This window comes from Dromaius novaehollandiae, chromosome 2 (genome assembly GCF_036370855.1).
Source record: "Dromaius novaehollandiae isolate bDroNov1 chromosome 2, bDroNov1.hap1, whole genome shotgun sequence".
In the NCBI taxonomy this organism is placed as follows: Eukaryota; Metazoa; Chordata; class Aves; order Casuariiformes; family Dromaiidae; genus Dromaius; species Dromaius novaehollandiae.
The window spans coordinates 161,391,805-161,463,893 of NC_088099.1; the positions used below are offsets into that span (position 1 = coordinate 161,391,805).

The window sequence follows — 72,089 nt, forward strand, 5'->3', positions numbered from 1 at the left end:
TTATTTGAGAAAAGTGTTGTTACCCTCCACATCTCTGAAGTGGGCGGTTTGATTCTCACAAGAGGTCAACGTAGACCACCAGCCTTTAGAAATGCAGAGCAGTAACTGCAGTGCAGTCAAGAGGCCCAAATGCCTCCATCTGCTGCCATGGACATGTCACACCAAGGTCTTTATAGATCATATTGGAAAGAGAAAGGTTTCAGCAAGCATGACTGAGTCCTGCTTGGAATTAAGTGTACAGACTAGGTCTATGCGCTATACAGTAGCATATGTAGGGAGACAAAAAAACCCTTCAAACAGCAAAGAAGTAGTACTCTGTACTGAAGCTCTTTTTTTTTTTTTTAAATGCATTTACTAGAGCAAAATTATCCTTTAGTACTTCAGTATTAAGTGTTACTAGCTATTCGAAGTTTGTTGCGATTTGTTAGCATAAGACAGTAGGGTGGAGTGGAAAACAAGCTCACAGTGTAAAAGCAGGAGAGGTCAGAGATAGGAGCAAGAAAAAAAGCCTCATTGCTACAAAGGGTGACAAGGAATATATTCCTGCTGAGAAAGACCATTGTACTCCTAGTGAGAGATTAAGACACAAGACATTGCAAAGTTACAAATTTATTTGTTTTGAAATAAATACAAATACTTCATTAAGAAACTTTTCTTGATAGACTTTACACAATAGCTTTATTCTTTCTTGAAATTGTCTGTTCTTCCCACAAGCTGTTACGGATATTCTACACAAGAGCTGAAGTTAGTCAATATAAAGTAACGTAGACGGTGTTCTTCTGAATAAGCAATCCCAAAGTATTAACATTTGCTATTTAACTGCTCAGCATTTGAGTTTTCGTGTTTACGTGAGGACTGCAATGCCACAAGCAGGCACTGGAGCGCGTGACAACCTGTCCCACTACATATGGAAGGACAAACTGAAGAACACCCAGCTGTGAAAATCAGACTGGCAGAAAGGTATCAAGCCACTAGCATCCAAAAAAAAAAAAAAAAAAGTAGCCCAGGAGAGCAGGAGGCCACATAAAGATGCAGAACCAGCAGCTCACTGCACTTATGCAGCCATTAAACACCTCGTTTGCTCAGTTACAGCGTTGCTGGCGCCACTGCTTTGTGGGATACACTGCTCAGCACCAGCCAGTTCTAATCAGAGTTTCCAATCTGGTAATTAGTGGCAGTTGAATGTACAGTACCTAATTACATGCCATCCTACAGTTATTCATCCCCTTGACAAAGAACAGCTGGATCTGGCTTGGCTTACTGAATTCTGAATTTATGATTACAATTGTGCTGGACACAAAAACTTGAGCTGCAAAGATAAGAGGCTGTCTGAAGTAGAAATCAAGCTGCTTCTCTTTTGCTGGCTTGTACAGCTACTCTACTTGTTAAAACTACGCCAACGTTTGCAGTGTTGTAAACCCTTTGGCCCAAGATCCCAAAGAGGAAATGCTACCTCACTTACAAAACTTAAATCTTGTCCTCATTTGTCTAAGCAGGTTTTTGGTTCTGGGTGGGGTGGGGGAAAGGAAGATTGGAACTAAATCTCCAAAAAGTGAAATAAAAAAGCATAAAGATTTAGTTCATCTCAAAGTCACATTAAAATTGTCTATTTTAGTATTATATTATTGTACATAGGAAAACAGGCTTGAATGCTAATGAATTAGAAGGCCTATAAATGCACGATACATTAACTTCTATCATTTGAAGTCAAGCTATATACAATGAATTCAACTCCAGCTTCAACATGAGGCCATAACACATTTTTGTCTCTCTTTTTTAAAAGCCATCTGTAATAGTGATTTTTCTCCCCCTCCAAAACTCATCTCAAATTGTGCCAGTTTACTTCAAGAGAATAAGAGATAAAGGGGCATGTAACGGTTTTGATTTTGAAGGAGGATATTAAGTGAGTCTGCTTCGACTCTGAAGTGTTTACAACCACATCAGCTTTTGGCAAGTATCCTTTAGAATTTGGCATCCACTGAAGGAGGGTACAATAGCAGCAACTGTCTGAGTTAGGAGAATAAAGATAGAGCAAATGAGATGCTTCTTTTCTTTGGTCCCTGTCAGACCCTGGTGAACAGAGTTCATCCTACGGAAAAAGCTCGAGACTAATACCAGTTATGCTTTGTGATACACAGGGGGCATCCATTCATATTTCCAAGTGCGACCAGTTTAAACCACCAACGCGCGTTTAACACGAGACTTCCATGGACTTGGGGCTTGATTGTTCGGCGTTGCTTGCGGAGTTTGGCGTCAGCTCGATGCGCGTGTCCGTGTGCGAGCGGTTCCTGGCACCATCACCAGTGTGGGACCGGCTTCTTGTGCCCTCGCCAGTGTGAGACCGGCTCCTCGTGCCTTCCCCGGTGTGAGACCGGCTCCTCGTGCCTTCCAAAGAGGTTACGCTGGAGCCAGACGCTGTACGGGACCGCATCAGCCTGGTCATGCTGGCAGAGGGGACTGAAAGAAGGGTCTTTTATTAATGCCTTGCTTCGCAAGCTCAAAAGGAAGCCCCACCATTGCTTCCAACCCTAACCACCCTTGGGGAAGCCTTTGGGGTAGAATATAGACTTTCCAGGCTAGCTTCACATGTAGAAGTACCACTGCTCCAGGCACAGACTCAAGGATGCAAATCACTTTGGCCAAACTGGTGGCCAGGGCTGAGGGATTTGAGACAGAGCTGCAGTATGTCACTGTGGCTGCAACAAGCCAGAAGATGACTGAACTGAAGAGACGTATTAGACTTCGCCTTACTTTCAGGGACTTAATCTTTGCTGGCAGTTGAGCAGTTGTCACAAGTACACACATGAAGTACAAACAGCTACATGTTAAAGACGTCTCTGAACAAATGAGGTCTGTTATGTGCAGCATATGAATCATCATCCATGATGCAATAAGGGGATACTATTACAAATATCCACTCTAAAAGTGTCGAGACAAATCAATGCACATATTTGTGGGCACAGGACAACATGCATGGTTTTCACCATGTATAAAAACCATGTAAGCTCCTGGCTTTTGTAGAGGCCAGTCTGGTTAGCAAGTACAAGTTTGGCACAGAAAGGGATTGTTATTTCTAGATCCAGCTTTAAAGTGGTCAATATTGTGTGAAATTAACTTCCACAGCCTACGGAGCAAAATAGAAGATGCCAAAAAGAGGACATATGGCAGTTGAGCAGTAATGCTATGCCACCATCCATGTAGCAGGCTCAGATCGGACTACATGCCTACAGACAGATATTCTGTGACTTTAACAGGTTTTGCCTGCTGCACTCTTTGAAATGAAGCTGTTTTGTTTAAGGACATCTTTATGTGTTCTCTGAAGCACAGGGGCATCCCCTTCCACGGTCATTAAAGAATTTACAGACTAGGATATAATATATGTATCAAAAAACATGAATTTAACTAAGCACCTTGGAATCACGAAAAATTACATAGATAGAAGGTAGAAGAGCTTCACCCTTACATTGGAGAATTATTTGGTGATATAAGACTATCTATAAAGCTCTCTAGTATTTAATAATACAATCTGGTCTGCAAATCCTTCCCCCACCCAAAGGCATGTGGGGAAAAGAGACGTGTCTGGGATCAGAACCACCTCTGGATGCTTAGATTCACAAAATAATGACAGCCATATGAAAAATTAAATAAAACTGATACTTACTGTATCCCATTCCCTGAACAAAATATTTGAAGGCTTCTGCAAGTTTTGCAGGCTGCAAAAGAAAAGGATTTTTTAATATATGCAGTGCTCACCAAGTTACCTTGCCATGTAATAGAGACCGTAGATGCTCTACACCACCTTAATTAGTCTCTGGCTTCTACTGAATTTATCTAAAAATCTCTTCTATACACAAGAAAATTCCACTAAATCAGACTCTTTCCCTCCCTAATCTGCTCCCCACCTCACTATTTTAATCAAACACACACATGCTTTGGAGACTGAGGTTAGCTGGAGAAGCGACTGAAAGTGGTCTAAGCCTGGCCCAAGCTTTGCTAATGTGGTTACTGAGGCAGAAGAGCCAAAGTAAAGCAACTGGCCTCACAAAATATACAAGGCAGTTTGTACAGGATCTGTAATTCTGCAATTCCTAATCAGCATAGAACAAATTCAGCTATTCCGAGCTAAGAGTTACGTCTATAGGGCAAAAAAGCTACACAGTAATATGCAAACGCAATTACATGACTGACATTCTTGAAATAAGTCACTATTTTTCCACTGCTATTGTCACAGCAGCCAAATAAGCCTCAACCTCTATTACTGAGCTTGCAAACAGTGCTTATATTTTGGTATAATTTTATGTGAATCATTGCAAGGAATTGAATCTCTAAAGCAGAGGCACAATGCACATTCTTGTGGGATTTTTAGAAAAGCCTCCCTCACCCCACCCCATAAGAGCACAAACTGCTAGCACAGGCACTTCTCAGTTGCAGGAATTTACAAATTCAGGTTTTTCCTTAAGTTCTAGAATCCCCTCTATATTGCTTAGAAGTCAGTTTATAAAATACTACATAAAATTAATTTACATGTCAGATGTTTCAGTGAAGAAACACTAGAGCACAGGTAAACTTCTAACTTCCCTAGACTGTCTTTGCTAGCAGCCTTGGAATTTATGCTTAAACATATTTCAGAAACTCCAGTTCATTCTCAGTCGAGCCAGGTCAGCACATGCAAGAACACAGCGTAGTTATTTCCTGCCTCCCACTTTCCTGATCTATCCTAAAAATAGCCCAAATAACAATGTTTTTTAAATGCTAGTGCACAAACCTTAATCCATGTTAGCTTAATAGATAAGCATAAAATAATACCTGCACATTCGCACCTCAGACCTTTACTTTGTTAATGCTTAATTAGTGGAAATTATATCCCTTTCTAATCTAAATTTTGTGCTTCATTGGGCTTTAAAGAAAAAGAGCTCAGATGACCAGCTGACATCATTATTCATGAAATCATAACTATCCTTTTGGCTGACTTTTGGGAACAGTAAGTACCCTCCTGGAAAACACCCGTTTGCTGCAGGCCGACATGCTGCAGAACAGGATTAGGAGGATTTCCGTCGGCAGAATCATACCTGGGAAACTTGAGGGAGCCCACCACAGTCGGCCATCTGAAATGGGAATAAGAACAGCAGGTTAGTGCAATGCCAGAGGAACTCATTTAAGCTCAGGATATATTAAAATGACCTTTCTAGAAATATGGCACAATAACCTTTCCTTTAGTAGTCTGAATAACTACTTGCTTTGGTGCTCTCTTCTACATATATGTTTAAGATCTATAAAAGCTCTGACGACACCCCAGAAATCCCAGAAGTGTCTTGACCCTGAGGCAAAGCCATCAGCCAGAGCTACAGATAAGTCTTTTTGCTAGGAAGTGATTACCAGTTTCTTAGAAACCAGGCTATTAGTCCTGGCTACAGGTTCGATTCTGAATTACAATAATGTGTCAAGGTATTGAACAGACTGGCAAACTGGGGAGCGAACAAACACCTAAACATTGGAGGTGAGGGAAAAAAGATTTGCTGAGATTGTGGATGGCAAGCAACAGCTGGAGTTGCCAAGGGAAGCAGGGAAAGCCAAATTAGAAAAGCCAGCTTGAGTGCATACAATATTTTTGGAGCACTTCATTTTTCCTGCCACTCCACCCCTCAAAGTCAACCCAACAAAAACAGTACTGTTCCAAGGGACACCACAAGCTGAAAACAGTTGACTTGTGAATTACAGGAAACCCCAAATCCTATCTAGGATTAGTTAGCAGCAAAACAGGCCTGTAGCAGGGTTTGGCATCAGCCACATCCTCAGACTGAGCAAAGGCTGGCCACCGAAAGAGCATTTGAGAGAGAGAGTGTCAGATTTTTTTCATGGGGCGAGTCTGCCATTTCTGTGTTGTAGGTAACTCCTCAGTGTTAGGAACATAAAATCATTCAAGAAAAACCTACTGCTTATTAACACATATCAGTTCAATAAACGAATTCTATAGAGATATACGCTAGACATTCCCAGCAGAAGCATGAACAAACTAGTTTCACCATTTGTGTGCTATTACCCTTGTTACATCTCACTTCATCAGTAATGAGCTGAAGATTGGACCCACACTCTGAATACCAAGTGTCAGCCAAAGCATTTGCAGGGTGCCTTGCTGTTTGGAAGCCCATTTTATCAGCTTTATAGGAAATATTTAAGTAATCCTGGACTGTACTCATGTCAGAGACAGAATGACAAAACCACGGTTGGTATATAACTGTCTATTCATCTTACCCTCTTGTTGAGAGAAAGGCAGGCATGGAAACAGAATGAATTGGTTTGCATTTCCAGTCTGCTGAAAGCTTTTTCAAACCTTTCCAAATACCTCAAGATAAACTTTGCCAGCTCTAGTCAAATTTGTTATGGGTATGTGAAATACCGAGCATTTAATGTCTCACTTCTAGTCTTTTAAAATGGAGGAGCTGGAAAATTCCCTGTTAACCATGTCAAGAAGCCCCCAGATCAGTTCATCCCACTGAAATACTCTTACCCTAAAGGAACTGCCCTTCCAAATCACAGTAATTCAGACTAAGCCCACACACCTCCCTTAATAAGTGACTTCTGACTTTTCACCGGGTTACCAGTACTATGTGACACCGGTCTGCTTCTGCTCTTTTAGTTACTCTGACCAATTTAAAATGAGGGGAACATTTCATTGTAAAGAGATAAAAAAAATAAAAAAACCCACAGCTTTTGTTATTACCTTCAGAAGTGTAGTCTTTGTTGGGTCCAGCTTTGAGTTACATTCAACCTGTATTGAAGAACAGCAGCATAAGGCATCATATAGAAGATCATATTTATGAGCTACTGTATTAAAATGGATGAAATATCTTTTCTGGCTTAGTATTAACTAAACTGTGTACCTTAGGCTTCTCAGTAAAGACTCTTTATACATATATGCAGCTGTAAACCCAAGTTCAGATTTCTGACCATATTCTTTTCCATGGGCAAACCTGCTGTCTGGGAATTAAATTTTTTTTGTGTGTTTCTGGACTCTACTGGCAACGAGTGTTGTTTATCTCATGATCTGGGGTCATCTGGTAGAGTACCAAGTGGTTAGCAGCCATATGGCCAATGCCCAAGAGACTGGCCATGCCTATTAAGGCACAATATCTGAAGTCATCCTGTCATCTGAGGCTAGTTATAATGGCCAGAAAGAAGCTCTTTGCTTCCACAGTGACCCAGGGCAGAACTCCAGCACCACAGAACAAGTTAAAATGTCAGCAACAGATTCCTCTCTAAAGGGAAATATTTGTGGTTCACTGGAACTGCTGTGGCAATTGTTCCCATCACAGTAGCTATTAAATAATGGGGCGCAGACGGAGGGTACAAACAGCTAAGAATAACAGCAGCTCTCCCGTGGTCCGAGAGAGGAGAGCCATCTGGGCTGGATCAGTAGCCAGCGAACTCGCTGCGTGGGGTGCAAGATCTGCCGGGCTCACGCAGCCTCTTGGTTTGCATGCCGGTTGAACGCAACCGCGGAGAGCACGCTGCTATGGATTTCTCAGTGTACGCACCACAGCATCCACGGCGGGGGAGCTGTCACCAACCACCAGGAGCACAGGGCATCTGCAAGGAAGCAAGGGTACGACAGTTAAGACTGTGAAAAAAGACCAGTTTTGTATTCCAGACACCTTAGACACACTGTATTAGCCACGGATCTACTGACACACTCCTATACTGTGCGTGAGAACCTATTCTTTTCCTGACCTCTTAGCAATCAGCCCTTTCTCGTGCCTGCATGCCTTGTTTCATAAGAAAATGAATGTGGGTATCAGCATCAAAATCTCCCCCCACCGCCTCTAACTTTTAGACTTGCCAGACAATTGGAATCAGTTTGGCAGAAGAGCAGAGTCTCAAGATCTCCTGTGCATAAACATAGGCAGCGGAACGGAGAAGGACTTGAAAACTGGTTTGTTGTGCAAGTTGCATCATAAATGAAGACTTATTAGACACCAGAAAAACTGATAGATAACCATTCCCATACCTGCTTCATCCGCATGAAGCTTGGGGGATTTTCTATAGTATATATTGGGAATTTTTGGTTACATTTTCTTGGTCATGACGATATGGCTTATAGGCATTCAAGGCTATAATTTTCATTAACTAGGACAGATTTCCAGGTTAGGCCAAGTATATGTACTTTTTAAGCAGTTTAAATTCTCTAAGACCAAGTTTATAAACACAGTGACAGGCACTACTTAGCTTCATATTCCAGCTAATATGACACTAAAGTTTGCAGAGGGAAAGTCTTCCTAATGGAGTCTCTGACTTGTAGGAACCTTTTTATCTCCTAGACTAAGTTGCAAGAGCTTTTGCTAACACACAAACATAGCAATTCAGGTACAGGTCTAGACTGTGTGCCCAATGCATCCACAGATTGTGCCTGTTAGCTCATATCACATACAGGTGAACTGGCAGGAAACACAGTACTTACTGCAGGGTGACAACATTTATTCCGGGAACAGGCCGCTCAATCTCTAGATCTCGACGACTAAAAAAGAAGAGAGAGGAAAAGTTTTTGATGCACTGAAATTTTACAGATACTTCCATATTCATCCATTTTAGAGAAAGCAAACATTCACATGTTAATTTAATCTGATACACGTAGCCTCCACAGCTGGTGGAGAATCAATTTTTAGACTGAAACTAATATCAATGTCTTAGTTCAGCCCAAGTCTACCCCTTCCCCCACACTGCACAAGGACCTGCTCCCATAAGCAAACCACCTGAGATCCCTAAGTTCCTGTCAGGCCAAACTTTATGCTGGGGGAAAACAAACTCCATCACACAAGCAATACTGGATCAAAGATCTGGACAGCATCTTCAAACAGTTTTCAGTTAAGAATCAGGTAAATGTATTTACCTGTTGTAAGAGTTGACAAAGAGATGAAGGTTGGTTGGATTCATATCATTAATAATATGTTGACGGTAAGTATGGATCAGGTCATGGTTGCTCTGAATCTCTTCCTACAGTGGAGACAGAATCATTCAGAATAGGGGCTATTTTCTGCAAGGATCTGAAGACACAGCACAGCAGTTGTCTATCAGACTCATATCTATGCAACAGGAGTGCATCTTTAGGGAAGGGACAACTTGCCGCACTCAGTGGCATCACCCAGAATTAACATTTGCCCCCAACTTCCATACTGTGTTTTTCGGTTCATGGATTCAGTATGTTGTAACATCAAGATCTTACAATTGCAAAACATGCAGTTGCAGTGCAGATGTTTACATCCAAACAAGTGAGGTTTTAGACGCAGGAAAAAATTTGGAGTGAGAACTTCAATACATGTTTTCAGGATGAAGCAGATGTTTAAAGCTTATGAACATATGTGGAACTCAGTTTCACAATAGTAAATAACTAAGCTTCAAGGACTTAAATCACTGAAATTTTCAAGCAGCTTGGTGCTACAGCCTTTATAGATTAGTTCCTTGTTCTGTTGGAGTGGAGTTTTCCACTGCATTTGCTAACAGTTTCAAGCAAAGCAATGTAGCCTTAGAAAACAGTAGAGCACTTCCTATTAAAGTAGGCTTACACTAAAAACCATCATTTATACTAGTAACCAGTTTTTCCAGAGTTACAAGTATATTATGGTATAAAAATTGGTGGGCGTATTCTGCCTAGAAGCTGAGGACATACCATGTCTACTGATGCCTGTGTATCAGCTGTCTAAACAGGTAGTTATCCCTACTAGGGTTGTCATGACAGAAGCGCACAAAAGTCTTCGGGACACACCAGTTCTGAAGTGCTGGGAACACTAATACTAATCCAATCCCAAAGTCTAACTTTGGATTTTGTTGTTAAAGTCAAGCTTTCTCCCCTCCTCCCAGCTCCAGGAGGTAAATATAGATGACTGAATACACAAGAGGAACATTTTGAACTTGCTTACCTTTCCAAAAAGATGTGAAATGACCATGTCTGGTAAAGCATTTGTCCAACCTGAAATCTGAACAGAGAGATTAATAAAGTATTTGATATGAAAGCAGTCCTTGAGCAACTGAAGACTTTTACTACCTATAATTAAACCAAAGGATGTTTCACCACAGTCCTTATATGTGCAATATAGTGGACTGATATTTTCCTCCCCAATCCAGCTATAACATTAGGCATTGATTATGTCTGAGTTGTTCTCATAGGATGTATCTACTACTGCAGCTACGTAGGGAACACATTACTAATGGTATAGGTATAAATGGAATTTCTCCCTGCAAGAACACTAAGCAACCCAGCCAGATGCATGTAATTTAACCTAAAATGCCCAAACTCCTCCCTAACAACCCACACTGACAATACTTTGGAAGCAGTACCTAAGGGACATGGAGCTCATGTCCCAAAACACGTTCTTGCTTTGTAAGGACAGAAGGATACAAGGCACCAGTCGCACACCTAAGGTCGGCAATGCCTAGCAGAGATGGAAGGCAGAGGCAGGAACATGGAAGAACTTAAAGTGAGATGTTGGGTGAGACAACCAAAATGGATCTACTCATACATCTCATGGTAGAAGAGCTACTAAACATACTTCTGGATCAATTACAATTACCAACATAAACTGGTATGCAAGATTAAAGAGTAACAGGCTTGAAACAATTCTCCATCCCTGCTCTGGAAAGTGTCTCCTAGTATTATGCGGTTTTCATAATAAATATCTCTCTAGACATTTTTAGTGGGTTTCCTCTATGTGTGGTTAAAAAATGGCAAACTAATTTTTGGTATTTGGGTTGTTTATAACAACTGCCATTCACCTGGACATGAGCCTGAATGTTACAAATTATCTTCTATCAGCTTACTCTGACAGATCTAACCTATTAAAACATTTAAGTGACAGGTAATGTAACACTTATTTACACACAGGTTCCAAGGACCTTTTTGAAAGCAGTTTTCACCACCTGTTTTATCACCTTGTAGTCTTACAACTGCAAATGGATACAGTTAGCAGGGGCTTTTTTATACATGAGATTTCACTTAAAAGTCTAGACAGTCTGTTCATAGTTACTGTAGCCAATGCCCTTTGAGTCTTTTCAGCATCTAAGACTCAGCTGGATCATTAAAACCCCGAGTATTTTGTTTTGAACATTTTTCAGTGCTCTACTTCACATTTTGGACCATGCAGATAAACAAAGCCACAGAAAAGAACTGAATACTGAATGTTACACTAAGCTTGAAGTTTACTTGAAAGAAAGTTATTTCCAAATCTATATTGCATTCTGGCGTAAACAAGGTTTCCGCCCAAAGTTATCAACTCTTACAAACTGTAGCCATACCCAGTAGTCTCATCATACTGCGGGTATCCATTTCCTAGAAGTACTTATTTTTATGCTTAGCCCTACAGGAGGCAGGTTTGTAAACAGAAGGATAAACTCAAAAGGAATTAGCAGTATTTTCCGCCTGCAGCCATTCCGTAATACACAAGCTTGCCCAGCTTCTCACGCTTAACAGGCTCATGGTATGATTAATTTTTCTAACTTAAAAGTGTTTACCTTGGTTGCTGCCCAGTCCATCCAGCCTTCAGCACAAGGATTTACATTAATGAGAACTAGTCCTTCCACCATATCCGAGTGGTTTAACTGGAGGAGGAAGGAAAAAAAAAGTTAAGATTCATCACGTCCTCTGCAAGCTGCCAGTCAGCATAAAATTTAAATTAGCAAATCATCTCCTAGGAGGAGAGGTGGCAGGCCTAGTTCTATCTTGCACAAAACAAGCATATGTATGGAAAAAATTTTTTCTTCATTAAAGCAATTCAACCGAGCAGCTGGAGAACATTAAGATTTAACTTCTTCCCCACCCTCAGTTTAAATAGAGAACTCCCATTAAAAAAACCTTCTGCAAATGAACTGGGTAGAGCCCAGGCCTTAAAATGGAAAGTCTAGGTCTTCTGGATGAGCTGTCCCGCAGTTCATGGTATTTCACTCAAAATCCAAACTGCACGGCAGAGCAGGAATTGCCTGCGCAAGCTACAGGGGCTGCAACGCGTCTGGTAAATGAAGTCTGTAAGAAAGCTCAAGGACACTTACAGCAAATCTAGTTAAGACATAGGCACCGGCTCCCGTTCCCATTCCAATGATGCTCCTCAGCCTACACGGAAATGTAAGGGAAGAGAGAAATCAGTAAGAGCACTGAAAAGAAGTAAATCTCCTGCCATAGCAGCCTTCTGCTTTCAAGTCAATTTTTTAGCAGGCCACTTCACCGACTCGGTGGCTTCATGGGACACTGGTCCTCATGCATTGCCACGCAGCAGCAATTTTAGCTTGTCTTTCAGTAAATATACTGAGCAGCTCTAATTGGAAGGAAAAGGCTGCTGTGTGCCAGGAAAATGTGTAAGAGACTTGTGAAATCTCTACTGTAAATACAAAGCCTCCTGTCCCCAGCCTGCCCCTACCCTCCATGGTGCAGCTACCACACTGTGTGACCGATACCTTTCTATCGGGGAGACCTGGCATGGAAACCTCTCACCCCATCCAGCCACCACACTGATTAAGTTTCAGCTTCATAACTGAACAGGGCAGAGACAAACCAAATATTTGCATTAACTGAGACTGGTTTTAAAGCATCAGCTTCAAGGCCTTAGAAAATAAATGGAAGACTGGACAAAACCGCTTAGAAAAAAACAGGTTATACAGCACTTTCAGGAAAATACCTGAAGATAGATTTCATTCTCATTAGCTGTATTAAATCTGGGTTTTGTAAGTCTCCTCCAGTTAAACTGATGCTCAATGTACTGACATTACATTCGCATTTTATTCCAAGCAAGAAAAGAATTGGTAATATTGTGACTTGCATTAAGCCTGTCTAGGCTGCCTTGCCTTGAATTCCGGGTTCTCTGCTTAATCTGAATACTCCTTGGCATCTGCAGGCAGCAATGCCTCTCGGGAGCACTTATTCTGGGGGAGACAGGCACCTTTCTCACCTATAGCTCCTGCTCAAGCTAAGCTTTGAAGTTGGGCACACCTAAACCTGCAGCAAACCTGCCACCTTTGACACCAGGGCAAACTGCGATCTGGCATCTGTTGTTGGGTTCCTTTGCTTCAGGAGGCAGGACTGATCTCTGAGGACACTCAAGCCTCAGAAACAAAATACTAAATGAGGATGGGACTACTTTTCTCTGCTGACGCACAGGAAAACACAGGCTGCTAAAGTAGGAAGTACATATTGCTGGTGCCCTGCCCCTGTCAGGGCTATGCACAGCAAATGCTGGAGGAAGCCCCTAAATTAGGCACATGGGATTTCTTCCTAAGTTGCTTCCTGTTTAAAAATAAACAGGCATCTCAAAAAGCCAAAAAAATCAAGCCTGTTGGAAACATAGGCAAAAGCAATCCAACCACAATGGAGAAGCTAGAAAAACAACAGTAACTAATTCTATCAAACAAAATGCCAGATAGCCAGACCAAAGCTGCAGGAGCAGTGCACATGAGTACCTGCTCTGCCCTGATCTTTTCTGGTGTGTCACATTGCAGTTTTAAAACTGCATCAAGACAAGAAAATAAGGAAAATAAGAATTCTGCACTCACCCAAACTGTTTCAGGATTCCTGGAAGCATTTCAGCCAGCTGATCCATGGAGGGATATACGTACCTACAACAAATACATATTTGTGGAGTTTACTATACTGCGTTCAGTAGACTGGTACATTTAGGGACACAGTGGTCACCCTAGATTTAGTACTAAATGTGCTTATTACCAGATCAGTAACAGTATGAACTGAATTCAAATGAGGAACAAGTATCAATGAATAATTTAGCAGAAATATGACTGTATTCAATATGGTACTTTATGTGCATTACAGGATGGCAGATGTCTGTTCCAGCTGAGAGCAAAACAGACCATAATGAACCTCTTCTGAGAAAAGTTAACCCTTCATAACTTATGAACAAGTTTCAACTTCAGAGGCGAGTTCCCAGTCCCATGCACCACATTTGTACTTCTGGTCCACCATAGAAAAAAGTTTAATCGTGTTGCAGAATGACAGACTTCAAAGATCTTTGGTAAATAATTTGCATGTTTTCAGGGACAGACAAGGTCCTATAGCTATAAAATGAGGATAACTTTCCATTAGTATTGATGGAGAAAAAGTCATAGGGAGGGCTATGAAGCTGTTAAATTCCACAAAAACAGCCATAAATCAATACTTCTGCTCTTCTGCACAGCAGAAACAAAATCGAGGGGAGGAAATTTTGAACAAAATCCTGATGGAGCAGCATGAGGAAAAAAGGAAATCACCCTGAAGTAGCTGGAGAACATCTGTTTAGGACGTATCCAAATCTCTTTCACATCAGGACTTGGATAAAAGCAGTCTTTTTTCCCTACACCTACTTAAGCACCCTAGTCACTAGCCTTACGCTTTCATCATGGGCAAGTATTTTTACAACATTCCAGTCTTCAGCAAAAACTGGAAGTTCAGACAAGACACCATCTCTGAGAAGCTTTAGGGTTAATTCTTTACAGGGAACCAATCCAAAACAGTGGCTAAACAAGAGTGTGTCAAGAAATGACATCAACTTCACAAGCATCTTTAGTTTTCACTCTTCTTTTGCCGGATTGGTTTCCTACCATCTCTGACAATCCTCAAACAGAAAAACAGGTATAGCCGACGAAGAAGGAGACCAAAAGCAGATTCTACCTAAAGATTCTCTGTACACTTTCCAAGAAACAGTGCTAAATTATTTTAAGCTGTTTTCTTAGGGTTTGCTGTTGGTAAACCAGACTGTCATGACGAAAGCACAGGTAGCAGTGAGAACTGTGCCAGCCACACTAACACAGAAGCCAGCTGGTCTCTCAGCTGGGCGCTCAGAGATAGCCCAACTCCTAGTGGCATCATCATGGCATCATGAAGTGGTGGACCTCACTAGCATAGGCCATAATAGTTGCCCTATGCCTTTGGCAACATAGAAGTGCTAATCCCCATATCCTGAACAGGCGTTAAGACATTTAAAAGCTCGTAATTCAAATGAATACAAAGGGGAGTGACTGAAATAGCTTTGCCTGCCCTGCTGGTAGAAAACTGGGCCACTCTTGTTAACACGAGCTGAGAACCTGGCCCATGGTGACCTCCACAGCATCAGACCAGCTTAAAAATTAAGAAGGGAAATAGACTGGCTCATGCAATAGCAGTACATATAAGCTCCTTAATACCTAGTTCTTACAGAACAACTGTTCCTTCCCTTGGCTCGTTGGCTACTCCCTTCCTCAGGGGAGGGGAGCCTATCCAAGGGTCATCTTATGGCAAACCTGTCTCATTTGACTAAAGGGGGAAGCATTTTGGCCAGGGCCATGGTTATGGCACAGAAAATTTTGAAAATGTAGCATCATACATTATACACTCAGGAGCATGCATCTATTTATGATATATGGAGGAATATCACTTTGTTACGATTAGGCAACTTGGACTTCCTGTATAGCTTATCAGTTTTATTCCTCAACATCTTCCATGCTGCCATTTCACAAAAATCACTGACTTCCAGAAGACACTATATAGTGGCTAATGCCTAGCTTGCTTGTTGTGTCAATTTAATTCTGTATTTGCTCTCAGAAATAAGTCATTAAAACAAGGTGACCTTATTTAAATTGGCACCTGTCAAGAAATTGCTTTTCAAGCAGTCTAGCTAGAGATTAAACTTGAAATTATAGCCCCAAAGTCTACTGTGAACTGCCAAAACACAACAGGGCTCCAGTAACTTAGAAATGCAGAGTCGCAGGATTTAAGTTCAGAAGCCAACTTGTGTTTTCTTGAAAGCGCTTTCTAATTAAACTGCAGATCAAGACTCTTCTTCCAACCACAGAAACAGGATAGCTGTGAAAGCAGAGCCTGTTTCCCTGACAACTCACCCAGCTGGGAAGGATGCTGCTCCATCCTGCTGACCAGGCGCATCCACGTGGCAAACTGCAAAGTGCTGGGTGATCTCCTGCATATCCTCAAAGTTGAAGAGAGGATTGAAGCAAGTTTTATCTTGAAAAGGAAAAGAAAGAAAGAAAAAAAGGAACAATTAATCTCTTTCCTCATGGCCAGCTAACCTTTACTCATCAATTGTTCTGGCACTTCCCAAAAGTATTTGCACGGTACACCAAAGTCCCAAGGAATTCCCTGTTCAAAGTTCAAACAGCAATAAAGCCCAGTCAGGAGTATTCACCCCAGGTTTTGGCTTAGGTAAATTCTTCTGTTGACTCATCTAGTCATTTTTCTTTGGATTATGTCAAAACACATGGAGAAGAAAGCATTCAGCTCCAAGATGGAGATTTGTCCTTTTGCCCAAATATTAAAAGATAAATATTACATTAGCAGCTGCTGCAGGCAACTCAAGACAAAAATATCCAATTGATATTTAAGGCTTTAGGCCCAAAACTTTGAGAGGATTTGATTTCTGATGTTTAGGGAATACTAATGTGGGGAGAGGGTTAGCATATTTTCCTCATGTGGAAAACATGAATTCTGTAGCACTTTGAGAAGCCTAGAAAACTGTTCAATATTCAGTATGTGTTTCTGAATTGCCTCATGCTACACAATCTACAAGAAAAAAAATCATTAGGGAATAAAACATTTTTAGCTAAAATCCAACACTAGGGGAACATGCAAGTTAGAGATGAAGCTTCTTCCCATTTTAAAGAGAAAGAACTTTTATTCACCATACAGATAGGCTTTGTATTTCTAAAAAGAAAAGTCTTAATCAAAGGTTAGATCTAGATTAAGCCCTGCCCTAATCCACTGAAAATCCAAAATAAACTAAAGCAGTTCCACTAAAAATAGGCAAGAAAACAGATTCTGTCTTATAAATAATATTTGTTTTCCTCCAATAACCAGACTTCAGAGACCTGCAGGTGTTTTTAGACATAAGTATTAATAGCTGATTAAGGAACAGTAAATTGTGTGAAGCAAACAGTACTGGTGAAAAGAACAAACTGGAGCAGATCTGGATATTAGGTCATTACTTTCTTGGATAACACAAATAAGAAACACTTATCAACATTTTTCTTAATAGTACTGAGGACACAACGCCAATGTTCCTTTAGTCATTCTGATCTGCATGAGACGGACATCTAATACATGCGAACCCCTGGCAGCACAAGATCAGTTATCGGAGAAGATCTACAAGCCAAGCACCAACAGCATGCTCAGTCCTGCTGGAAACAACCTCAGCCATCTCCTGAAGGTATTGTTATAGCATCTTTTTTTTTTTTTTCTTTTTTCTTTTTTTTCTTTTTTTTTTTTTTTACAAGGTCATTAAAGACTACCAGGGATCCCTTTGCATCTTTAAGTGAAATATTGTAATTAATTACTTGGCAGGGGGGGACAACCAAAAAAAAAAGTCTGAGAATTCAACCAGCTCTAAAAGAAGGATAAGGTTAGGCACATCTCCATATGAAGGACAGTACTATCTAATAGGTTGCAGTGCACATACATGAGCAAGGATCTGGGAAAGTTTTTTTAACCACTGTTGCTTCCATACCTTTGATTACAGCAGTAGTACATAGTTATAAATACCCAAATAAAAATGAAAACCTATGAAGACCTAAACAAAAGGTCTACTTACGATTCAGCCCAATGTCATGGTATGTGAGGATGGCAGGTCTGTTGCCTTTGGGAGTCCCGCACATAGTGACATGGACAGAGCCATGCACAGTTTCCACATCTTGCTCCTGAGAAAGAGTAAGAGGAACCTGTCAGCTTCTGGTGCAAGTGCTCAGCTCAGCCCCCACTGCAGCAGACCTTTTATCTTCGCTGTTGCTCATAGTGAGTATTGGAACACAGTTCAAAGCAGGAAAAAATAAATAAATGCAGAAAACGCCCAGCTGCTGCAGCAGTTCGGATAGGTTTTCTACTGGGTAGCACAGTGCTGGTGGGTTTCAAGATGTACCGGAGGTCTGAGCAAGTGGAGTTAGGGGAGCACATCAAGGAGCTCAGCTCAGTGTGCTCCTCACTCCTGTCCCTACCAGCCATCCCCACGGTGCCACCCTCCCAGCTGGCGTCAGCCCAGTGTCTTCTCGCAACCCCAGGGACCTCTGCAATTCCTCTCTGAATGTGCCTCATTCCCCGTCATGGTGTGGGCTCTCTATACCCCTTCTGCTATACCATCGCCACCCTGATGCCCGATACTTTATTTTTCCAGGATACCAACACCTTTAAACTGCCCTGGGAATCATTTTACAGGCGGCTGTCATCTACTGCAATCCACTGACAACAACAAAAGCACTTAAGCTGCTCGCTCTAGTCAGATGCAGAAGAAATAGTTTTAACCCTTGGTGAAAGTCAGAGAATAAAAAAAGACCAGCTCTGTACATTAATGCCTAAAACAAGGACAGCTGAGAACTATGGCATGTCGCATTTGCAAAGGTACAAGTTGCTTGCCAAAAGAAAAGGCTTCAGTTTTCTGTTAAAAACCCTTCAACTCAGCAAATAACTGTTATTCCCCTACAGAAACCACTATTAAATAGCCTGTATTCATCACAAAGAGTTATCACGCTGTGGGGCCTTGTGATTACGGTAGCCTTCCCCAACAGACGACACAGCCATGCATTAGCTTTAGGGATTGGTGTTGTGTAGAGCCAAGTGCAAACAAGTATGACCACAGTGGTGTTGTGATGACTGAGAGAGAAACAACCTTTAAACATAACTGGAGTTTGTACCGTTTAATGAATGTAACATTACAAATATCTGCATTATGAAATCAAAGACCCCCTGACTAGTCTTTCATTTGCTGGACGTTTAAGCAAGGCAAATGCAACTCAGGTGGTACTAACATCCATGACATGCAGAACAGTTCTCATTTCTTTTGCATTTGCAACTTAAGATGGGTATAAGCAACCTGCTGGATTGTCACAGGTGTAAAGGAATTGCAACACAATAGATGTTGAAGACTCATCTACCTTACTGTTACATTCATGCGCAGTCAACCCAATAGTCAAAGCAGTATAGAGTTAAATATCAGTCTTGGCACTTCATGAGAATATTTAATTTCCAAGCATGTCTTCAAGTACAGCGTACTGTCTGCTACTGCCAGGTTCTCCTGGCTCACTTCATGCGGTAACGCCCAGAGGCAAAGTCTAAGTTAACTCCAAATCTTACACATTATTCTGCAGAAACCATGCGCATACAACTCTGAACACCTTCACAGAGAAAAGCCAGAAGCCCTTCTGAGCTCTGAAGCAAAGTATCAACTTGATCCAACTCTCAGTTCAGTGATTTGATACTTAAAATACACCCCTCATTTTGTCAAAAGTAAAAGATGTTAGGCAACACCATTCCACAATGCACCTATTTTTCTTGCAATCACACATTTACATCTGTTTTAAGGTACAATCACACCCAGGAATCAAGATTCCCCGCACTCCACCCCACCCCAGGCAGGTTTGAATATCATTATCTGAACTCTATCATGCCAAAACAGTAATGTTCAGCTCTTAGATCTACTCAGAGATTCAGTCCTCTGCATACTTACTGCATTGCTTAACAGGTAAGCTGTATCTTCCATATCCAACACCATCTTTAGGCAAAACAGCGTGATAAATCCAGCAAGCCAGCCAGAGGAGAAAGTAGCAGGTTTTCTACTTTGCCGAAGTAGGAAACTGGGTTATATAGACAAGCTGCTATTCTGCACAGGCTTATGACTCCCACAATGCCCAGCTCAAAAGACCAAACGAGACTAACTCAGGACATCATTCTTAAATAGGATTTGAGTCAGGTTTGACCAGGAGAAGTGCTTATTTAATAGAGCTCAGACATCAAAGATGAACTAAGTCTCTGCCACACAGTACAGGAAGTGCCAACTTTCAAACCCGGGAATTAATTATTCCTGTTCCTGTTCCCATTAGGTTTTGTTTAGTTTAGCTTCATTTGAGGTCTTGTTATCACAAATGCTAAAACATCCCAAACTGAGTCTAAATTAAAATGGAAGCAAGTTTATTTCTAGAAGCCAGGAGTAAAAATTCCAATAAGATCACGAAAGACTTTAAAAAATTAGTTTAAGTCGGCACGGAAAAAGGAAACTTTGCTTGAACTCTGCTTTAGCAGATTCCACAGTAAATAAACCAGCATTTAGTCTAAAGTCTTCCTGCCCCAGTCATACTGATGTTACTGTAGGTTTAATTTCTGGCAGGCAATAAGTTATTGTAGGAATATTAGTTGCACAATACACCAGAAGAGATTTGCAATAGCTCCAGAATAACTAACACTTTCTACCTTCTACATTCATTCTGTATTTACACATTTTTCAACACAAGGCATAAGACACAGCATCGATAGCTTGGAAAACCTTAACAACAGTAATGAAAGTAATCCATATTGTATAACACTTCTCTTGGTAATAGTCGAATAAAGAAATTATTTCCTCTTTACTTAGAGACTGATAAGCCTTTCGTATCACCACACTTTTGTTGCTGTGAATGCCAGATCTTTCCAGTAACAGCCCTGAAAAACCCAGAACCTGCCTCATGCATGAAAAGAGACCTGCTCAGGTTAGACCAAGCCAGACAGTTGAACCTGCCCATCCCACTGACCTCCAGAGCTAATTTTTCCGGAACTGGAAGCCTGGGTTTAGTTCACACCACACTCAGTATCAACTAAAAATAGGAGTGTCTCTGAACTAGTGACGGGTATAAATAACAGTCAGTTTAACAGCTGCCTTAATTCTTCATCGTCTTCACAATGAGACTCACGTAATTCAAGGGGCTGGGCTACGTTCCATTAGCGTAAGTGCTTAACTACAAATACAGAGAAAGTTATTCTAAAAAAGCAACCAATTCAAACCAGTTTCTTTGGTGATGTCAAACCAACTACTTCAAGTCCCTGTTGATCCTATCAAAGATCAAGAGATTTGGCTATGTGATGTGTGGACGAATGTTTTCAAAATGTAGAGCACTGAAAACAGATGGCAGCACATCCCAATCAGCATCAACCTTACAGTAAGAGGCTCTTCAACTGATTCGTATTAAAACACTATCTTAGAAAAAAAAAATCCAAGATACACTAATCCGATAGAAGGATAAAGACAAACTCGCCATCTGTTCACATCTCTCACTTTGAGAGGTACAATCTTTTCTTAGTGCCCTAAAAAAACCACACACAAAAATGCTTTTGCTACATGCAATTTAAGAGAGACTATCTTAGTTTGAAAGGAACTGATCCCTTTTAAAGGAGGCTTTTTAGTTAGTTTTTTGTGTATGTGTGGAGTTTTTTTTTTGGTCAAGTGACATTTTCTATCATTTTGTCATGAGATTAGAAGGGTGAGGCAATCTGTAAGGTGATACCACAGTAGAGCTCATTTATTGTCTCCCAACTACCACGGCTAAGGAAGATATGAATTGTGGAATATGTTTACGAACAGTTTGTTATTTGTTTTCTTATATATGGGAAATGCAATCAAAATATTTTAGACATTTTAGAAGAAAAAATATGAATTGCATGTTTTGCTAAATACTCCATATTTTATATTTTAACTCAAAACTCTGCATTCCATAGAGCTTATTATAAAGCTTTCAAATACATTTAATCCTCAAAGCCCATTTCATGGTTTTACTTTAATTTATAATATTATGCTTGTTAAATACATTCCCCTTCTCTTGTACAGAACTGAGGGAAAATCTTCAGAGCTCTTTTTAAAAAATTGCTAGGAGACAGTGTATTTTAAGTTCACATTTCTTTGAATACTTTGGCTAAATTCAAATCAGAAATTTAATTTACTAACTACCCATTTATGCTGTTTTGCTCCCCCCCCCCCCCCCCAATATCTTGAAGACCAAAAACATTTGAGCTTTTAGTATAACACTGCAATGGTGGGTACCAAATCCCTCTTACCCTAAGGTTATTTAACATTATTGCCCCTAGCTTTTTCTACCCTAAAATGGTTCATTTCAGTTCATCTTAGATTCTTCTATGGGAACAAGCACCGAAGATGCAGCCAAGTACCCGATGCCAGCAGGAAACCCACCTGCTCTGTCACACCGTGAGGAAGGGCTGAGTTGTCTCTTGTTGCAAGGTGGCTCATTCTTGCCCCCCCTCAAAGGCTGGAGGAGGAGGAAGGCAGAAGCAGCAGTGGTGTGCTGGTGGCTGCAGATGGCCAAGCACCACGTGTTGCAGGGGACCAACTCAGTTCTGCCACCTACAGCTGCTGCATGGCCAGAAAAGCTTTGCCTTGCTATGGAGAAAGCAGTCTCATGCACTGCTCACTTCCAAAATACAAAGTTAAGGGCAAATATATACATTAACTCCAATACCACCAAGTTAGCGAACTGACAAATATATTAAACCACAAATAGAACTAAGCGTTGCCATCAAGCCAGTGTAAAGTAGGATAGGCCACACTGTCCTGTAGCTGTTTATCATTAATTGTGCTAAAACAAGTATGTCTGGGCAGGAATATTCCCATTATTGGGTGGCCAGGTAATTTTATACCTGAATATTCACTTAAATTTTCAGGTAGGTGCCACAGATCCAGACCTACAGCGTTGATGGGGGGAAGCTGAGATCTGTTGGTTCTTCCACTCATCACTTGTCTTGCCCCCCGCAATAACTCCATGAAAGCTTTCCCCTACAGAATAGCTATAACCATGTCTTGCAATGTGAGCTTTCACAAGGAGGAGGATGTGCTAGACAGTGGATGATTTAAAACAAAAACAGAAAAAAGGCATCCTATTTCACCCAAGTCTATCTAAAATAGCACGTGAAATAAGAGTTTCTTTCCAAATCTGAAAATCTGAATACCTAGATAAAGTTCATTCTTGGAACCAGAACACCTCAGAGGCAGTTCTTAGTTTTCAGCAGCAGCAGAAACAAAGTTACTAACTCAACCTAACTTGTCCCCCAAAAAGCTGAGCAAGCTGCAAGCTATATGGTGGACCTCCATGTCCATATAGAGGCACTAAAACAGCTCCATGCTCCCAGATGCGGAGCACCTATTTTTCTAACCAGGTTCACTCTCCAAGTGGGCAGCACATGGGTCAGGTCACTTACTCAACACACACGTGAGCTGCTCTGGCAAGGACCCCCAGAGCCACACGTGAACTTCTGCACTTCAACAAGCAAGGCTCTCAACAGCTTCAAGCCATTACTTCACCAGTCAACCACAGAAGAACTTCAAGATGCATAGGGAGGTTACATATGTTTTAAGCAAAGATAAGCCTGTCTCCTTTCCAGTAGTAGTTCTTCACATAACGGGTTGAGAGTGTTTTTCCACATTTTCCCTTCCTGAACTAGAACAACTAAGGATTAAATTCTAAGAAAGGAAGATCATTAAAAAAAGAGCTGGCACAGCAAGGCTAAATGACAAGAACCACTGGTCTGGATTAGCGATAGTTAATCCAAAACAAAAAGCCCCCAAAGATTTAGAGTTTGATCTTGCAAGTTAAAAATCTCCATATATACACAGTTTATAAACCAAGCAAATTTACTCCAAGAATAGAAATGAAATACAGGTCATTTCTAGTCATATTTAATCAAAATATTGCAGTATTCCCTTTAGCAAACTTAATCTGGGATTCAGATTAATTTCGAACAAGTGATCAGTGTGGACCCAGACAGAAATCATCTCACATGCTGTGCACAGTCTTGCAGGAGTCACACAGTGATGAGTTTAACTTACACTTATCAAGACTTGAGGTAGTGGATCATTAGAAAGATGAGGGGGAAGATGTAGGATTAATAAAAGCAACATTTTTGCTATAAAAGTAAAGCCACTGAAAGATTCCCAATGAAATATCTGAAATAACCATCTCCCCTGTTGTCCAACAACAGGGATGCTTAGTTTGTGCTATATTTTATCACCAATTTGCACAGCACCAAATCAGAAATGCATCAAGGCTCAAATAAAGTGCAACTTATCACAATTTACAGAAGAGTTATTTTCTTCAAGTACACCCATCTGCAGATACAAGAGCTAAGAAAAACGTAATAACTTTCTTCATTCCTGTAAACTCAACTTTCTTTTATCAAGAGTGTAAAGAGGGAGGTAATCTGGCAAGCCTCTTTTCCCCAACGCGCACATCCTATCCTCAGTGAGGGGAATTCACCATCCACTTTTTGTAGAGGCAGGTGCAAGCTGGCTGCTCTCCCTCCAAATTCAGTTCAGCCCAACTCAGAGCAGTGCTTTGCCTGAGTTGCATCTTAAGAACCAGAGAAGAAACTCCTCAGCCAAAAGCCCAAAGGCAAGAAAATAATATAAAAGAGGAGCTAAAAGACTTACAAAGTCAACTCTCCAAAGCATCAGAGATGGGAAAGTGGCATACCACCATTTGACCCAGCTGGATATTTTATGAGCTAATGTTCTGGCTGGGAATAAACATACAGAAGCTACTGCCCCGGACAAAACTGACTGCTTAGTGTCACCACCGCTCCACAGGCTTCAGCGTTCATTGGGAAACTTTAATGGGATACATTAAGAGGGACATTTCCTTAGAGGAAATGCACGCCCCCCACTAATGAAAGGAAATTAATTGGGGAAAGTGTGTGTATGCGTGCAGGCCAGGAGGGATATTTTGCTTTCACTAACTGCTGAAGAAACCCATGCGGCAAGAATAGAGCTGCCCGCAATCCTTTCACCTCTTTTGGATGAAACTTTCTCAGCTTCAGCTTGAAAAGGCCTCCTGCAGTCCCCTTCACAGCGTTATGTAAGAACCCCATTCAGAGCCCTGTCCCACAATAACAGTATTTCTGATGAGTAGTCAGTCACTTCTGATCACATTTTGCCTTTTTTTTAATATCAATTCAGTTTCTCTTTTACCCAAAGAAAAAAGGAGCTTTACTTGCCTGAACATCAAAGTCTGGAAGGAGGCGAGTGATAGCCTGTGAAGAGATTTTAAGACATTAATGCAAGCAACTTTTGTCGCTAGAGAAATCTACTTTTACATAAGCACTTGGACTCGTGTGCTCTAAGCCATAAATTTTGCAGCCACAAGTTCTGCCCCATCCCATTCATTTAATGAATAGCTCTCTTGCCTAATATAAAAATTCACCCTAGAGCCTTTATCCACTCATCTTCACAGTGAATGTCAAAGCAGTAAAATACTGGCTTATAGACTAGGAAAATAAGGAACAAAACCCAGTACACCTTAAGTTATTGCTAAAGTTGCTGGACAAGTCAAAACTAAAACACTGAGCTTTTTTCCATTGCTTATTCCAGCCACGAGACAGCTGACAGCCCACTTCAGTCTGTCCTAGGATGGAAGGTCTCTTTGTTAGGACGTGCAATGGGCACTTGAAACTCACTTACACAGCCGTTACTGGAATTTGGTTATACAATGTGAAAGGCGGGAAGGATTTTATTCTGGGCAAAAACAACCTTTGTTATGTTTGGGAAGCTGGCCAGACATGGAGAGGTCCGTTCCAACCTGTGACTGGCCATCAGTATTCCCTACAACCTCCTACCACTGTCCAGTATCTTTGCCAGGAAGGAAATGGGGCAACATCCTCCCTATCTTTGATAGTCTAAGATGCTTTGCAGCCTCAAAGGGAGAAACACCTCCAAGCCACCTCCAGCCATTAAGAGATATGAAACATGTTAACTCTGTATTTCCATTCGGGTGGTCAAATGCAGAGGGAAGAGCAGCTTTGCAAAGCCTACACTTGTTACAATGCAGAGTACAACAGGGAAGTCAAAGCCTGAAAAAGAAATACAGAGAAAGAAAGCCTAGGTAGGATCCTGTCAAGGAAGTCATGCAGCCCCAGAAGCCCAGGTAAATTAAGGACAGAAGATATCAGAAGTACAACTGCTGTCTTGGATGATGAACTCCCAGCACTGCAGTACAACTTGCAATTACGATCTTCATGTAAGTAGGCAGTGTCTTGTATATGAAAACAGGATATCTAAAGAGGTGACTGAGCTTGTAGAAGTCAATTTGCACAGTCTTAGCACAAGATGAGAGTTCACTCTGCACAGGCTACATTTTTAACCTTGGGCAATTTGCTGGGTTTTACTCTTACTACACTGTTGGTCTCTAGTGGTACAAAATAAGCTATATTTTTTAAAAAATATTGTGGTGTTCAAGTGTGGTCTAAAGTTGAAAGGAATATATGTGGATACGGCATCCATCTAGACATCCTATGGCCATGAGGTTGCACCACTGTTTAGAAGCAAAGACCCACCTATATAAGAAAACTTGTGTACAATAAGCCAAGATGTGACTTCAGGTTGCATCACCCACTCAATGCCAGCCCCTTCTGTTAATTTTGATATGTGCTGAGTGTCTTTCAGGGCAATCATTTTTTCCAGTCTCAAAATACATTAAACAAACTCATTTACTCCATGTTAAGAATGGCCACACAGGAAATCAATGCAGAGTAACTGCGTGCCAGTTTCTGTGTATAGATGAAACTTAAGGCAGCATCATGAATAAAAGCATATAGTTTGTCGTCAAGATACAACTTCTCATCTACATGCTATAGAAACCCCAGAAGTTCTTCAATGTTAAGACATTTATTTGAAGAACTTCAAAGCAAAGACATTTCCGTAACTATGACACTTCTGTTTAATATCTGCTTCACTTTGTTACTGCTGAACAATATTGGCATTAAAAAGGGGATCTTAATTTCTGAAAAGTTTGAGTGCTGCTTTCACTGGTATCCAAACAAGCTCTGCTTTCATGCAGTGTCCTTGGCAAAAGAGCTGTGTTTAAAGTTTCTCCAGCCCTTTCACTGCAGTCTTAAGTGGAAACAATTTTCTGAAGTGTTTATGCAACAGAGGTAGGGGACGAAAAAGAAAGTAGCAGCTAGAGCAATGAATAGTTCTAGTAGAGAAAAACAGAAGAGAGAGATTCATTATTGTCAAGAATCACTATCATTGTGAACAGAAGAAAAAAATTCTTATTTTTGATTCAAGGGAAAAGCTGACAGGTTCATTCATGTAGTGCAGTTCGGTATTTGCCACAAACGTACTGAAGCACAGAGCATGATTATTACAGAACAAGGCCAGACAGCCACCGAACTCAGACATCGTGGGCAGAGAATTGCCGAAAAATAGCGAGGGGGAGGAGGAAAGGGAAAGAAAAGAAAGAAACACAGCACAGTTAAGTAAAAAGGCTGAAGATATGCTGCAGCCCACAAGGTATGCCTACAGCTTGTGTACATACAGCTGGCTGCAGTCCCGGGGACGGTTTGGCTGTGGCAAGGCAGAGCTCGGTGCAGCCTGAGGGGACGAGGTGGGGCATGGTCATACCTCAGCACAGAGACGTGCCCCGAGAAGAGAAGGCTCTCTGCATAGTTGTGCCTCCTTTATAAGTACCGGTAGAGCAAAGTTTGTATCCCTACATTTATCAGTCTATAGCTATAGATGGATCTACATGCCCTCCAGTTGTCTCCATTTTCTCACACACATTTGCTAGAATTAATCTAAGAATAAGTGCAGCTCCAACAATAACTCTGAAATACAACACCTGAGCTCTAAAAAGCTTTAAAAACTTACCTCCTCCTTCTCTACGAGAGGTTTCACCTCTGCAAGGTGAGCATCCTGGAACTCTGCTGACATGGTCAGTAGCTGGTATCTGCAAAGATGAAAAAAGATTTGTTCTCAACTTGTATCAAAGATTAAATACAGGAACAAATACAGATCCCCTCCAATGACCCGCTATCTCGGGTTATAGTTTAGAAGGTCTTTACAAGAAGGTTATGATCTCTTGGAGGAATCATTTATGTGGAGTGCTGTAGTCAGATGCAAGACGCCCAGTTTATTTTGCCCATGGAAATCTTTTGTATTAAGCTCATCTAAAGCCCCAGCACAGTCATGCCATGCTGAGTGCACAGATCCCCGGTTCTATCCTCAACCTCCAATATGGACAGACAATGCTTATTTAACCTTAAACTGTTTAAACTCAACTGGTGTTATAACAACCTTTATGAAGGCCTACACTAACTTAAGTGCTTCAGCAATTTTCTGCCAAAGCACAGAAAGACTTGCAAGATCCTCAGCACTAGTTTGTTGCCAAGAGGAACTGAGCAGCAGACCCTTCTGCAGATGCATTCTGCATGTTGAGTGGGACTTCTTTCAGTTCAGCGAACAGTTCGCTCCAAATCAGGAGCTGCAGGAGAACACCATGTTTTTGTTCTCGCAGCAGAGGACAAGGTGCAGGAGTCAGAGGGCTGCTCCCTGCCAGGTCCTGCAGAATGACCAGAAACAGCTCTTGAAGGAGCTACTGGACTCGTTTCAGTGGCAAGATAAGGAACACAAAAGTGAAAGCAGGTTGAACACATCTCCTGCTGGAGAAATGCATGTCATGTTGTTTTCATGCATTTGGGGCAAAACTGGAATTTCATTGACTAAAAAACAATAAAATGTGTTAGTGCAGTTATTTCTTGAGAAAATTTTAGAATTGTCTCAGCTAAAGTGTGTAAGTGTATTCACAATGCAAAACAAAAGGCTGTAACATGCTTAGGACTTACAAGTACAGTTGCAAACAAACACATTTTAATCATCATTTTTCCCAAAGAGGGAAAACAATAAGCATAAAAATACAGAACAAGATTAAAATCAATTCTTTAAACCACGGTCTCCTGCCTCCTGATTTAAATCAATACACCCGGCCTACCACCAATGACCTCAGGCTCAAGAAGGGCTGTGAAGCCCGGAGTGGCAGCCAGGGGCAGCAGTATCATATGAACTCAGCCCCATGGCTTAACTGGATGCACTTTTCCCCAGCCGAAGGTGTTCGAGTGAGAAAGTTTGCAAGAGGGCGGGATGCTGCAGAGAGCTATAAAGCGGTAGGCACAGATTAAGAGAGCTGACGCTGAACATCCATTGCAGCAGTGATGCGTGTGAAAGCTGAAAGCAGTTTTGGAACTCAGGAATCCTTATTGCAAGCCATGCAACTGGATCGATTTTTTTTTGGCAAATATTTACACTAGGGATTTTAAGCTTAGCGAAATGCTTCATGAATATTCAACCCCACCACTTGAGGCACGAGGTAGTAACAAAACTGTCCCCATTCCAAGTAATTTGTAATCCAAATTTACAACAGGGCACCAAAGCTATTTAAATAGTCAGAAAAGTCAAGACACAGTTAATTCCCCAGCAGTCACTCTGATTCACCCTTTCACTTCAATTTTTCCAGAAAGTTTAGCCTGCTTAAGATTTTTCATCATAAAGAACAAGCTAAAACAAGCTTGCCAAAGCTGACAGTGGCATTTTAGAAACAGTGTTACATACTCTCCCAATTACGGCCATCTCTGTAATCTGCTATCCTACACAGTGAGCTATTGTGTACGGCAGAAAGGGAAAACGAACGCTGCAGCAATATTTCAAGGCTGAAGATATTTACATGCAGATGCACCTAACTCAAGAGGCTCTTTTTGCACAGCAGCAAGTTCTGTTAAGACAGAAATAGCACCTTAATGTTCCCCTCAATTCTGCAGCCCGGGTTAGAAGCATGCAAGGTTTTTCCATGTTTTGTCTATACCGGAGGAAAGTAAGAAGCCAGACTCCCCGCAGTTTTCCAGTAAGAAGTGGCTGGGGGAACAATACCACAGCTTGTGTTTGTGGAAGAAAGTTGTTTACATGGGACAGTTTCAGATTTTCAGGGAGTCAGATCATTGACTACAAATGACGAAAAAAGCAGTGCCAAAGAACAGCATCGATGCCTTTTATAACCTTAAAAAACAATACTGTTTTCATAATAGTTCAAAGTTGTTGCTCAATGTTTCCAAAAGCACCGACACTGGGAAGTGCTGACAAGCAGATCACACTACTTCCATAAAGATCTGCTGAACAAAGGCTTAATGTGTAACAAGTGCTCGCTTTTGGAACCAGATCAGATCTTTAAACCACATTATGTTTTCAGGTCAGGCATTTCCAAGTTCTGGGTTTTCCTTCCCTCCATTGGCAACACCTGAAACTTTCCCACCAAGAAACAACTCTGATCACCCGGCAAGACAACATGCCGTTTGTTTGCCAGAAGTGTCAAACAAAATACTGGCATTTGACTCCCCTGTAAGAGAAAAAAAAAAAATCCTATTTTCAGAAGAAAAAGTTGCTGGGGAAGTGGTTTTTTATCATCCGTGCTCAGCACAAATTTTATAATATGTAAATGGGCGCGTTTGCACTCCCCTCTTACGTGGCACGGTAGCTTGAAGCCAAAGCAACTGCAGGACTTTTCTAAATAGATAAGCATACAAGCATTGCTTTATGCACGTCTCAAAGCACTTGCCTCACAGAAGTGTTCAAAATTCAAAGTTCATTTATATTTGCAAGCATTTGTGCAAAGTTGCCAGCTCTGAGAAAAGCAATTTTTTTTTTTCCTTGTTCACCCCACTTTGCCCAAGCGGTGTGCTCAGAGGTGCCAGGTTCCCCCTCCAGGACCACCTACCTCCTCCAAGTGGGCTCCCACCAGTTATGAGCCGAACTGGCTGGAATTGCGGCTCAAAGGATTACATTTCAAAACAGTTGTGCCTCTGGCTGGGACAAATTAAAGGTTTAAGGCACCTTTGCTGCTGGCAAAGTCCTTTAAAAGTGATCACACGTGTGTTTTGCCAAATAGCAGGAAAAGTAGTAAGCCAGCATATAGGGAGCCGAGGGGCACGGGTTGGGTGAAGCAGTCTGTGCAAGGCTGATCACTAAGGTCATTCAAAAAGGCCTTTCTGAACTGAGTCCTGCCCAAACCCCCTGCTCCCAAACCACCAAAGTTTCCTAAACAAGGCTCAAGAATCATTTCCCTGGCCCTGGTTATTCAGCTCTTAACAATTCAGAATATATCTCAGGATATTCCCTGTAGGAATACAGGTAAGTGGAGGGGTGGCGCTTTGTGGCTTTATCATTCTGCAGTAGATAAAGCACTATTGAAACAAGCAGGGTTGGGCAAGGAGCGAGAGAGCTAAAACACCTCGAGAGCTTTGCCCAAGTTGAATAGCAACTATTGCCATCAGTCACAGGTCTGAACCAGGTGTACATCGCTGGAGAGCAAATAACTGTGCAGCTCAGACCTCCAACAGCAAAGCAAAGAAAGCTACTGTGATGCTTGAGCATCACTTGCAGCCTCACCAATGGCCAGTTAGGCATCTCCTAGCAATTAACAGCCAGCACTGAACTAGTGTCCACCCACCACTGCCCTCCAAAAAGTTATGGACACTGTAAATTGGAGAGGAGCTTGAAAAAACCCATCTCACCTAAAAAGAAAGGAGTGGAATTCAATTAGAGGCACCAGTGTATGGTTATCCCGACGTAGCTACACTCCACAACGCACACTCTCATTGGATGCAGTTTACATTTCAGATAGTTCATAATACACAGCACAAATCCAGTCTTCCTATTTATGATTCATTTGGAAATTATTCATTTTGCAGTTCATGCAGAAGTATCTGCCTATACTATTCCCTCTTTAAGCTATGCTTTCTCACAGGCACTGTCATCACGAGCTCCTTGGGGTACCGAGTTACCGATTCTCTGTGACATAGCTCCACAAAATAAGTCAAGAAAGAGGTTTTAATAAGAGTGATTCTTCCACAGTTCTTCCTCTCCCTTAAAAAAGCCTCCCTTTTGACAGTTAAGTAGCACCCGAATGAACAGTTTGAACAGCAAGTGTCAAGAGCTGAAGACGCTGAATTGCTTGGGACTTGTTTCCCTTCGCCTCCAGTAATTCCATGATAATCTCAATTTGCAATTAAGAGTCAATAACCAGACACCAAGGACGCTTGGAATAGTAAGCCTTAAATCACCTAAAGTCTCAAATCAAAGATAAGGAACCACAGCGCATTTCTCAACTTAGAGAAAACAGCCGCCACCACCACCTCGGGGAACTGAAACAACGATGCTGCCCGGCGGCGTTGAACGCTTGGGGCTACCAATACCGCGGCCTCAGGAGAGCTTCTGATCCACAGGCATTGTGCAAACCGCTGCCACCCAGCCCTCTTAAAGCCCAGCACACTGTACGCACTCCAGTTAACGTGTGTTGTTTCTCACCAATTTGCTTTTATTTCCTGTCAAAGCCCTTTGCGCGCTACTCCACAGGCAGCGTGCTTTAGCGAGTGCTATCGGTGAGAGAGAGCTCAGGCTGCTGCCTGCCTCAGCCACCGGTTCCGGTGGCCTAACAGCAGTGCTCAAAGCCAAAACCGAGAAGGGCTTAAAGTTTTAGCCATTTTTAATGTTAGATTTGTGCAATGTGCTAATCGATCTGATTAGCAAACTGAACTGTTTTGGCCAAGACCTCGAGTGCTGTGCCAAACAGTCGAACTAAGCCACAAGGAGACGAGTGTACGATGGAGCCAGCAGCTGATCCACCGCTGGGCTCCAGCTCACGGCGCGCGGATGCCTCACTGCAGCGTTTCTCACGGCTACGCTTGCCTTTGCTTTCATCATATCCCCACGGCCAGAAAGCCAAGATCTCCAGGCTCTTTTCCAGCCCTTCTGTGCTAGCTGTTTCACTTGTATGATTGGCACAAATGTCTGTAAATGCACAGAGTTCAGCTGCAATGACTTTGGGTTCAGACACAACCTTTAAACTGCAAAATTGCCAGCCCAGGAACTAGTTACTACTCATGTGCACGATATATTCTGGCAGCTGTACCTCAGTAGTAGCATTAAAGCAAGCTGGAGTGATGATAGGAAACGCTTAAGAAAACTGTTGCAACACAGTTTGCACAATACTTTCGCTGAGGGATGCACTGAAGAATGCTCCTTGGAAAGCTTGGGTTCCCCTCCTGTTTCAGAGGAATAAAAGTCTGGCTCACACTTGCCCCCTCCACAATGGTGGAAGTTGTTGGTGTTTTCTAGTCTGCAGGGAAACAGAGAGCTTGCAACAGTCTGAGGTGGGTTTCTGCTTCAGCGGCTGCCAGACGACAATGTTACAGCTCCAGGAAGAAGAGATTACAAACCGTGACAAAGTTCTGAAATTCAGATTTCTTTAACATCTGTCATCTAAAACTGCTTCCAGTCACACTTCTGTGAAACTGAAGTCTCCAATAGTAAGAAGTTTCTTTAAAGAACTTAAACACTAGTGCTTGCACAGGACTTTCTAGCTACGACAGGAGCTATCATCCCAACCTGCTTCCTCAAGCAGCAGTTTTCAGCTGACACGCAAGCAGTTCTTCCTCAGGGCAATGGCCCAGCACAGTGTGTGGGGCAGGGGAACCCGCTGCTCGCACGGGAAGAGGCCAACATCTCATTGGCAGCCTAAGTTTATTTAGAAATGCATTACACCCATTTGTTCTGGTGCCAATATTGTCCTTTAGTTTTAAAGGACTCCACGCTGTGGGTGGCAAGCACCGCAGGGTGGAAAGAGCAAAGAGTGATCAGATGTCTTCCCAGGCTTCATTTTGTTGCATGACCAAGCTAGCCCATGGTCTTTCCCTCCCCAAACACCCTCCTCACCCTTCTCTGCATCTGTCTCACCCTTTCCTGAATTGACTGCAAAATTAAAGGTCTTAAGCACAGATTAAAGGCAACGCATTGCTATGAATACTCACACCTTCTCTGCACCTGAGTGTGAGGCTGGACTTTGGAAGCAGAATAAATAATGAATATTGCAAAGATGCACTAGGCGTTTCATAACATGGAAGAGACGGCTTTTGCCACAAAGATTGCAGTCTAAACAGACAAGAAACAAGCTATTGTTCCTGAAGCTCACCAGTGTCAGGCCATGCTTCCCACCCCCTTCTATTTTCAATCTGCCATGGTTTAATAGTTCATAGCTTCTGCCCAGCTGCAACTACTTCAAAAAGTGGGTGGTTCCTGCAAGTTAGAGGCAAAAACATACTGAGATTATTCCAGAAGGAACAGGCTTGTAGTATACTCAGAGATGAAGAATGTTATTTGGCTCTAGGTCACACCCCTGCAAGTACATAGCGGTTTCTTTTTGTGTCTTGTGTTTTCATGCTGCTATTGCAAAGCTAAGTTCTCAAATTGCATAATATCACAGCTAAGGCTGACAGTGCATCTTAACTGACATTTATTTATTAGGTCATACTATACAGATTATGGCTTTGAGTTCAAAACACTACTTGTCCTACCACCTATTAAAATTGCTTGCTCATTACTGCTATAAGTTCTCTTTAAAAACTCTTATCAGCATGTTTGGGCTGACATTTTCCTTGACAAGTGTTTAAGTTTTTGTCTGCTTTTAAGGAGGAAAGTAGAATTTATGGATATTAATTTGCTCCTGTGAGCTCCCAGACCCCTCTTCTGGGAAGAACTCTAGCACTCTTGGTCTTAATCAGGACTCAAAACCTGGCACAAGTGGCTAAGATGTTAAGGACACACCTTTCATTCTCCTTAAGAAAACCCCATTATAAAGTCAGCCAAATGTAAGTGTTTGCCCAAGCTGAAATTCTCAAGATTAGATTTGGGTCATGGCCTTCTGTTGTCTGCAAGTCTCAGCACCTCGAGGCATGTTAGGATCTTCACAAGGGCTGAGCACACTCTGGCCTATAGCACAGCAGAAGAGACTAGCGAGTGAGTGTTCAAGTTAACACTATCCAGGGCCAGAATATTCCTTCCTTCCCAAGATAAGGCTTTCATATTCCTTCAGGATGGACAACAAGCAGTTCTGCAGCCTCGAATAACTTTTTTCAAAACCTTATCCACTCATGCTCCAGCTTAGCACGCATTACATCAGGTAGAAGACTTTGAAAATTTTAAGTTCCCTTTCCAGACTCCATTGACAAGAGGGGTTGGAATTATCCATGCCCAAATTACTATTTAAGATTACAATTTTATACACAACTTCATAAAAGGCAGTATGTTTTACCTGGAAAAAAATATGAGATTAAATTACATTATCTAGGGAAAAAAATTTGAATTTGCCAAAATATAAAGGGTCATTATAAAACTGCAACGCCTCCATTTCATAGAATAGGCATGTAACATAGTACGGTGTAACTTCATCCGAGGATACAAACACATCCTAAAATCTAGCAGGAACAAGACATTTAGAGCATCCTGCAACTGTAGCAGCAGGAAAATGACACCACCAGTTTGACAATAAGCACAGGAGCATCCTGAAGGAAGCAAACCAGCGACCTGCAGCAAGAGCAATCCTTCCTTCCTCCAACACCACATTTCCTGCCTGGATGTCTGCGTACTCTGCTAACAAAGAAATTCCCCTTTATCAGCCTTTTAACTCATCCATTACATCTTATGTGTACCATTAAATACCTTCATATGTTTAGACACAGCGCGGCTGTGTTGCGTTGAACACCGGTGCCTCCACCTACAGGATCTCCTTCCGAGAGATTACAGATTAAGATCCTTATCACTTAGCTTTTCCTTCCTAAAAATCAGAATTTCTGTAAAGGGTTAAAAGGTCACCACATAAGAGTGGTGAAATGACAAGAACAGAGCAAAAAAACAAAAGCAACAAAAAAAAAAAACACCCCAAGGGAAGGATGAAAGCACATGGGAAGATTTGTTTGATAGTCAGGTAGGTTTTTATGCTGTACTAGTTTAAGACCTGCTCTTTCCATTAATTTTTGCATCATCCATACAGCGCTAGCAGGCTGCCCATACACATCCATGGTAGAAAAGCAGCTAAGAGCTATACTTTTAAAGCTATACTTAGTTCAGACAGGAAGTAGCCAGTCCAAGGCTTGGAAAAATAGTGAATATCCAATTTTAAAACCAGGCTCGAAAAGGAAGATCTGCACTGACCAAATTCCAGCTGTAAAGAGAAAAAAACCTGACTGACAGATGAAAGAGACACATTAAAATTGTGGCAATTAACTGAAAGGAAGTAGCACAAACCCCAAAAGAAACATAGGAAGCCTGATCGGCCACACAAAATAAGAGCAGTAAAAACTGACATACATCCTGCTCTGTGCAAAGCAGATGCAGTTGCGGAAAAAATCAGCCCCAGGGACAGTGGTGCAGCACCCCTGCATGGAGACTGTCCTGTTTGACTCCATACCGCTGGGCATCACCCAAAGACAACACTCTTGAGCCAAGTATGAAACAAAATAAGCCTGATCCTGCACCAACACATTGGTGAAAACTAAATTCATCTCCTGCATTCCCTAATGTAGGAGCTGGTGCATTCGGGCCTGAAACCCGGATGATTGCAATCTCAACCCTCTGAGCACCTGCTATGCCTAATTAAATGGCAAATAATGGTACTAATTCTTAGCAACTCTCAGTAGTGAGTTAAATTGTGCTGTCATCACACTTTAATGATACATGACCACCATATTCAGGAGAAGCTTTGAACGGTTTCTTACTGTTACTCTAACCCTGCAGCCAAAGGGAATTAACAGCAGGATTACCTCCTGCTGGCTGGCCCTGCTGAATTTACCCAGGGCTCTGGAAGCGACACAGATAGGAAAAAACACCCCACCATTTGAGAGAAACATCAAGTTCAGTAGCCATTATATTCATAGCTGTTGATGTCCAAGAGGCCTAACCCAGATTTTAGTCATCTGTAGCAACACACAGTACAAAATCTGAAAATGGTGTTGCCTTCTTTTTCAGCTTCCAGAAAAGTTACAGAGTGTTTCCCAGGACTTTCCAGTGCTAGAAAGTAGTTTATTTGTAACTCTTGAGACCCAACTTTTGACAGACAGCCCAGAGATAGGGTTTCCCCAATCTGCCAAAAGCTGGAGACACTCTCCCCGCTCCAACCTCTAGGAAGTTCTTCAGCAAGAAGGCTGAAGGGACCTTTGGGCACTAGGTAAGCTCAAAAATTTATACGTAGAAGCTGAAAGGCAGTCTATATGCAAAATCACCTTACTTGGTGAAACAGGGCTAGTGACAGAGAAAGTAGGCTCCTCTACACTTCCTGAAATTTTTAGGCGCTCTGACACAATGTGCGGATTAAATGTAAACAAACTGCTGGTCAGAAGTTGTCTTTGGTCCTAAGAAACAGCATTTAATCACTGTTAAGACCAAGAAGTTGTTGCATTAATGAGCATCTCCTGGTTTCTGCAGTTTTGCTTAAGTTGCCAAACCTGGCCAACTAGAGAAACTCACTGGTGCTGCGTACAGCTCAGTCCTAGGACTGAACTGATCCAGGCCACTGGCTGCCCAGGTTGTGCTCTCCCCTGCTAGCAAAAGGGCCTGTGTTGCTTTAGGCTTCCAGCTCTATGTATAATGTAAACACAGTCAATCTACCATAATAAGAATTCTTATTTTTGAGAATTTCAGTTTCTGGTCTTCTTTCTGAAGAACTTCAAGCCAGTTCTGTATCTTTTCTTTCCCTCTGTCCATTTAGGTAATAAAAATCAGGAAATGTCTCATTACATACACATTCAGTGTTTAGTGCAACAGGTTCCCAGGTTCTAATGAGGTTAAGTGTAAAAACAATATTTTCTATGGGAAGTTAGAAGTTCACTGAAATCCTTTAATCTGGTGAAGAGAAGCTATATGTTGCCCTTTAGTCAAACCAAGCCAATCATTTAGGTTTATGAATCTGAATCTAAGAACTTATCACATCAATCCATTGTTATCCCACCTCAATTGCCAGAGCAGACGGAAATTATTCAACTGCCTTATAACTATTTTGGGGGACCAGGCTCCCATGCCATACTGTCTCCCAAGATGCACTGATTTCTCATTTAACTGTCATAATGAAATAGGAATATTCAAAGAACAGAATATCTCCCACCAGAATAAAGCAAATTGGGAAATCCTGCTGTTTTTACTGAGCATTCACTTAAATTTAATCTACCCAAATGATCTGTCACGGTTCTAGCATTCCTTTTGCTTTTGGCAAGAACAAAAAGGCCATTGTCCGGCACAGAAACAGCAGCGCTGGAGGAGTCTGCTTGTCGGTGGTGCTGGTGCCAGCTCCCATGCAGCAGCTCTCCCTCGGCAGGGGCACGCACAGCACTTCTTCAGCTACTGTCAAATCCTGCAGGACCTCGACACTTCTAACATCTCTATCCTGTTGTCACCTTGGGTGAAGCGGCCAGCGAATGAAGGGAAGGCAATCATTAGATAAACACTTTTTCCTAAGGGAATCAAGTGAAAACCCCAGCTTGTCAGGACCTTCTAGACCCCTCTCCACCAGTCTGGTTTGAGGCCACCCACTTTGTAGTGTGCTCAAGGGAAAGATTTCATCTCTCAGTTCACATAAGTTTCTTGCAGAAATTTTAGTTCAAAGTTGTCAAAGTCCAGCCTGGTCAGGCATCTGCTGTCCTGCACTGCAAGGAACTCAGACTGAGAAGTTGTGGCCTCCAGCTCCCCAGACCCTCACTCCATGCAGTCTGTTCCATTCATACTGCAAAACACTATGCACACAAACCACACACATCCTATGTAGTCTCTCATTACAACATTAAAAAATGGTTTCATTACATCAGTATTTTCCATAAATCTCTGTATGTCAGAACACATACCAAGCCCTCCTGAACATAAATTAGTTTTTGAAGGGCAGAGAGCTTATTAGCACTCAATGGACTGTACAAACTTTTAAGAAACACTGTTTTTGCTGCACCAGCTGCTCAGTTTTACCATATGATCTGCAGTCATGAAATGCTTGCTGTTGTTCTAACTATGTTAGACTATGGATAAGTTAAAAGAGCACAAGATTTTTAAAAACCTGCTCCGAGCACCAAGTTCAACCTGCCATCAACTCAATGCCACTCACTGAAGTTTTGCTGCAAGTTATGCCCATAACAAGCCCGTAACTGCCAGGACTAAAAGCAAGAAGACAGGCTTTTCCCATGTTTACTTGAAGCATTTGACAGCTCTTGTTTACAGAATATCTCCAGTGCTTGCCCTGAATGGTCAGTTTTTCTGCAGCTGTTTATTTTTGACACTTGTGCCTCCCTGCCCCCCAAAATCCATCACGAACCAAAATCCACAGGAAGTCAAACAGTGCAACAGCTAGCAGGGAACCGGTCCCATGCCCCTATTACCAACTACATTTTCTAGGCTCAAACCAAACATCCTGAGCGGCAGAAACCAAATGACACGTTATGTCATCAGCTCCGGTCCCCGGACGGCGCTCGCTCTGCAAACGCTGCGCTGAAGCCGAGCAGCGCCGGCGGTGCTCACCGGGAAACCGCGGCTCTCGCCACGCACGGACACGACCCCACGGACACAACGGGGCACTCACTCCTCGGGCCGGTCACCTGTGGCAGACCCCGAGCAGAGCTGCGAAGGCAGGACGCCGCAAGCGCCAGGAGCCCACTGCCGGCAGAAAAGTCGCGGCACTGGCTTCAAAGCTTGTTTTCTCCCCGCCCGGAGCTGCAACAGGAGAGACCGATGCGCGGAAGCGGCACCACCCCGCCAGCAGGCGCCAATCCCCGGCTTCCCCGCCGCCTCGGACGGAGGGGAGGAAAAGGGGTTTATTAACTAAAAAAATATATATAATAAAAAAGGAGGGGAGGTGATGCTCAGGGACCCCTTCCTGCCCCCTCGAAGGGCAGCGGGGCACGGAGGGAGCCCGCCAGCGCGGATGCTGCCTTACCCGCCGCGGGAGCCGCTCTCCGTGCGCCGTCGCCGCCGCGCTCCTACCGCCGCCGCCCACCGCCGCGGGGCGGATTTATAGCCCGCGCCCCGCCCGCCGGGCGGCGCTGCCCGCCGCCGCCGCCGCCCCGGTGCCCGCGGCGGGGCCGAGCCCGCGCCGCCACCCGCTCCGCGCTCCGGCGTCCCCGACGCCCCGCGCCGGGCGCGCCCCGCTCTGCACCGCGCCCTGCTCTGCACCGCGCCGCGCCGCGCGACATCAGCGGGGATCGCCCGCCGCCGGTCGTGCAGCCCGGGCAGGGACTCGCCTCCGACCTCGCCCTCCCGAGCAGGCTTTGGCCGCGGTGCAGGACCGAGTCCCGGAGCGATCAAGGCCCCGGGAAGAAGGGGTTTCGCACCCTCTGGCGAGGAGGGGCGAGTCTGGGCAAGGCGCTTGCCAGAAGGCCTCGCGAGCAGCAGCGGTGGGAAATGCCCAGGGAAGGACTGCAACAGCGAGGTCTGGGCGCCGGTGGTCAAAGTCGTGGGGATGTGTATGCTGCCACATAAAATTATGTCTGTTTACCAGATCCTGAACTGCAGTATCCTATGCTCCTATGGTAATGTGACCGCTAGAAACAAACTCCGATTTCAGTAGAAGCAAAATAATGCCTTCATGAATTTCTAGTGAAGTTCGGAGGGTGCAGCCGGTGCTGCAAATGCTGTGCGAGTTTCCCAGAGAACAGCTTCTTTGGCAGGAAGCGCAGCTAATCGTTTATTCCAAAAAGGGGCTGGAGCCTGCTGAGTAAAGGATACCTCTCAATAAATACTTCTGTGTGTAAACGCCTGCAAACGGGCAGGTTAAATGGTGACAGCCTGGACTACTTTTTCCCTGTTTTCTGTAAAGCACATGTACCCCATCTCTGTGATTTTACTTACCAGCCTCACTGTTAGGACAGGTTACTGTGACCCAAATCGATGAAATCCACAGCATGCTGTCATGCTCCCTCATGCAGTGGCTTGAAAAGGAAATCGGAAATTCCCAAAACTCTGAAGCTGTCTTCATTAAACTCTCTGCTTCTGTTTTTTCAGCTATACAATAAACTCATTAAATCCAGTCTATAAAAGCTTGGTTCTGTTCAAATGCATACTAGCTTCTCTACTCTTAAATCAATTTCTGTACCCAAGTCAGAAGTGTTGCCTTAGGAAGAAAAGCACTGGAAATCTCATTCCTTTTCCACCAGGAAATGGTGGGAGACCATGCTGTGCTGCATTAACTCTCATTAGTCTAGAAGTCTAGAAGTCTAGAAGAAAGCAAATTTCTTATCATATTTTCTTATAGTTGATTAGGTTATGCCTGCAAGGATGAGAAGTATTTCTAAAAGAACAGAAGACAAGCATTTGTCATTCTGAGGCACAGACAGCTCTGCTTTTTGTGTGTTTTCTTTGTTTTTTGGACATAAAAGATCTAACCATGTTTGTATTCATTCTAATCTCTGAGTCCAGGAAACCAGTGAGACCAACAAAAGTAATTTCATTTATAACTGAATTGATTTTGGAGTAAAATCTTCAAGATTAAGTCATCAGCTCACTGGCTTGCTATGTTTGTTATGGAAGACTTATCTAGCTCAGTGGTTCCTAAAGTTATGGAACGAGTACAAATACTGGAACAAGAAGATGGGCTTGACTAATTTTCCAGGGGATTAATCCTCCCTTCATGAAACAAAATCCCAGCTCAGAAACATTCAGTCCTTCAGAAAACAGATCTGGGTCAGTGTCTGAACTGTGTGGTTTGGCCCATCCTCAAGCAGTTTTTCAGTCTGCTGTGCTTGGCCGCTTTTTGGGGAAGGGGCCTGCGGCTCTGGAGATTCAGATGGAGTGAACTGGGAGTCAGACTTCTGCAGTAAAAACAGTGAGAATTGCTCTGAGTTGGGAGTGAACTTAGTAATTTCTTTTCCTTTGGCCTTTGCAGTGTGTTTCTTGTTTAGACCACATGTAGTGTTTGGACCCCCACAAATATTTGCGACAAACAGGCAGACTGGAGTGTCCAGAAGCCAGTCGTTGCTAGCCCATGTGGACAGGAAAGCCTGGGAATCTGCATCTGAACTGAGCTCCCACTAGCTCAAGCACTTTTCCCAGCTATTTTGCTAGTTTATAAGGCTGAGAATACCATAGCAATTTACAGTGTCTTTTGAGAGTGGATGGTGGATTGCAAAAGAAAACAAAGTCATTCCAAAAATCCAAGTTAGGAAGTATTTTACTATGTGAAGATGTAATCACCAAAGTTTGTACTCAGAGAGCCAAATCCTGCCTTGTGCCAGAAAGGAGCACAGCTGAAAACTTAGGGAGCATCTTTCCTCTCTGCTTCAAAAAGTCTCCTCAGAAGACAGGTTGGGAGAGCTGGGATGTCCACATGGAGTTTACTGGAGCAGTGCCACTGGTGACGCAAGAGCAGCTGTCGCAGGGAGCTCTGGCCCTGCGTAGGGTTGCACGCAGCTCGCAGTGCACTCCCCTCCTGCCAGTAGCAGGATGCACATGCACATGTGTCATTTAGGAACCACTGTGCTGGAGAGATGGGCAAACTGCTACCCACATGGGCCCTCTGAAAAGCTGATGAGTATTTCTGCTATGCGCATTATATTTTTCTAATAAACCAGCTCTGTACGGCTGGTAAGTGCTTGCCCTTTTCCAAAGACCGTCTCTATAGGGAGCGGCTGCTAAACTGGATTCTTGCAGGTATACACCCACACACGCTAGACGCGTATGCCCAAGGAAGGGAAATGGCGTATCTCCACACTAGAGAAAGGCTAACCACATGATGCTGAGCAGAAACCTGCTACGTGTTCCAATACCTGGAAGTAACAATATTTCAGCATTTAAACAGCACTTTAAAGCCATTAACTAATCAATGCTTACAAGGCTCCAGGGGAAAGAGGATGGTGGAAATGAGGAACCAACAGACTAAAGACCTGATCCAAAGTCCACTGAAGGGTAACAGTTCCATCTATCTCAATGCTATGGAAACAGATTTTAATCATGAGACTGTTCTTCTTTCCTTTGACATTGTATTTCTTGCCATGCCAACATTAATATAGGATATATAAGTGGTAGTGCTGCAGAAGCAAAGAAGGAAAAAGACCTGAATAAAGTAGGAGCACAGCATTATTATTATTATTCTTTTAAATATCATGCATTTCATCAGAATGATCTCTGCACACTGTTTACATTTAAGCAGTGGTAATATTATTAGTCACTGCAAGAGTAACTGGGTGTTCCCTTGTTCTTGCTAACAATACATCAGGGATAATTTTGGATTAAGCTACATATTTTATGAAATATATACTTGATGTTTCATGTCAAAAGAATTCCCTGTGTGACCCATCAAATATCACACCCCATCCACTGGGAATTTTATTCTATTACAGCCTCTTTTTTGTTGTCTTTGGATCCCTTGATGATGCTGACATATAGCCACATGGATGGGTTGTCCTTCCAAAAATTATCCAATACAGCTTTGAACCAAGGGCACTGACCTCAATAAAAAACATAAATAAATAACACTACAGATTGCAGATTCACATGCCCTTGTCAGAGATTTGCCTGATGTTATTCATATCCCCACATAAGTACTTATTTCCAGTTTGGAAACTGCTTTTGGCAGGTTTATCTGGTTCAGTAAGAACATAGATGTGGGGTGAGTCATCATTAGTTGGTCTTGCAATATGAATGAACTTCCTCTCATCTGCAAAGGAAGTGAGATTTTTTTTTTTTTTTGGTACATTTGTTTAGAAGTCCAGGGTCTGTCTATACGCTCATTCAATGAATGGAGGGACTTTTTCTTTTTCTTTTTTTTTTGAATAGGTATGTCCCATCAGGCGCTTTTTCATGGAGCATTTCACCAAGAGGAACATTTTGCAGGAAGTTCTGCTAATTAGGGTGGAATCTGTGACATAAACCCACAGCAGGACTTCGATGCCGAATGACAAAGCTGCCCGGCCCCGAATTAGAGACTCACGCTTTCAGTCCAACACGTGCAGACAGTTAAGTGCCTAAGAATTGGGTTTCAGAGACCTCGACCTGCTGAGTGGGAAATATTAAAACAAGCCAAGAGAAAATGCCAAGAGAGACAAGGTCTAAAATAGATTTTATATTTGTTTCCACATAAGGTTTTCAGCTTTGAATTCTCTCCTAGAGATAAATAGCTATGATCAGTCAATGCTTTCTCCAGTACTACCTCACAGTCCATAACCCATGGAAAATACAGATATCTGGGAGATTAATTTCAGATATTTTTCTCATTCAGTTGGGTTTGAGCACAGCTCTCCTGCTTACCAGGAAAAGGTTTAAACCACTAGTCTACTGGGTGGTTATGTTCCAATTACACAACATTTTGTTTACAATCTCTCTTGTTGAAGCTGCTGTGCTTTGTAAAAATAATTAAAATTAATCAAGCCAGACAGGAAAAAAGAAGAATTTGATTGTATAGCTCACAGAAGTCATTCGCAATGGGGAGGAGATAGTTTCATATCCTTGTTGCAGTTAGAAGGGGAATTGGGACTTGTCTCGTAATAGTCTGATACTTCCACCCCACCTCCAAATAGTAAGGTTTCACATTACAGTATCTGGATTAAAATCTGCCAAGGTTTTACAAAACATCTAGAACTCATGTAGAAAATCTCTATTTTCAAAGCTGTCTGTTGTGCAAAGATTGGGCCAGCAGGCACTTTGCACAGGGTAAGATAAAGGGAGGAGCTCCCCACTGGGGTTTGGGTTAGGATCTAGAACATCTCATCTTCCCAGAATGACAGTGGTTTTATGCACATTAAGTGCCAGACACAAATACTTTCTGGATTTGGTGGCATCCCAGTGGGGTTTTTACAGGTCTCAGTGGTATCTGCATTTTGGACTTAGAAGGTTCAGTTGACTCAGCTTCCATGCTCACCACGATCACAGTGCAATGCACTACTGCTAATGTGCTTGCTCTCTTGCCTGATTTAGTCACAGGTTTTCTGCGCAGGTTGGTCCTTTGTTTTACTCTCCCTTGTTTCCTGGTTGCCACTGGGAAGCACCATGGCCCATCTGACACCACGTATATGCTGATGGCCCTGGCAGGACGTGTGTGGTGTCCAGCCAGTCACCTGCTCTCTTGTGTTTGCTCAGTGGGCTAAACAGAGAGCTATTTTGGGGCTGCTGGGAGAGCAAAGAATTGGTTTTATCGGTACCCGCTAGCCCCATTTGTGGGCTTATTTAGGCCTGCTGAAGGAATGCTGTACTCCAGATTTGTCCACCATCTGTTAAACACACATATACACACCTGTATGTACAATTGTATAAAGTTTGTTTCTTTAGGGATCTAGGCTACAGATACAGATAAACGTAGCAAGCTCCTTTACAGGTGTAACTTTGCTGAGCTGGCATGACATATCATTCTTTTTTTATTCATGTTGATTCTTTTAGTGCCAACTATGAGGAGGCAGGTACAGAGGCCTATTTTAACTCTGAGCTAAAAACAGTGAAGTAACCCTACACAGAAGCCAGATGTAGGAGAAATGAAACACTGCAAGGTTATAAATGAGGAGGAATTTTTCTTAATTCTCTCAGAGGTAAGTGGCCTTCTCCATCCCATTCCCAGTAAGAACCTTTGCATTAATCAAAAGAAAGTTCACTCTGGCTAAAGGAATTCAGTCAGAAAGTACTCCCTTCCATGTTAACACCTACTCTGTCCCATCTTTCCTGCTTGAATTGGGACCTTTAGTCTTCTCCCCAAAATGACCTCCAAGAAGACAAGCTGCACAGGTCATTAATTTGATTTCAAGTATTAGGTGGGTAGAGAAGCCAACTAATGCCCACAGTTATCTGCCTACAGCTTGTCGCAGCTATAATTCTCCCTCAGTCTGCTTGGCCAAAGTCTTGGGACACCAGGGCCCCCCCATACCCACTCATTAGGTGGGGAGAATTTGGCCAGCAGTTGAGAGTGCTGTCCTCTCAAACTCAATGCCAATTTAAAGATGTACTTCTACGTTGTAAATGTATTTTCCTCAAAGCTGCTTTCATATACTAGGAGATGCTGATTCCATATGGTTGAGCTTTAAGAGAAAAGCCCTGAGCCAACGCACCCCAGAGGCACAGCATTGGGGATGTTCAAGCTGAATTCATTTAGGGGCTGCACAAGCAGCATGCGGCAAGCCTGAAGTCTTGAACTCATTATGCAAAATAGAATTTGCAATAACCTCTTCTTCTGCAAAGATGTGTGGTTGGGGAGGTGCTGGGTATGAATGTGTGCTCTGGTAAGTTAGGCCAGCCAAAGCAGGAGATCATAGGACCTGTAAGACATCAAAAAACCTGTTGATTCTAAATACGTGGGTGCTGGTAGTCTACGTATCTGGTCAGTTGTGTCCTGCAACCCCTGAGCCAGGCAGAAGGCACCAAATGCCATTTGATACCTTTTTGACTCTCTGTGGTCAGTATCTGACCCAGCAAAAATAGCTCCAAAACTGCAGTACAAGTGCTCCCCTGCTTCCCTTTAGCCTCAACCTCTCTTTTTTTACCTTGAAAAATATTTCTCTACTAGCTAGAAATCTGGAAAATAATTCTCTCCTCCTCACCTCTTCCTCCCACCCAGTCTTGCCAAAGCACTACCGTATACACGGATACACAGGCACGGGTACGTGCGTGTGTACCAGAACGCTTCCCACTGACCACTTCACAGCCTCCCTAAAGTAGTATCCCAATCACATCTTGGCTGAACTTTTGCACCCCCCAGAGCTGAGATGGCTTGAAATCAAGCAAAACAGGCTGACCCGTGCCTATGGGTTTAAGGAGCAGCTAAGTACGTACAAGTCAGAAGTCTGTCCTCACTTAGATCTGATAAGGGAGAGCTGGTAAAAGGGCATGATTGTGGTCTAATCTTCCTAACGTAGTCACAGCATGTGCCTTCTGCCTGAAAATGCACTTAAAAGTAAGTGTCCTTTTGGCCTGAGCACACATTTACATAGCAATAGCACAATCAAGCAATTAACTAAAAGAAAAGTCTGGTTTTGCAAGACTCAGTCCTAAATGACCTGTAGCACTACTTGCAATCAGTTAGATGACTACAGCTGTTTTCTTCAGTTTCTGTTTATAAATGCTGCTCTCACAGCTCTGAATGCTCACTGGAGCAAGCACAATGCACTGGCAGCAAGTGCTCAGAGCTGACCACAGCAGCAGGCCTGGGACAACGTGCTTTACTCTGGAAACAGATTCATGGTCTCGGGCACCTGGATGGAAAATACAAACATCCAGAAAACAGATACTTTGAGTTTTTTCTCTGTCCTGTATCCAGGCAGAGGGGATGGAGGTTGGCTCACTTCTCACAGGAGAGAGACCTTGTTTGAAAGAAGAGGCTGCTGCAGAGGAGATGGGACACAAAGAGCAATTTTCTCCTGCTGGCAGTACAGAACGTTAGGACTTTGGCTTGAGACCACCTACGCCAGAGGCAGTTAGAGTCACAGTCTGGTTAGGGATTCTGCTTAGGCATCATTTAAGAAAGACTGGGTGTGCAGTCCTAAGAGGAAATAATCGAGGTTGTAGGGATGGGAGAAGAGGGGAATAGACAGGCTGATTGCAGCTTCTGCAGGAAAATCAGACCTGCCCTTTTTGCCAGCCATTTCATGACAATTGCTCAGAATTAAACAGCCAGCTCTAAATCAGCAATTCATTCATTTAATAGCTTTAAAGGCTGTTCCCTATTAAACAAGACATGGCAAATCTGTTTCAGATTAGCAAATCAAATGACTCACAAAAATAAATATTCCCACTTTGGTATTAGGTTTTGGCCTTTAAGAGCTGTATGTCAAACAGATACTATGTCCATACTGCTAAATAGAAAAGGGCCAAAATTCAGTCTCTGGCTGTGAGACTAAGTGGCACAGACTAGCTCAGACTTCCATGTCTCAGGAGCAGCCCTCTGCAGCAGACCAACCGTATACACATTACATGGCACTTGGTCCTGGCTCTCCTCTGTGCTGCAAGTGGTGTCCCAATGGTTCTAAAACATGATCATTACTTTTTATGTGTTTCTGAGTTCAAAGGAGCTGAAATAATCTGAGGGTGGTGTTGCAACCCACAAGAGTGACATTTTTATGGTACGCTGTTGAAGGGTTGTGTTGCATACCCTGAGGTGTGCATGAGGACATTTTGGTGTGTGGGAGGGTGCAAAACCTGATGGGACAACCCTGGGGGACCGCATAGGATGGAGTGCAGTCTTTCTGCCTCCTCAAAGGTCCTGGGGAGAGTCCTGACCAGAGCAGGGAGCAAAATAGCAATTAAGTGGTGTGGACAATGAAGGGTTTGTGGTTCGATCTCACACCTCACCCCCTTTTAGCTTAGACATATACAGAGGAACTGAGCAGGCTCCTCCATAGGTTTTACCATAACATGTATCCAGCTGGAATTAAACACTGAACAGAATATCTGAATCACTGAGTAGTCCCCAAATACTTCTCACTAATAAAGAATTGCCAGGGAAATACTGGAAGTGGAAGCAGGCAACAGACAAAAGCATCACCACAACTAGCAGGCTCTAGGTGTGTGGAAGACAATAGGAAATTTCAGCAGCACTTCACTCTATCTATCTGCCTGAAATTGAGTGCAAAAAGGAAGACAGTAGCTCAAGAGCTGATGCTCTTTGTGTGTAAAACAGATTTAAATTAACTCAAGAGTAACTCTGAAAAGATATTTAAGAAATATGCAGATACTACCCAAAAAGAAAACAGAAGTGTTATATTTTTAACAGAAAATATAGAAAGAAAATGAAAGAGTTCTCAAGAGATGGAATAGAGTCGAGAGAGAGCAACAGTAATTCACATCACACTCCTGAGAAAGTTTTTCTCAGCCTAAGGCAAAAAGAGTTAGAGAGGCTCTTTCCTATAGGGATCATCCAGCTAGTGAAACCAGCAGAGATGAGTGATTTCAAGGTCGCTGTCTATCATCTACAAAATATCATGTCAATCAGTGGAAGTTCCTGACAACTGGATCTGGGCTGATGATGAGAAGACGGGCTATGTGAATGAGGGAGAGTGATGGATGTAATATACCTTGACTTTGGTGAGGCCTACACCATTGCTTGCAGTACTCTTACGTGCAAGTTGAGATAGTATGGGATGGATGAGTGGACTTTTAAGTCCTCTGATAAATGACTGTACTGCCAGGATCAAAGCGGGTAGTAATTTATGGCTTAATGTCCTATAGAAGGCCAGTACAAGTGAAGTGCACAGTGCTCCAATATCTTTGTCATGACTTAGATGGTCAGACAGAGTGTACCTTGCAGCAAATTGGAAAGATACTCAGGGAAAGTGACTGACACACCAAATGACAAAGCTTTAGCCCAGAGGGACTCTGCGAAACTTGAAGATTATGACAACAAAAACTTCATGAAATTCAACAGGGAGAAGTGCAATGTTCTGCACCTGGGGTGGGATAACCCCATGCATGAGCACAGGGTGGAAACCTGCATGGCTGAACCTTGATGAAAGGGGATCTGGGGCTTGTGGTAGATGGATGAATTAGAGCCAAAAGTCTGCTCTCATTGTGGACGAGAAAAGTTTCACGCTGGGATACACCAGGAGAAGCATGCTCAGCACTGGGGAAAATGGTTACCTCCTTTACCCATCTCTGGTTAGACTAGTTTTGGACCTACCAGTTCAAGAAGGATGTTAAGAAATTTGAGATGATCCAGCAGAGCTGCAAAGATACTTGGGGCCTAGGGCACATGACTTGGAAAGGAGAAGGTAAGGGAGCTGGGCTTTTTTAGTCTTTAAAATAGAAGACTAAGGGGTGGTCTAATAGCAGCTTACAGCTACTTGAATGGAAACTGCAAGGACAGTGGAGCCAAACTCTGTTCAGCAGTGGCAGAGAATATAATGGGGCAATAGCTACAAGTTATGATTTGGGAGGTTGAGACTGGACACAATTTTAGGAAACTAACTCAAAGCTAAGAAAACAAAAATAAGTTCTGCTCAATGGAAATAGCAGGTCCAAAGGAAAACTGTCACAGGAGGGTAAAGGGTAGATCACAGCAAGGTTGGGACTATCACCATAAAGCCAAGATTGAACAATGAGGGATGCCAAGACTGCTTAGAAAGGCTAACTCTGGAGGCTTCATCTAACCATCCAAATAAGCAGCAATAATCAGTCGGTGGCCTGAAATGCTACAGCGCAGCATGTCCTATGGATATGGGATGCAAGCCAAGTGTTCTAAAAAAAACGAAGCCAGAAATTAAAGAGGCACTAGGTCTGAGGTACTATAGTATGACAATTAGCAGTAAATGGAGTTATCCCATGCTCAAAAGGCAGATTGACTTACTGCTCGTCTAAAAACAGATCAAAGATGTATCTTGTAAGCACAAATAGAGTTTTGGTGGTAACAGAGATAAATGATTTGGCTTTAGCTCTGCATGTGGAAAATTCCAGGATTTTGTCTACAGGAAACAAGTACATGCGATGTTTATTGTCATTGCTAAACTGAACAAACTAGCCCCCATCAAAACAATTCAGAGAATAATTTTTAGAATTAGGAATTGAAGACAGTGCAGACCAATGTCTGCACTGGTCATTGCAGACACAAGTCTTAAAGCTCAGAACAAGTTTCTAATAGAGCAAACACCTCAAGTTTAATATGAATAGGTCAATCTTCTTGTTTCTTGATTTGAACAAAGCAGGGATCAACACTGGCAGAGCTCCAGCTAAGGATGAGCTTTACACTGAAAAACTCTGATTAAGGTTATTGATAGAGGGTGATGGCATAGCCCCCGTTGTCACTGGAGAGGGAAGAGCTCACTGTTGAATTGAACTTGATCTAGAGGCACCAAACTGGGGAGCACTAATTGGAGCAGGAGGGAATTCAGATAAATGTGTTAAAGAGGATAGGGGAAGTGATGCAAGCATTGAAGACTCTCAGGGCTGTCTTGGGGAGCATCCAATGAGCAGTGATAGTAAAAAGGCCTAAGGCTTGTCCCATTTACCAAAAGTACAAGCCAAGCAGAGCAAAAAGAAACAACCAAAATCCCTGTTGGAAGTAGCATTGGAAAGAACTGCCTCCTAAATGCCCAGTGGGCCTCGTAGTGTTTATTGGCAAGAAAGCATAAGCCTTTCTAGTTTATATCCTAACATTACCTTGGTAGAAGATATAGCAGTCGGGCATATCACATTTCTGTTTGCTGCATGGCATACCGCACAGCTGGTAGTGTGCAGCCGCAATCACAGCTCTGTGAGCACAAGCTCCCACTGTTTGCAGTGAAGTACATGTAGAGACAGGTTTTGGCCACTTCCCATGTCCTCAGTTCAGCAGGTCGTTCACCAACAATAGCAAATCGAAAAGGCAGCTATTTGTAAAGGCCAGGCTGCAAGGCTGTATTTAGCCCTGGTACCTTACTGAACTCTATGTTAAGTGCTTGCCAGCATAACTGATGATCTCATTTTAGCTTTTCATCACCCAGCACTGAGATACAACATCTGTGGAGGCAAGGCCACAAGCGTTTAATAGCATGTAGCAAAGCTATACAAAAGTGGCTAATTGCTATTCATTAACATTACATTGCTGGGTAGAGATCCCAGCTAAGGTGAGGAACCCTGCATTGCTGTGGCGTGCTATAAACTGATCTTGAGAGACGGTTCCTGACAAAAATGTTCAATATCGAAATAGCGAGGACATTCCCTATCGTTTTCTAGATAGGGGACTGAGGCCAGAGTTTAAGCCTTGCACATTTCAAGGTTATTAGTAATTACAAGTATTAGAGCTAAAAGAACCATTAGTATTGCAAGATGAATAGAATTTGACTCCATGTAGTTACACTTTGTAGAAGGGCCTGACGTTCCTGCCCACTGAAGAACTAGATCCCCCAAAAATGCCGCACATGGAACACCCCAAAATAGAAGTTGTCCGAATTATTAATCTGAGATGAATCATGAACTCAGCCTCGATCTCCTCAACTCGCTTTTGATGATGAACACATTTCAGCCACAAGATCAGAATTTCTGGCAGGATGATTAATAGGGACTTCACCCTGGGAGAATAGTATGAATGTACTGAAACAAAATGTTTTGAGCTTTGAGGCCACATATCTAAAAAGATTGCCTGTACAACACTTTGTGTGCCTTCAGCTCAGAAAGACCCTGAGCAAGCTGATAAGGAATGACATGAAGAACATTTGTTACCGAATGTAAGATTTCCTGCTTAGCGTGCTTTCCCTGTTGGAATGCATTCAGGGCTTTGTTTGTCCTACCATCATAGGTTATTTTCTTCTTAGAGGAAACTCTTTAAAATTATCGGAATAGAAAAGGGGACAAAAATCTATTACAGTTTTTATGACCAATCTTCAAACATGATGTTTGCAAGGCTGTATTTAGCCTTGGACATGTATTTGGACAGAACCTCAAAGCCATTTTGTTTGAATCTTAGCAAAAGTGCTGAAAAAAAATCTTAAACTGGAAGAGGAGACTTGACCCTAACTAGTTAACCCATTTTGAAAAGCATGAAGCTCTATTTACCATCACATTTTAAACTGAGTGAATTACAATCCATTGGGGAACATTCTTTAAAAAATAAGATTATGTATAACATTATGTAGCACATTTACTAGATTCTTTGTCTACAAAACCATTGGCATATCTGATTCTTCCTACTGGGTTATCACTGTCATTACTTTCAAGATACAAAAGCCCACAGGGGCCAAATTCGATCTCACGTTCTAGCGAAGTCACTTGATTCTGGCTTGCAGAGGTTGTAGGGACAGATCTTCACCCCCGGGCAACTGTGGAACAGCTTTACAGCTGTTTGTGTTCAGTGGTGAAAGGAGTCTCTCTAGATCCTTTATTTCTCTATATTACAAACTCCAGACAAAAGCTCAAAGTAGTCTTGAGCTGACTGTAGCCCATTATTTATTTGCCCTTTGTCATGTCAGTGTTTTAAGCTTAACCCCAGTCTTGGTCAAGCAGAAAGCTCCATATTCAGACATGAAAGGCAACCCTCAGCCCTCTCTCCCGTGGGTGCAATGATTTTCCAGGAGCAGTCCCTAGGGCTGCTTGCAGTAAGCCCACCCATTTCTCATCTGTTAACTCTTCATGAGCTCAGGAGAGGCCTTGTGTTACAGCAAATTTCTGTGCTGACAGGCAATGGGAGAGTCTGGTGGGTTCTTCCCTGGAGAGGGGAGAACCTCCTCTGCTGGAGAGCAGCCTCACAGCAAGGTTTAAATCCTTCATGCTTCCCTTGCTAGGTGAGACAATCCAGAGCCTTGACTTGGACCCTCATTTATGCAGATCGATGGGTCCAACTTGTCCAAGTTGCCATTCCAGGGAACCTGTTGCAGAAGGTAGATCTTCACATAATATCCAAGCAGCTGTAAAGGAGTGTCTGGCTGTTAGAGAATTGCCCTGTCAATGTTGCCCGGTAATAGGTACTCCATGCCCTTTCAGGCACAGATGATCACACAGAGCTGGCGGCAGGCTAAAATCCCCAGGGAAAAACAGTGGCTCATGATAACTGCTGGTACCAAAAGTGTCCAGGGTTGAGCAGCTGCTGGCGCCTCTTGTTAGAAGGCTGTCAAAACAGAACTTTCCTCACCAAAAAGGGAAGTGTCCCCTTTCCAGCAGCTGCAGAGTACCAATTTAGACATTTTTTTAGAGCCACATCCTCCCCATGCCCATTGCCAAAATTTGGCAGTTATGTACTGAAGAGTTTTCCTTGCTAAATATCAAAACTCCCTGAAATAATCTTAAAGGGCCTCTGTTTTTAATGTTCACTGGTGCTACAGAAACACTGGCCAGGCGACAGAGGTGTGATACTGAATGTGCAGATCTGGCAAATACGTAAGATTAGGACTAACCACCGCATTAAAACATCTTTATTTGATAAACAGATCTCTCTCATGCTGTGACACCCAAAATCCTTCCCAGAGTTAAATAACGATAATGATACATTGTTGTTAGTGATGCATGTATTAGATATTCTTAAATAACTAACGTAGATGAACTCCTTCATATAGAAGGTTTGTTCATAAAGGTGGAAAGGGAAAAAGCACATGAATCCTAGCCTGAATGGTTTACCAAAGACTGTAGGTTCTTCCAGCAAGGAGGAAAAACTGAAGATGGTATCAGGTACTTTGGCACAATCCTTTTTTTTTTTTTTTTTGGACAGAGGACAGATAACACCCTGCTTTCTTGATCTTAAGAGGGATTTAATAGAGGGAGCAAAACAAAAACAAACAAACAAACAACGAGTGATCTAGCACTTGACATAAAGGCCAATCTCTTGCTCAGACTGTTTTTTCACTTCGAGGATAAATGCAAGGGACGGCTGTTGCTTTTAAGAAAGTTTAGCTGCATTCAAGATAGTTTTGAGTCAGGAAACTCCACTGAGGAAGCAGGTAGCCAAGATGACAACAACTCTGGGCTGGAGATAGTACAAAGCAAAGACACAAACTGAGTAACTCTGGAATCTGAACTATGTGTTTTTTTCTGTTTATTGTTTTGCGCACCATCTACTGATGGTGTAAATATTTGGAGAAGAAAAGCAGCTTAAACCTCATGGAAGCATATGGAGAAGGGAGTCTCAGACATTCTGGAAAACAGAGTATGTGACCCTCCAAGAGACGAGCAAAAAAGGGTTTTGAGCCAGTTTTCTTTTGAAAGAAGATTAGTGCCACGAACACAGAAACTCGGGCAGTTTCTTGCATTTGCAACCACTTAAACAGCAAAAGACTTCACAGTGTTATACCTAAAGCACTGCACTATTGTATAAAAGGGGATTCAAAAAAGATATTAGATGAGTGTATAACTGAAAGTAGAGGCTTACTGTATACATTTGCAAAAAAAAAAACAAACAAAAAAAAAAACCAAAAAGACAGACTAGCGGCCTCTAGATTCTAAGTAAGAATTAAGGTTTTACTCTATTGACAGGAAAGCTGAGTTGGAAAGAAATACCCTGCATTTTCCAACCATTACTTTTTTTTTCTTCTTTTTTGCTTTTTTATTCCCCCTTAAAGCAAGAAGATTGCCAAGCAGTTTCTAGAGGAAAGAAGAGAACCTGTGTTTTCATATCAAATTATAGCAGATCAGTGTTGAAGGGGACTCCAAGCAGGACTTCCTGTTCTGAGAAAGGACCAGGTAAATCTGGACATCCCTTGTCTAGTTGTTTAAACCTGTTTTAAAATCTTTCAGCAACAGAGCTCAGTGCTTCTCTAAGCTATGTCTTCTGAGACGTAAATCTTATTACAATAAGAGATTGTTTTCTATTTTTTCTTTCAGCTAGTTATTTCTTATCATAGACTCAGGGCACCTAGAGAGCAAGGTGATCACAATTTTCATTCTAATTGTTACAATCTTGATAACACCTTCATGTACAGGAGGGCAAGTTCATGGACCTTCCTTCTCTGTTTCTGTGGTGTTCGTGTTTGTTGTCTTCCCCTGCCAGTGTTTTAAAAGCAAAACAAAACTTATTTTTAAAACCTTTCCTCATACGTCATGTTTCCTAAAGTGCTTCTCTGGCTCATAGTTCTCCTCTCAAGTCTCTCGATATTTTTTACAGCATTTTTAGCATGCAGTGTCCAAAACTGGCAGTAAACTCTGGAAGTCAGAGGCCCTAGAGGATCTCTGTATAGATTTGCTAGTCAAAGGGGCTAAATGAATTGCAAAATTTACATCCTGTGTCTGACTCACAGCACTTCTGCTAATATGTCCCGGGATGGCATTTGCTCAGTTGCGCAGTATCACCTTTTTTTCATATTTGGTTAGTAGATCCTTTTCTGTACTCTTGCTGTCTGGTTAGCTTTTCCTATTTGGGCTGTGATTTCTTATTTCTAAGTTTGCAATAAATTCATTAATTTAGGCCATTTCTTCTGTTTAATGAGATCATTGCCAGCGGCACATTGTGAGTTTGATTTCTATTTTATAATGGTATAAATCACTGAAAGGGGCTATTTGATGTGTCATCCCTGTTAAGTAGCAATTTTGTGGTTACTTTATAGTAACTTTATCTAGACCCTATATCCCTGCTTTCCTTATGGGGATGTTATATGGAAGTCATACCCAAAGTTTTATTACAAATGTCAGTCATTTCCTCTCATCAGCTATATGAGTTATCATGTCAGAGAAGAAACTGAATTCCTCTGACATTGTTTCTTCTTCACAGAACCATACTGGACATTTCTTAGCACTGTATTATCTTCCAAGTGTTTACAGGCTGTTTCATAATTTGTTCCAGCAGCTTGCCAAGTTCAGCCAGATTCCTTGGGTTTGTTGCTCTTCCTCGCTTCCACCTTCTGAAATGCAGATACTATGTTGACCCTTCGTAAGTCCTCGGAGCTCACCTCCCTCCTGTTGACTTTTAAAGGCTTTCTCTTTTAAGGATTTTTCTAGCAAAAGCAGTTAAACACCTTTCATGGCACACTGACTGGTTCCAGTTGCCCACCTCTGTGTTTCTCTGCCTTCCTGCATTTTTTGTCTGTTTGTTTTATATGAGTGGTCTCTTTCTCCAGGCTAGGTCTGTTTGGTATTTCTAGTCCACATTCCATTTCTGCACAAGGAGTTGGAGTTTTTGACATGCTCTTGATTGACTTTTGATAACACAGTTCCTACTTTAACAATCTGCCATTTGTCATAACCATGCAGTTAGCAACAAAAAGTCTCTGTTCGGTGTTTAATGTCAAACACAATCCCAGCAGTCATTACTGATGTGCAGAGAAGAAGCCATAGGAAAACAAGAGAAAAAAAATTATGGAGTTCTTGTCTAAGTGCTGTGTAAACACAGCTGGATGTTTTATTGTCTTTAAAACTGGAGGATTTGCCTTTGGTAATAGAAATAATGAATCTCCTAATGAGTGGGAATATTTCATTTAATAATATAAGAATTGCAAATCGCATATCTTCTGTTTAACTCTCCACCAAGATCTTTGGCTTAAAATAAATTGGCAGTGACCTAGAACAGTTCCTTCTAACAAGAACCAATTATAATAATCCTATTAATTAGAATTAACTTTTGTTACTTTGAAGAAATTTCTGTAGCAATAGTGACACTTCTTCCTACAGCCCTGTTGGTTTACAGAGCAGAATAATGCCATGCTGCAGCCCAGATTCATCTGTTCTCCTTTTTCATACACATTGGCCCTAGCATTTTTTCATAAAGGCAGTATAAAGAAACTTCATTTATACACATTTCTTATTTTGTTTGGTACATATTGCAGTCTAAATCCAGAAAATAATCACCATCGGTTTCCCAAAGAGCACCATCTTTTGAAAAAGTGGAAAAAATATTAAGGCTCTGAAGAAGCCTTTTAAGGCTGCAGAATGCCTAATAAGTGTGGCACTGATAGCTTAAAAGTAACAGAAAATAAAATCTTTAAATCAAAGCTAAGGTGAAAAGAAAGGTCTTCACAGTACAATTGTTAAAAATAGGGTCTCAGTGAAGTGTGGAAGTACTTAACATAAAACCTCATTTAAGGGGAATTAGCAGTGGTAAATGGTGCCCAGTCCTTAGCAGCATTTTGTGTTCATTTTTGTGTCACTGAATTGTGCAAACAAGGAAAGATTCCCTATTTTCAGCAACTGATGGCCACCTATTCTGTCCAAGACAAAGAAAAATCCCCTTCAGGTTGGTATTACTCATTAATCAAGCCTTGTTTAAAGTAATTCTTCTCTTCCTAAGGGGAAAAGATTTGGGTGACCTTTTTAGGGCATCGCATTGAAGTGCGTTTTGTTTGCTAAGCAGTTCTGAAACAGCTTGGACCAAAATGCAGTTTTACTTAATAAACTGTAACTGGACCAGTTTCATTACCCTCCCACTCAGTGAAGCCCATAGGATTAAATGGGTGTAACAATAAGAAGAATTTGGCTATCTACTTGCAATCCAGTGACTCATACTGGGTCACATAAAATTGGCTCCCTGCTAATAGACTGTAACGCAGCGCTGCTGCTAATGTTCAGCTTTCCTGCTACCACACAGCGTGAAGGAGGCTTCCTAGGAAGGGGAATTTCCAGTGGATTCCCTGCAGGATTGAGGGAGAGATGAGAGACGCACTGGCCTGGAGAAAAGAAAGGCAGTGTCGTACTGTCAGATGACTTCTCTGCCAAGCCCAATATTCAGACAGCAAAATTTACTTCCATATTTTTTTCCCATGACAAAGTGCCTGACTAGGGGACTGCAAAGCCCATGGGAGTTTTGGTCAGAGGATCTCCAGGCCCATCAGGCTAGGTTGATATAAGACTAATCGGGCGCTCAGATCCCCATCTTTACAGGTCCTCACCCCAATGTAGAGACATACGGAAAAATTCCTATCGAGTACTTGCACCAGAAAACCTGGCGATTTTGCACCCTGACCCCACTGGTTCCACACAACCCTGAACCATCAGCTCCTACAGAAAAGCTCTTCTGGGACAGAAAGGGAAGGTGAGGGGAGTGCATCTAACATGGAAACTGTCTACCTATTTACCTGCTTGGATTTTGGTACCATTCTCATCTCTGTATTTGCTTTTCAGATCCTCTCAGCTGAGATCCATGGAAGCACAGCCCTTTTCCATTCATAAAAGAATATAGTATGGCTCCATGCATTTAATTTTAGGATATCAGGGTTGCATTACATATGAGGATTACCTAATCCAACACATCAGCCAGCCAAACTGGCCAACAGTATTACCACAGGGTTTTGTTGTTGTTGTTGTTTCTTTTTATTTTTTCCTCAACCAGGGAGCTAAGTGCTCTCACTGCCTGGAAAAAGTATCAAGAAATACTGTTTCAGAGAAAATTCTTTGGAAGCATCCATCCAAGTGGGGATTAAACTTGTTTTAACTAGGGTAATCTGGAATTGAAAAGCTGCAGACACTTCCGAGAGCGGCTGGTGACATGCGAAAGCGTATAGGTAAGACTGATTCATAAAAGTGCACTTGGGGACGTTTTACAACAGTAATTCACAATGTATCTGATCCAAAACAAAGCAGGATTTGCTTGCCCTCAGGGATCACTGTGTACATACAGAGGAAACAAAGGGCTTACATCTTTCAACACAAAATATTTCAGTATAAATAGCTCACAGAAATGCAGCTAATCTCTGCGGCCTTCTGTCAACCAGCTGCAGAAGAGTGAGGAAGAGAAAAGCTTTTGATGAAGGACATCTTTAACATTTAGAGCGGGCTTTTGTCCCAGCCTAAAAGCTCCACGCCTGGCACTTGGTTTCGGCATCTGAAAAAGAGGGGTGAATTTCTCTAGGCAGAACAGCCTCTTTCAAAAACCAAGGACTATGTTTTCTCCGTCCCCAAGAGAGAGGACTATGGGAAAAGTTATGTACTGTGGGATCTCTCACCTGGGCGCTGGCGGCATGTCTACCCTATTAAAGAAAAGCCATCCAGAGAAGAAACTGAGGCAATGAACCCCTGACTGTCCATAACACAAAACTGCTGTTTCTTCCCTGGATCTGTTTTGGAGCAATCTGACTAGTTCTGCCCCAGACAAACCCCTAGCATGGCGTGGGTAACACTCCCCCTCAGGTAGCCTTCCCCACGGGCAGTGAGACCGAGCCAGATTAGACTCCTTCTGCCTTACGTTGCCTTCACCATCACCCCCATGGGCTCTCCTGCCTTCCCCTGGGGGTGTGGTGCGTGCTCTCAGGTCCAGCCTATAAAATCGCCACCCTGGTGAAGCTTGCCCTAGGAGCCAGGGATCACGATGGGATGAATATTTAGCAGTGTAAATACAGCCCTGCGAGTCCACATTGCTGGTCTCTGGGGTGCCTTTCAGTGAAACTGCAGCTTTTTAAGGGCAGAAAGACACATCCTTTCAACCTGCTGTCACACACAGCAGTAGGACCCTTCAAGCAAGGACCTTGAGGCCAGCTTGTCCACCCGGTACCAGCTACACAAGGTTGTGTAAAAGAGAGGTAGCCAAGCCAGGGCAGGCAGGTGGTGCGGGCTTTGTGTGTACATGTCTTTGAGGTGCACAGTCTGATAAGAATAGCCTAAAACTTCTCTCCAGGCATAAACACAAGCTTATGAAAAGCATCTAAGCACAAATTTTGGGTTTAACCTCATAAAGGCCTTCCTTTTGTGCTAGGTTAAAAAAGTCAGCAGAGCGGGTGTTAGCTCCTCCTTTTACCCAAACCAGGTGACCTCAAAACCTCAGAAGACTGACCTTTGGATTTCTAAATGTTTGTGAAAAAAACAATAAAAACTGGGGACACATTTCCAAAGACACAGGGGAGAAGGCAGAACAGAGTGGAATTGGTTTGCTTATTTGCTAGATACACATGCAGAACATATGTTTTTTCTCAGCTTTGCTTCAGAATGGTTTAACTGGCAACATATTAGCCTGGGAAGGAAGAACAGCTGATGGAAGGTCTCAAAACACCCTTTCCCATGTAAGCCATAGCTAGTGGTGTAGCTACTGAGTATGTAAGTAGTGCAACTGCACAGCGACCCACAGGCCTAAGGGTTCAAAGTTATAAAGACAAGGTTGGGGCCACCACTGGCGATGAACTGGACCAGTGCTTGCAGGTCTTTCCTTTCACCAAGGCTAACACTAATCCATGCAATGCTAGGGAGCTAAGCTCATTTCCAAGGCAGACAGAAAATGGAGGGATGAGCTATTCTCCTTCAGCTTCTTTAGCAACCCCAGATGCATGACTGGGTCCGTTGGTGGTTGCAAGCAAGTAGAATTGCTCAGGAGAGTTATGAAATTGTGAAAGGCAGTTTCTGCCAGTCTGGCTGATCTTTCTTTCCACATGCACATGCTTCACTGCTACAAAGAGGATAAGGTTCCTTAATTCTGCTATACTGGCAAGAGCCTGGCCTACCTACTGGTACACTCCCTGGGAGGAAGCAGAGGAACTTCTCGGACAACAGTTACCTGCTGGGAGAAGTTGTGGACAGTGGTGCCTATGTGTAAGGAAAGACCACGAGTGGCTCATCAGTTTGTTTAATATTTCAGCTGCACAGGGACAAAGACTGCTCTATCCACAGTGGAAATAATGTGAAAAGTAACTTACTGATCATCCTCTGAGACTTGCTCTACTTTCAGTTGAATCCGCATATTTTTGCCATCTAAAACATGACACTCCATAGTAGGACCAATGTCTAAAGCCTCCAGCGTTAAACAGAAGGCAGCAAAACCACATTTCATCGTGCATGGAGAGATAATCCTGAAACAAAACAAACTGATCTCAGAGGACCTGTGGCCAGACTTTGGCCAGATCTCAAGAACTCCAGCCCCAAGGCTTTACATCCACAATTGTCAGAATGAAATCTAGAGATAAGATTTCCTAAACAGTGCATAAATGCGGTCTAAACATGCAGAACAAGGACTGCCTAGAGCTATGAAACAGGAAAAATTAGGCCCTAGTGTTTGCCAAACTGCCATCCTGCTCTGGAATTGCATACCTGAAGCAGAAAAGAAATGGAGTTAGCACTGTCTGCTGGGGATCAAGAGCCTTCTCCTGAGCGCCAGATGACTTCTTTGTATGCCAGTCCTTCTGGGCCCATGCACCTTCCACTCTTGGCTATACAGTGACCCAACTTCCAGCAGAGGACTGGAGCAGGGGCCCATGCAGAAGTGTCTGTCACTTATTTTAGGATACTCTCCTGAGAGGTAGACGTGTTTTACCAAAGGTGTTTTCACATAAAAGATGCCTACCATTATTCATAGCGTCTCAATACTGCTGGTGCAAGCAAGATGAACTGTGCAGAAGAGTTATGAAATTAAAAGACAGTTTCTGCTGCATATCCCATCTTTATTCCATAGTGGCCCAAGGTGAACTTGGGTGACCCTCTACCTAGCTAGTTTCTAGACACCAGCACTTACCAGGGACCTGTCTCCCCTCACTGTGGTAATTTTAAAGAGGCACAAAATGCACAGCTCGGGGCACCAGGCTCTAGGGAGATAGGGTTGCTGGGTGAAACGGGGGAATATAAGGCTTTGGGGCTCTGGCTGGTGGCTCAACATCTCATTGACGTCTTCTGGCTGCACCCTGCTGTCTCCACCTTCCTTGCTGTGGCATCCCGACTGCCAAACACTTTGCCGGCAGGGCAGTTTATAGGAGCAGTCTTACGTCAGCTGCTGATGAAAATCAGCTCAGACCAACAAGCTGAACAATGAAAATGATCCAGCTGGTTTTGCATGAAGAAAATAAAGAGCAGCCCCCTAAGTGGCACATTTAGCAGACAGCAGTGCCAAGCAGCTGGAATGGGTAACTCCTGGCACAAGCGCGTCCCAGGAGGGTGTGTAGCCAGGTGGACACCTCCGTCCTGTTTGGGTCCCTAAGTCTTTTCCTTGGATTTGGGTCATCACCAAAATTTACCTGTTTTAGTTTTTATTCCTCCTTTGCTATTTTATATGCATGGCTCACCTCTGTTCTTTCACTGTCAGCCTTTTCTCTGCCTACGAGGAAGTGTTTCCAGAGGAATAAAACCTAAAAAAGATCCTCTTTTTTGCTTTAGTTATCCAAACCCACTTTAAAAAGAGATCTGTTTGAGTCAAGATCTGCTTGATTTGCCTGTCCAGGACAGGCCTCCAGAGAGCTTTGCTCTGCGTGTTGATCTTAATCGTCTCCTAATTGTTCTCATGCCATTACACTCACTTAGGAAACTGATCCATAAACATCCCAGCTCCTGGGCAGTTGACAGAGCATTTCTTTTCAGTTCCCATTTAAATTCGCACATATGTTCTTCTCCCTGGAATGTGCACAAAGCCCTGCATTGTGCACTGCGCTGGGTACTAAAACAAGCAGAGTTGGCTTAAACTAGCCTTTTTTCAAAGACCTTTTTTTTTCCTTCTCTTTCTTTGGAGCAAAACAAAGCCTTTTGTATCCTCGTGGCCAAAAGGATTCGAGAAGGGGAACCACAAGGAATAAAGAGCCCCAGGTCTCCTCCCAGTGCAATTTGGAGTTCATTTCCAGGCCCAGTATGAACACAGGGGACAAGCCTATGGTACTAGCCTGTATAATTTGCTTTGCAAAAGCATTCCTGAGGGAGTGTCGGTGAACAGAGATGAATGTTCATGCCATTTTCTCTGCAAATCTTCAGAACTGGTAGCGCTACAGATTTTCTTCCCCCTCCTGTGATAAAGTATTTTTGTAACATCAGCATCATGTTTTGTTTTTCCCTCTGAAGCTCCAGCATGTCCATGATTTACATGATAACTTCTGGCAGTTGACAAGGTGAATGTACCAGTACTAGAGAGGTACCTTTTAATTCAAGATGCGAGCAATTGCATTTCTCTGAAAATGCAGCAATGGAGGTTTGGGAGGGAGAGGACAGGACAGGAGGAATAAAATAAAATAAATAGATAAATAAGGCATAGGTAAAAGAGAGTCTGTCTGGCCTCGAAGCTGTATTGAATACAGACAGAAGCAGATGTGTGTAGTAGCAATATTTAGCATCCTGAATCAGTCTGACTGCAGAACTTGTTCAGTGACTGACGCTTCAGAAGTATCAGCAAAGTGCAGAGGCTCTAAATAACAAGTCCCATATCAGCACTAAAGTGATATCAACAGCAACACACACTGTGTTGGGAAAACCTGAGAGTGGCGGTGGCAAGCAGTGAAGGTTGAACATGAACATATAAGGAAAGTTCTTATCACAATATTGAGCAAGAAAGCTCATGAGGTTTGAGTTGTGCCACCTTAGACACCTTGTTCTGAAGTCGCTCCTTCCAACCTGCCCAGGATCCCAACCAAACTCAAAGGCAGCTCCATTCGCATGGGGGTCTTTCAGTATTGAAAGCCACCAGCACAGAGCCCCTTGCCCCTCTGTAGCATGAGATGACATGCCCCACTGACCACTGCAGTCAGTGCAGGGCTGAGCACTGCATAAAAGATAACCGCACAAAGTCATGGGTTGATATCACCGTGGGTGCAAAGATACTGTGTGTAACAAGAACTCCTCAGGGGGCACGAAAAGCAGTCCTTACTTGGGTTCTGGCAAGAGACACTTCTCCAAAATTTGGTTTAAAGTCTTCCCCTATTCTCCATCTGTGAATGCTTGTAACCTCACGATGGGGCACGGTGAGGTGTGGAGGGGGCTAGCTAACCATGGCCCTCAGGGCAAGTTATGGGGAGACGAGGTAAGGCAGAGCCCAAGGATTTAATTTCTGCTGGACTTAGGAGGCTGGGCTTTGTGCCAGTGCTTCTGAAAAAAAAATGCTGTTGCTGCAGAGAGCCAGCAGCAAGTGCCCGAGAGGCAGCAGAGCTGCGGGGGCAGCCGCAGGAACTCGCTGGCACAGGTTTGCTGCCCACCTCCTTGCAAAGTTGCCTCCGTGCTGCTGCTGTCGCAGCCGCCCATGGCTCCACCGCCTCCCTGGGCAGCTTCCCCAGGGCAGTGCCCCCTTCTCCCCGCAGGGCAGAGGGACTCGGCAGCACTGCGTGTTTGGAACATGGGTGCCAAGGGGGCCAGAGCAGACCTGGGAGAGAGGTCTGGACTAAATAACAGTTGGGAACCTCTGGGCTAAGCTAAAGCTCTCCCCTCTGCAGAGGCAAACAGAGAGGTTTGGTATTGAACTCCTGGAATTGTCCTGTCGGCAGGAATTCTCCAAAGTTCAATGACTTTTAACGCTAGCTGATAAATATGGGGCAAAGTTACATTTGTTTACAGAAGACGGCATCAGCTAGGCTGGGCCATTCAGTCACTCTTGTTGTAGATAAGGGTCGAAAAGGTATAATTTACTGAAGAAGCTGAACCACCAATTGTTTTCCCTACAGATTATTGTACCAAGTCCTATATTCAAACACAATTGTATTTTTTTTCCTAAATCCATTCTATAATTGGCCTCCAAGTAGTGATACTGTAACTGAAGGCCAAATTTCCCCCATTGATCTATTAAAGTCATATTCTAAAGCTTGACGAAAATAAATTTGCTATACTGCAATGACTAAAATACTCTTTTCAAAATAGTTTGCCATATCTGTATATTTCTCAGTTAGAAAAAATCACCCGTTTCATTGTGAGATAACCTGGGGCTCAGGACTGTAAAGGCTACAGTGCACTCTGAACAAACCAGAATGGAAATGGAAACACTGCAGCCTAATAAAACAGCCTAATTTACCCTAATTAGCCAGTGACAAACTCTCTGGTGCTTTGGTTAAATCACTTCTTGCATCTGAGCTTTCTTTCTGTTCATGTTACGCATAGTACAGGCATTCATTTTCAGTGAATCAGTGACAGAACTGTAAGTCATCCAAGACTACTGACTCATAGTCCCATGATTTTTAGCAATAGACATACTGGATGGTTTTAAATATGTAGTAATATCATTTCACCAAAATCAGCCTTTTGGAAAAAGCAGAGCAATTCCTCAGAGACACTCCACACATCAATCAGTTTAATGCAGAAAAGAATCTAATACCCCAAAGAGTTTACTGAATCAGTTTGATTGACAGGTCAGCTCTAAACATCCTTAAATCAACTAAACAAGTTCACTCTAGACCCTTTGCTTGAAATAGCTGTAAAACACCAGGTACAATTCCTGCTAGACAGTCCTGGGAGAAAGTAAACACACTATGAATGATTAGCTAACTTGACCTCAGATTTCAAATGTAGCAACGTCTTTTATATGGAAAGTTGGTCAACACCAATGAAAACTGATGTGTGACTGCAATTAACGTTGCTGATTACTGTCACTGTTTTGCCACCCACGTTCGTTAAGAGGCCACTAGAACATGTTCTCTTTTCAAAGCTCATTTAGCAGTGCTGTCACATGACGTGCCCAGGTCATGATTTTCACAGTAACACAGCATACTGAACTTTCATTTTGTGCAGTATTTTGTGTGCAGGTCTGTCTTCTTTTCTTTTTTTTCCCCCTATTTGTGCATGAGCATGCAAGAGTTAGAGTTACTCCTGATTTACTGTAGTGAGAGGAGATTTATCCCCTTTGTCACAAACAGTTTTACAGAGCAAAATGTTGTCTGCGGCTACCAGGTGCCAAACTACCTGCTAGGGCATGTTGGTGGGAACTTGAAAATGGACCCTACATGCCATAGTGTTAGTTAGTGTCCTACACCATAGAGCTTCCCATGAGAAGCATCTTAGAGCAGTGGGACTCTGGTGTTGGGAGCACTGTGTGGGACTGGGAGGAGGAGAAAGTAAATATGAGCTGAGCAAGAGTGGAAATGGGAGGAGTGAGTTTGTCAAGGTCAGTGAACTAAGCTGGAGCAAGAGCTTTGAGCATAGGGGCATGAGGAAAGTTTAAAAGAAGGAAAAAGAAGGACACGTTTGGACTTTGTCAGCTGGCATTATTTGAGGATGAGGGTCATTTCCCTGTGTACCCAGGAGTGTGCTGCTAGAGCTATTTTATATGTTGAGGAATCTGGGCAGCTGATGCCCATGGGAAACACAGGCACATGTTTTCTGTGCTGGCAGAAGGGGTATTAGTCTGTGAACCTTGAAAGGGCTGAGAGGAAGTGGACTCGTGGACATTGATTTCAGAATGGAGTGAGACGTGGCACACTAATAATGCTTAGATCAAATAAATGCTTAAAAAGCTTAGTCCTGCTAAAACAGCAAAACTGCTATGTAAGCAGAGGACAAGTGACCAAGTCTCCTGGGCAGATGCAGTTTGTTCTGTAAAAAGCTAGACATTAAGGCAGGAGCTTGTAAAATGGGGACTGCCTGAGCCATTCTTAAAGAGCAGCTTCAGGGGTGACCGTGAGTACAGTATACCCCACTCCACATGGAGGGCTCACAACGTCCAACCATCTCACTGTCCACAGAACTGACTGCAGGGCCTGGATCTCACCTCAGTTAACAGCATCCAGGCTGCCTGAGGCCATGTTAAGCCTTCTCCTGCCTTTCACACGTTTGAAGACCCCAGTGATTTGGAGGTGGTCCCCCACTCCTGCTTCCTCACGTACAGACTGGATGGCTGTACAGCATCCCCACTGAAGGCATCTGCCATTCCCAGACGAACAGCCAGACTCAGCTAGGCCGTGACCAGCACGGACTGGCCTGGGAAGGTCCAACAGTACAACTAAAGGCAAACACCAAGAGGTAGGAGGTCTTTGCCTGCAGAAAGGAGATGTTTAGCAGCACAGTCCAGGGAATACTTTAGTGACGGAAAGGTCCATATAGGTCGGAAACAATCGAAGGCTTGTTAACAACTTTTTTTTTCTCTCTCTCTCTTTTACAACTGGAAAGAGAGAAAATATCTAAAATTCTCCCTTGTGAAGGACAAAGTTGAAGAGACATCATGGTTTAGCATAGTGGAGATAGGCAGAAAAAGCATTCCTCAGAGACATTAAGCATGTGAATGAAGTAATTTCTCAGGCTGAAAACACTACATTTAATAAGACAAAAACAACTAGGCAGTTCACATCTTGCATGGTTGCCAGTGAGATCTGTAGCAAAAAATAACAAGGCAAAGGTTCACCTTTAATCATTCATGGAGACCCGGCACAGCTGCTCTTTACCATATAGAGGCTTTCTCAGCACCAAAATGGAGGAGTGTTCGCCCACGCCCTGCGGGCCAAAAAGTTGCCAGCAAGATGTCTTTTAATGTAACATGCTTGTTGCTCAGCTGTTTCCAAACATTAGCAATGGATAATTAATTAAAGGGAGATACTGTTCTTTGTTAGAGCTGATAACTTGGAGACATGAGATCCAAAGTCTTTCCCCAGACCTCTCTCTGCCTTTTTCTGTAAGTCTTGGCAAGCAAGTCAGTCTTTATGGGTTTCAGCTTCTCTATCAGTAAACAGAGATAATATCTATTTGTGAATACTTTATTAAACAAACTTTGCTCCTCCTTCTATTCACAAACTACCTGTGAGCAACCTAATTTTGTAGGTCACTAATCACTAGTCAGTAGATTACTTAGAATATGCTGGTGACAAGCACAGTATTTAGTATCTAAAACTGAAGCTGTGATACCTAGAACTACCTTGGCTCACTAGTCCAATTTCTTCTGTAGTTAAAGAATATAAAGCCAATTCTTTCTTGGATACCCTCAAGAAAAAAAATATATATATATATAAAAATTGAAAAGGAGAATTTGCTGCACACAAATCCTTTCATTGACAAGCTTCAACGTGTTATTTAAAAATTTGCCAGTAGCAAATGTTTGCAATGGTTTAGCTTTGCTGAACGAGAAATACGTTAAAGTCCAACTCCAGGGCTGCAGACAGGACGGTGCAATGCTGCATCTCTCCATTCACCGCTCACGTCTAATGGCACTTAGCATGGGGCAGAGAGAAAGCAAGCTGTAAACATTTTGAAGAGCAATTATTCAAAACCTAACAGAGAGCCAAATTTTGCCTTTTTCTGTGTGGCAGCGCAGGGTGAACGGGGGCAAACAGATTCTGCTCATTCCTCCACACCAGCTGGGGACTTTCCAAATCTAGTGCTTAACAGAGTGGTAAACAGAACATCAATTAAATAGGATGCAGACACAGTTGGTACACCATGACCAGGGGAGGTCGAGCTCCCAGCCGCCCGCTCAGCTGAATCACTGCAGCGCGTCTTACAGCTCGCTCCACGGGCAGTTCCCCTTTGCCGCCTCACTAAGCAAAACAAGGGCAAGTTCTGCCCATGCTTCTCTCCCCATTTTTATGTTTGTGTTTCATATTGTTAGTCAAATTTAAGGGTAATTCATGCTACAGCCTTATTGTAGGAGTGGCAAAAAATACATGGCAGAGCGTGTGTTTATTTTGTGTCTAAGGGGTAATAAATCAAATTAACTTTATTCCTTCCATAGATGGGAAATTTTCATCACAAGCTGTTAAAATCTCTAACATTGTCACCGACTTGATCTTGAAAGAGGACGTTTTTTATAAAGCTTGTAAAGCTTTAGCAGCCTCAGCTCAGTGTTTTACTGCACTTCATACAGATGCATCTGCATATTCATGCTGCTCAGGCTATTGGGTTTAGATCAGAAGTGTCTTTTAGTAAAGTGCCAAAATAACTGGGGTCCTGGTCTATTCATGTTAAATGTCTAAAATGTTAATTTCACCTCATTTTAAGTTGAGTGTCTTAGATATATGTATCATCATGATAAAATTGTTCGGCTAGAAAATATTATTATCTCCAATGTGCAGTTAAGGAAACTGAGGCAAAAGCAGTCTAAGAGCAATAGCCAAAAATAGCACTTGGCTCCCCAAAATAGAACTTAGACAGAAATTGGGAGCCCCCGAGCACCACAGCCACAGGCACAAGCACTCAACACCACATGGGATCCCCATGAGCCCCCATTTCACACAACGCAGCACACGCTGAGGGACACGGACTTCACTTCTGCTCTAGCCTGGGAGGGCTCCAGCCTCTCCGATGGAGAGGGCATACTTGGAGGAGGTGTGATTAAAGCTGGAGCCAGGGGGAACAAGGAAAGGGAATTAAAACAGTCTCTCTTCTCCCCTTGAAGGTGTGCTACCTAAAGTGGAAGATTCAGGAAACAGCAAGGAGTATGAGAGGGATCAAGACATTCAACCCAGTAAGGAGACCTCCTATCCCTGAGGAGGGAGACCAGTTTTCCACTTCCTTTTAGAACTGTTTATGCTTTTTTTTTTAAAAGAAAAAAGAGCCATTGGACAAAAGAAAATGAAGCAGTAGGACCCATAGAAAGGGATTTCCAAGGAAAAAACTCATGTTAACCTGGAGTACAAGCCACCGAGGAGAAAAAAACCTCAGTACAATTTTATCATTAAAAGCATCAAACCACCCAGTTTATATTCAGCTGCAAAGTATAGTGTGGCAAGGAGATAATGTCTGAAAGTCCTGCCTCTGGAGCCTGTCTGTGCACCCGCAGCAGGACTGTAGCCCACTCTGCGTCCAAAAGATTCAAGCTTTCCTTAGGTGGCTGGTGGCAGTGTCCCAAGCAAACAGGAGGCCTTCCAGTTTGAAACCAAACCAAACAATCCCTTCCTAGGGAGTTTCTTCCCGTCAAGGATTTTTGTGAGGAATCCAGCCTCTCCTGAGAGATTTGGCAATCGAAATGCAGAAAATAAATGTGTAAGAGCTTTGGCTGTTATGGAGCAAAGGCTGCTTTTGTTGTGTCCAGGGTGACTTGCTGTGGAGGGCTTTGATCCCTCCCCGGCCACGGGGGTTATTTGTTGACCTCTTTTAGCTGGGAAAAGGAAGCTTTGACATATTTGAAGGCTCTCAGATTTGGTCCTGCAGACCCAGCAGCCCAAGCTCTCTCCCCGACCACAGATGACCAGCCTGGGACTGTCTCTTCTTTTACATCTTGCTTCTTGCCAGCAGCTGGACACCCTGATCTTAAAGAGTGACAGGCACCCCGAGGGGTTTCATGCAGTCTGCCACTCCACAACATCAGGCCACGCAAAACCATCCTCCTCAGGAGGGAGCCGCGATGAAGTGCGGAGGGGAGTTCAGTCACTTTGGATTCACAGATTCAGCAAACAGGAGTTGGCCAACATCCAAACCTTGGCTGACAGATTGCTTGGAGGCATGAAGGGAAGGGACAAACTTCTCTTCTGTTTAAAGCAGGAGGAGAACTGACTTCCTTTCTCCCTCTCCAAAATTTTTTGGGTTTTAAAGAGTCATGATACAGCCTTGGGACAGCAACGAAGTGGCCTCCACTCAGAGTAGATGGGCTTCCCATCCTCTGCCCCTAGAGTGAAGCTGTGCTCTGATGCCGTCACACCCTTCCCACCCCCATCTCTTTCCCGAACTCCTTCCAAACCACTTCCCACCTCCAGCCTTTCCCTTTGCCTCCTTGCTCTCCACCTCTCATTCGATGCAGCTGTGCACAGCCTGCGTTCCTGGAGTCCAGGACTGCCATTTGGCTGATGGACCTGGCTTCAGCTTCACCAGGAACCACTTCTGCCAAGCACAGCCACCCTCCCCAGTGAGGGCTTTGCGGCAGGGGAACGGCAGGTCTGCTTTCACGTTGGCCCCACTGGTGAGCCAGGAGAAGGCTGCCGTGATGAACAAGGGGAAACATTGCTGGCTGCAGCTCCAAAACTGCTGGAATCGCAATAAAACTGAAACACTTGGCACCACCAAAATTGCTATACTGCAGAAACACAGTCTGCTTTTATCATCCCTTTTGTCTATTTCTGTTTGCTCCATATTTTTGATTTTGGTTAGCAGCTTTAGCCACTTGCTGCCCATAGCAACAGCAACAGGCATGTGTGAAATCTTGACCCCAGCTCCCTCCAATTTCAGAAGAAAAAGATCCCACGAGTCACCTGTGGATCTTAGCAAATTTTACAAAGACTTTTAAGGACACTCATCCCTTACATCCATCTCACAGTGGAATCAACAGAGCTGTATAAAATCAACTTCAGCTCTTCAAGCACACACAGCAAAAAAACAAATCCCGGAGGGACTTGTGTTGACAGACCCTCTGCGTATGCGCCAGCCCTCCTGCTTCCTCTGCTTTTACAGCTCCTCTACAATCCCACTGGTTTTCCAGTTTTGTATTTAGCAACGTGGCACTTCAGGGCACTTGCTCTTTTTACCAACATCATCTCTCACCATCTTATGTAAAACAGGCTACAAAAATCAGCTGTTTTAACCTCATCAGTCTGACTGCTTAAGAGGTGAAATGTGTCGGAATGATTTGTTTTGAAGTTAAAGATAAAAGAAATTGAAAACTTAGCAACATGATGAAAGCATTTTTAAAAGTACACATATTTGTTCCTTACGATTATATATATATTCTATGTGCATGTATTTTATAGGTGCATGTGAATAAATACTTGTAAATGTATCCATGCATGTTTTGTATTGTATAGCGTGCAGTAAACAAATCTATCTGTTGAACCTTAAGCATTGCTGGCATTCTGCGTTGGCATGGATCCAGTTATTTTGGTGAACTTCGTGTGGACATAATTTCTGCCATTGCAGCTTCTTTGAAGAGCTGAAACTCAAGCAAAGTCTCCGCTTGCAGATTCTAGTTTCATGGTCCATTTATCTAAGGGTCTATAATGCCTCGTTTAAATCTTAACACTGAATTTGATGTACATGCTTCTGCATCCACAGACATTCTGCAGTCTATATACCAAAATGCACATAGCTGAAGCCATTACAAACACAGTGGACTTTAGCCAAACTGCAAGCCTATCCACAATGTAATATCTCGTCTATCTGCCATGCTCTGATACTAATATTAGACAATCATCTCCCTATCATGATTAGAACATGGAGGAAAAGAGGAAATATGAAGAAAGTTTAAAATTGTTTGAAGAAAAGTACGCTAAATTGCCTTTTAAGAGATTTTTGTTTGGCTCGCAGATTGGTTTTGTTTTATTTAAAAGTTCTGTTCTCTCTGTCATAGAGATGTTTATTTAATAAGATCTATCCTCTCTTTTTCTAAAGTTATAATTAAATTAGCATTGCAGACTGAAGATTTAATCCAAAACATATTTTTATTTAGACAAAACTATATCCAAATATTAATTCCTGGCTTCAAACACAGCTTTCTCTAATCTATGGGTCAAATTTGCAGCAGCCACTTTATATTGATTTACACCTGCTGACAAGTAGGGCCATCACATCTAACAAGCTGAGGCCTAAACTAATTGCCAGGGTCTCATTAGACAGCTCTAAAGAGAACCTAGTCCTGATGCATTTACATGTTTGTACAGGGAAAGAAAGTGCAGGAGAAATATATTGTGGTTCCTTATGATTATTATATACTGGTACAGATGCTACAACTTTTTCTCATGTTATTAATAGCTGACTGCAGTGATACAACGTAATTATTAGACGCAGAACCTGGTTCTCTAGGCACAAGTAATGTGACCGATGCTGTATATGACACAGACAGTCCCTGCCCTTATGATCTCAACAAGACAGTCACATAGCAGACAGTGAAAAACATGAAGAAGGAGTTGGCTTAAGGGACAA

The 72,089-nt window shown here is 42.8% G+C and overlaps 1 protein-coding gene across 1 annotated transcript; it reads right to left on the minus strand.

The window, feature by feature from the left end:
* Positions 1–593: 593 nt before the first annotated feature.
* Positions 594–39,412, minus strand: NDRG1 (N-myc downstream regulated 1). Its single transcript, XM_026113649.2, has 16 exons — positions 39,313–39,412; positions 27,396–27,474; positions 24,746–24,781; positions 17,541–17,646; positions 15,841–15,961; positions 13,528–13,590; positions 12,034–12,094; positions 11,500–11,586; positions 9,912–9,968; positions 8,885–8,988; positions 8,456–8,512; positions 7,536–7,587; positions 6,722–6,769; positions 5,070–5,105; positions 3,662–3,713; positions 594–2,457 (listed from the first exon to the last, which is right to left on the minus strand). The coding sequence occupies exons 2-16, from the start codon at positions 27,456–27,458 to the stop codon at positions 2,192–2,194; spliced, it is 1,209 nt and encodes a 402-aa protein (XP_025969434.1). The 5' UTR covers positions 27,459–27,474; positions 39,313–39,412; the 3' UTR covers positions 594–2,191.
* Between the last annotated feature and the right edge of the window lie 32,677 nt (positions 39,413–72,089).

Coding starts and splice junctions, on each gene's coding strand:
- NDRG1 (XM_026113649.2), bottom strand. CDS start 27,458: ATGTCAGCAGAGTTCCAGGATGCTCACCTTGCAGAGGTGAAACCTCTC. Junction 7,588..8,455: donor ATAAATGTTGTCACCCTGCA/GTAAGTACTGTG, acceptor GCTTCCTTGCAG/ATGCCCTGTGCTCCTGGTGG. Junction 3,714..5,069: donor GGCTCCCTCAAGTTTCCCAG/GTATGATTCTGC, acceptor TTTCTTTTGCAG/CCTGCAAAACTTGCAGAAGC.